Genomic DNA, 72,089 nt, shown 5'->3' with positions numbered 1-72,089 from the left:
CAAGTATGAACTCAATTCTAAAAAGAAAATGCACAAAGGATCAACATCAATTCAGAAAAATTATATGACACCAAAGCAAGAAACAATCAAAACAATAAAAGTACTACTAGAAGTAATGACATATATGGAATAACATGACTAAGACAAAACTTGACATGATTCAAAAATTAAAAGACACATCACAAATTGTAACAAGTGAAAGGAAGCTTAAGGTAAACTCTAGGAAGGATAATGCCATTCCAAAAGAGCAACCATACTCATAAGAATTATGAGTGCCATAAACCTTTTCACAAGCACTTGGTGTAAAAGAAAAACAGCAAGAATACTCAAATAAAATTCTAAAACAGAAACTTAAATTGCAAGAAATTAAAAGAGCTCTTGAAATAAAGTGCACACAACTCAACAATTAAACAAGAATGAACCTAAGACTCATGATACCACATGATGTGATTCCACTAGCCACATAGAACAAGATTCTTGACATTCTTAGGAATCACCTTGAGCTGGAAAATATAGAGGCACTTTTCTTAGAGTTGGATCATTGTTCTAAGACAAGAACTCACCAAAAACTAGTACCAAATCCCAAACTCATTTGGATGAACCAAATATTGTCAAATTGAATCAACAAAGGGAATGAAAGCTGGAATGACCGAACAGAATTAAACAACAATTCATATGAACCGAACAGAATTAAGAACAAAACAGAACATAGTGTTGGAAAATAGAAAAACCGAAACTGAAAAACTCAAGAACACAAAGCAACATGAACAATTGAAGAAGAAGAAAGGAAGGAGAAGAGAATGCTCATGAAGATGGAAGGAGGATGGATGATCTCACCACTAGAAGTGTGGAAAGCTCCTAGATGAGAGTGATGCCGCCACTTGAGGACTCCATTGATCCATCAAGATAAGACTAGAGAAGAAGGCTCCAAAAGCTCTCCAAAGGTCACTCAAAATTTGAGTAGAGTTTTCTTAGATTAATTCCAATCTGAATTTTACAAAGGAAGCACCTCTATTTATAGCCTAAGGTGCTGAAAAAATAGGTGGGAAATTTCAAATAAACTCATTTGAAATTCCCACCAAAAACAAGTCACATGGGAGGTGTGACCTTTTTCTACTATGACACCTCCCAAAAACTACACCTACACCACTCTCCTAAGTCACATGGACAATGTGACTTTATTTTACATTTTCACACACCTTTATTTAATAACCACACCTCCTAAAACTATACAAGAGTATTTGAAAGCTTGGCCTTGCCCCTCATGGGATGGACTTGGGCTCTTTGGGCTTTGGCCTTCTTGGGCTTGGGCTTGGGCTTTGGGCTTGGGCCTCATCTTTATTTTATGTCTTCTTTTAATTTTGAGAAGACTAGAAGGAAGAACTTCAAATGTGAGGGTGGATGTCCTCTTCCTCCATTAATAAAAGCCTCCTTTATTTGATTCTCATCAGTATCCCACATATCCTTAGCAGTTTTGCACTTTGATATCCTGAAAAATTCATTAGTATCTAGTGCAAAAGCTATAATGTTTTGAACAGACCGATCAAGCTGGGCCATCTTACATTCATCATTTGTCCATTTGGACAAAGGTTTTGCAATGAAAGAATTATCCTTTTTGAACTTTGGAATGTAAGGACCATTCTCAATTGAATCCCAAATTCTTTAATCAATAGATTCAATAAAGATTTTCATTCTTGCTTCCCAAAACTTATAATTCAATCCACAGAATAAAGGTGGTTTGTAGATTCAAGCACCTTCCTCAAAAGATAGTTTTCCAGCCATAGAAAAAAGAATTTTAGATCAACTTGAATAACTTTCAAGAACCAAGCTCTTGATGCCAATTGTTAGAATATATGGCCTTAAATGAGAGGGGGAGGGGGGGGGGGGTGAATTGTTTAAGAATGATTTTCGTAAACTTTTAAGCCTAGAATGAAAATACTTCAAGAAAACCTTGATTAAGAATTCAGTTTTTCAAAACATAAAGCAAAAGCACAATACTGGAAAAACAATCGGTTGTTTTACCGAAACAATCGGTTGTTTATACCAGTTATCAATTAACAAAACTGAATTTAAAGAGATAGGGATAGAGAGATTGTACACAGTTGTTTATACTGGTTCACTCCAAACCCAGAGCTACATCCAGTCTTCTCAGAAACCCTGAGGAAATCCACTAAGCAATCACACCTTGATCACTTACACAACAACCAAGAGAATGACCTTGAACACCTCAAGAAACACACTCTCCTTGGTCAACACACCTACACCAAAATTGCTGATCTTGATCCCCTCAAGAACACACAACCAATCTTAGCAAACACAAAAACGAAACTTGTTTTTACAAAGAGTACAAGGATTACCCTTGTTACAGAAGATACTTTTAAATCAATACAAGCAGAATCCTATTCCACAACTTTGATCAATCACACACTCTTAGCAATCTCAGCTCTTTGAAAAACTCAAAAACTCTTAGCAAAAACTTGTCAAAGATTGATTGTCAAATCTGTTTTTCTGAATTTATTCAAAGATGTAGTTTGTTATCAAATCTTAAAAAACTCTTAAATTGCATTAAAAGATTGGTCAAAGCATTTAATGACTGGAGCGTAAGCAGTTAAAACATTTAAAGCTCAGTCAAAGATAAAACAGTTTTTCTATTATGGTCCCAAAACAAACAATCGGTTGTTTTAGTTCTTAACAGTTCAACCATTTTAAAAACAGTTTTCAATCTTTTTCTCAAAATACCTAAGTATAAACAATCGGATGTTTCGACAAAACAATCGATTGTTTTAACTTAGCTTGAAAACATTTTACTTTCACAAAGATTGAGATGCTTATGCTTTAGATTTAATCAAAGGGTGGATTACAACATTCAAACTACCCCAGAACTAAGCTAAACCAGCACAGCAACACCAAGCACAGCAAAGGCTTCACCATCCTTCAAAGGATTTGGATTCTTCAAAGCTTGAACACCACTTGGTTCAACAACCTAGAGCTTGTGAATTCCTTGAAGGTGAATGTAAGGTATGGAGAGTGATAGATGAGGCCTAATCACTTGGTTTGGTGGAAATTTGAAAACTAAGTGTCTATCCTAAAGAGGTAGAGATAAGAGTGAGATTGGCACAATAATTTGGCAGCAATTCACTCATTCATTAATCTTTAATTTACATGAACCAAGCACCTCTATGTATAACAAGAGAGGGCTGGATTTGAACAAGAGAAAGTGGAGGGAAATTCAAACTATTCTAGCTTTGAATTTGGCGCCTAAAGAAGAGCACAGAGAAGGTGTGATTAGGTTTACACGTTCACTTCCTTCGTGGGCTTTCTCATGACCGGCCTAGATTAAATTAGGTGTTTTAGAAACCCTAATTTAATCTAGGTTGGTAATTTAGGACCAAAATTTCAATCGAAAAATATTACAAATAAAGTCTACTCTACAATAGAGTTATGGCATCTTTGAACATATATTGGGAGGTTTCTCTGCCATCAGTAGTTGTATTTCAATCCTCTTGAATCCTCTTTGCCATAGCTTTAGTAATTGGTGGCCCTGATCTTCTATTTGTTGGGCTTGTACTTAAGCTTGTGCTTGGGCCTCTTCCATAATCCCCTCCACTTGAAAAGGATTTGTCCTCAAATCCAATGCTTCTACCTCTTCATCTTCACTACCTAGAAAAGGGGTTAAATCCATAACATCGAAAGTAATATGTACTCCATATTCTTCAGGCAGGTCTATTTGATATACATTATTATTAATTCTTTTGAGGAATTGGAAAGGACCATCTTCTCGGGTACTAAGTTTGGATTTCCTCTTAGTAGGGAATCTGTCCTTTCTAAGGTGAAGCCAAACCCAATCTCTTTCCTCAAGAATTATCTCTTTCTTCCCCTTATTGCTATATTTCAAGTATTTCTCTGTTTGTTGCTCGATTTGTTCCTTAATCCTCTTATGCATTTTCTTAACAAATTCAGTCTTTGTTACTCCTTCCTTATGCATAAATTCTCGTGGATTAGGTAGAGGTAAAAAATCCAAAGGAGTAAGAGAATTGAATCCATACACAACTTCAAATGGAGAAATATTAGTAGTTTTATGAACTACCCTATTATATGCAAATTCAATATGGGGAAGGTACTCATCCCTAGATTTGTGGTTGCATCTCATGATTGCCCTAATCATAGTAGAAAGAGATATATTTACAATTTCACTTTGACCATTTGTTTGAGGATGACAAGAAATTGAAAATTTCAACTTAGTTCCAAATTTTTCCAAAAGAATCCTAAAAAAATGGCCTACAAATTTTGGATCTCTATCCAAAACTATGCTTTGAGGTAAACCATGAAGTCTTACCACTTATCTAAAGAAGAGACTAGAGATATTGTTAGCGTCATCCACTTTATGGCATGAAATAAAATGTGTCATCTTGCGAAACTTATCCACAACCATAAAAATGGAATCAAAACCTATTGTTGTCCTAGGAAGTCCTAATATAAAATCTTTGCTTATGTCTTCCCATGGAGCACTTGCAAAAGGTAAAGGAGTAAAGAGTCAATGAAGCACTGCCTTAGTTTTAGTTTTTAAACAAGAAATGCATCTATGGCATTGTCTTTGGATATCTTTCCTTATGTGTGGCCAAAAGAATTTTCATTTTAAAAGCTCTAGAGTTTTATCAACTCCAAAATGGCCCATGAGTTCTCCTTCATGAGACTCTTTCAAAAGTTTTCTATGTGTTCCTTTATAAAGCAGAAGGCCTGAAGGTTGTTCAAAGAGAAGTATCTTTTCAATTTTATTTTCAATTTTTTCTTCTTTCTGAATGACCTTGAGGGAAGGAACACTCTTTTCCCACACCTCTTTTTCCTCAAGGATTTTTTCTTGGTTTTCTACTTCTTTCTTCTTTCTTCTCATTTTCTTCACTCTAACTAGTTTCTTCTTCTTGGCTAATATATTCATCTTTGTCCCTTAAGATGATAGTTATTTCATTGGAACACTGAGATGCTAAAAAAGACATTCAAAACAATGAATTTTTGTAGCTCGAGTGTGTGAGATATGCTCGTATTTGGATAGGTTTTGGGAAGTTTCTAAAGACGTTTCTTTTATATACTCTTCCCCTATTTGAAACTCATCCTTGTCATAAGATACAGAGTATGAACTTTGTTTTTGACTTGATTGTTTTCTCAAAATTTGTATTTCAACTTTAATGCTAAGTTGAATCAAGTCATTTAAATCTCTATAAGGTAAAAGTTCAACTTTGTTTCTTATCTCAAGTTTGAAACCACTTAATTAATCCCTGCCCTTATTATATATAACACCATCTTTTGCCAATATTCTTCTACACTTAGATATTTTTGATGAAGTCTTTGGAGCTTGTCCATCAACTTCCTATTGTAGTAGGAGGGAATATGGTGGCGTCTTAAGGCTCCCCTAAGTTCATTCTAATACTCTATGGGAGGGTCCTTATGAAGACGCCTATCTCTCTCAAGGGCAATCCACCAATACATAGCATTACCTTGAAAACTTAGGGTGACTAAGGGTACTTTTCTCTCTTCACTCACATGGTTGAAAGCAAACAATTGTTCTACCTTCATCTCCCAATCTAGATATCTTTCTACATTTTCTTTTCCATAGAAATGAGGTAGCTCTACCCTAACCTCCCTTTGACTTTCTCTTTTCTTTCCTTTCTAACTCTCCTTGGTTGAGGTTGATAATACTCATCCATTCTAAGACTTTTTTTTCATCATATGAATCACTCAACCTAAAGCTAGATGCTTTCGAAGATCTTTTTGATTTTGTGGTGTATTCACCCTTTTCTTTAACAAGTTGTAACTCTCCTTCTATTTTAGCGAAATGAGCATCCCTTTCTTTTAGTAGGGTCTCATGTTACAATTTTCTATATGATAGTGCTTGAAAGTCTCTAGCTAATTGTTTTAAAATAGTTTTGGTAGAGTTTCGATCACTTTCATTTGGACTAGAAGAATGAGAAGACAGGTTAAAGTTATATGTTAAAAGTAATTACTATAAGAAAGATAGGTGGAGTAATGTAGGTAGATTCCCAGGAAAAGGAGGTGGATCACTTGGATCCCTTAAGTATTGATGGAGATCAAGTAAGAGAGGATTTCACTAATGGAGGAAGAGGCCATCCACCCAAGCATTTAAAGTTCTTCCTTCTAGTCTTCTAAAAAATTAAAGAAGAATTATATAAAGAGAGGACCAAGCCTAAAGCCAACAAGAAGACTACAAGCATTCAAGAATGGGCTCCAATTATTATCTCTCTTTATAGTTTCTTTTGTATAAATTTGTAAATAATATAGAATAACTTTAGGATGTGCTAAAGAGGGAAACCTTAAAGACACCTCCATTGTATAGCACTTTAGGCGCTAGTTTTAGGAAAAATCTATAAAGTTGTCTCTTCACACTCCTTTAGGTGCTAGAATAGAAGGAGTTAGAAGGTGACCTTTCAAAAGCTTCTCTTTTACTTTGTGACCAGCCCTCTCTATTATAAAAGGGGTGTTGAGGTCTTTGAAATAATAGAATTGATTTTTGAGAGTAAAGAACCTCTACCAAATTGGTGAGTGAGTGAGAGAGACTTGTGTCTTCTTCTGTTCTAGTCTTATCTTGAGTGAATTCTTGGGCTCTCAAGTGGAGGCAACAACACTCATCTTGAAGCCAACCATCCTTCAAGTGGCGTGCACATTCCAAGAGCTTCATCCACATAAGTCCATTTTCCCTTCATTCCAAATTACCCATTTTTGTTCTACTTTTTTGTTTTCACTTTCAATTGGTGCAATCTCTTCCTTATGATGTCCTCTTTCATTTGCTGCACTTATATTCAATTTTAATCGGTGCAAATTCGTTGTTCTTGTTGTTTTGGTCACGTCCTCCATGGGTATAATTGCTATATGTTGGGTTCTTGAGTTTCTATCCATGGGTTTGTTGTTCAAAATGGGTTTCTATGTGAGTTTGGCTTGGTTACTTGTGTTTTGGTGAGTTCTTGAATGTTAAGAACATTGATCCAATTCTTAAGTGCCTAATCATATTCCAACTCTTGTTGAATCCATAACATGTTCATATCATATCCATATCATGTTATTGGAATCATATCAAATACCAAGCCTTTCCTAGCCAGATTCTATCCCTCAAAACTTTCACAAACCTTTCTCTAAGTAATTCACTTAGAGCGCAATCAAGAATGAAAACACTATTGTATGCAAGAAAACAAAATGCGAAGCAATAAACAAAAACACAACTGAAGATTGCTAACTAAAAAGCTTTTAACTAGACGTATCCTAAGGTGAGACTTCTAGGCACTTAGAACCATTGAAGACTGTACCGTCCCGTATCAGGGCGTTGACTAAGTCAAGGTCAAAGTCAACGACTGGAAAGTCAAAGTCAACTCAAGGTGTCGCCCAGGTGTAGAGACGCCAAGAGGAAGCGTCGCCAAGGCAAGGCGTTGCCTGGGTGGAGGCGTCGCCCAACCAGGGCGTAGCCAGATCAAACAGTGTAAAAGTAAGGCAATCACGGTGTGGTTCCCCGATACCCATGGGTAGGAAAGACCATGGAGGGAGCGACGCCGTGGGAAAGCCTCAGGTCCTGATATCTCGGGAAAGTGATAAAGAGAAAGAAAAGGTGGCTTCAAGGCCATAGTGATAACATCAAGGTAGGGCAGCCTGACTCGTGAAGTACCCCTGCCACCCCAGAGACGCTTTCGGGACAGATACGACCCAAGAGGAAGGTCACGCCCAGGGTAAGCGGGTGCAGGGTACGAGAGGAAGGCAGATACGCTCTCAAAGTAAGTGGCTAGATACTTGGGGGCATGAGTTCGCACCCAAAAAGTCACCCCTAGCGCAGTAGCACTCCCAAGCAGGAGGACTCACACGTAGAGACGTCCCCAGATGGGCAGAAACGCCCCCAGATGGGGTCATGGCGTCGTGAGGCCCTCCACGTGTACGACAGCCATGCCGGAATAGAAACACCCTTTAGTCAGGTGCCAGGTAATTAAAGATATTCAATACAGTTTCCCTTTCGAGCATTCAGGTACTATTATGGCTCCCGAGCGTTTCAACGTCTTAAATGCGCTACGTTTCGTAATTAAGCGCTTTAATGAGTGCGTTACGTTTGAGATTAAAAGCGCTTTAAGGCGCTTTAAATGCTGGGGCAGTTTAAATAGCGCTGAGAATGTCGGAAAGAGGGTTGGAACCTTTGGCAAATTTACAAGAAACTCTCTGGTTGCTTGCCCGTGCTTTAAGGTTACGTACAACTGACTGGGAAATATTTTTGCCTGAAGGGGATAACACACACACATATACACAGTTCTTTTACCACCTTCAGAGTGCCACACGCGGTGCTCAGATACGTGGGTGGACAGTTTTTTGGTGTTTCTTGCTGGCTGACTTTAGCGTCGGAGTGCACACGGCCGCTAGGGCGCCTCTTTGTCCTCTTTTTTGCAGGAATCCACGGGCAACCAGCGGGAAGGAGTCCCTAGCTGACGGTTGAGGTCGTGCACGAAGACGTCCCGCTCAACCGGATGGAACATTTGGCGCCCACCGTGGGGACCGATATAAAACATCAGTCCCATCACAAGTTCGAGAAGGTTTATCAAGTTACAGTAACGTTGAAGGAAATTGGAGTGACAATGGCCCCCACCAGACGGAGATCGGCACGCGCAGCCCCAGCAGACCTATCCATGCAACAGGTCCTGGAGATAATGAGGGGGCTGCAGCAAGACATGGCGGATTCGAAACTGGAACAAGAGCGCATGCAGGCAGACCTCGATGCCTCGCACGAGCGGAACGAAGAGCTCCACCGTGTGAATGAGGAGTTGCGCCAGGACCTGAGAAACGATCGGAGGCAGCCTGGACAGGACGAGACGGAGAACCATTCCCCACCAAGGGAGTTTTCCACTCCTTTCTCGCAGGAGATCCTAGACGCAGCGATCCCGAACACGTTCGCGGGACCCAAGGTAATCTTCACTGGGATGGAGGACCCAGAGACGCACCTTGCAGCATTTCACACACAGATGGTCCTGATAGGCGGTTCTGATGCTGCCAAGTGCAAGCTCTTCATGAGCACCCTGACCGGGATGGCTATGGACTGGTTCATTAGCCTCCCAGAGGGCCATATCACATCTTTCCGCCAATTGTCGCGGTTATTCAGAGAACAGTACTTAGCCAACAAGGCCCCGCCGCCAGTCTCCTACGATCTGTTTGATGTGAAGCAGTATCAGGGGGAGACCCTGAAGGAGTATATCAATCGCTTCGGGGCCCAGGTCGTGAAGGTTGGTACAACAGAGGAGCCTATGATCGTGTACGCATTTGTGAAAGGCGTATGCCCCGGCCCCTTTGGAGAATCCATTATCCGCAATCGCCCTAGGACCTTCGCTGAATTACGACGTAGGGCGGTAGAGCACATTGCTTCGGAAGGGGAGGTATGTGTGAAGCGCACCAGCGCCGTACCCTCACGCCCGAGGGGACCAACGCGAGTTCAACCCGTCAGAGTCAATGAGACCACGACGGGAAGAAAGAAGCCAGAGGCGAGACGCCCCTACGAGGCCAAAAAGCCCCGGGGCCCAGCAGGAGGCGAACGCACCGCCCGAGAAAGAGCGAGACCGGCGAGGTACAACTTCGTGGTTGAGTTAAAGGATTTGATCGCCGTGCCCAACATAGCTGAGAGGCTGAGGCGACCGGCGAAGACCGATAAGGTGTTAGGGCCCCGAAAAGACTCTTGGTGCGAATTCCACGAGGCTTTCGGGCACCAAATTGATAATTGCCTGTCGTTGGTCTACCAGCTAGATGAGCTGGTGAGGACTGGGTTTCTGAAAGATTATGTCACCGATTCCGCAACGACCGCCACTTTGCCGCCGCCGGCAGATGAACCGGCACACGAGATGCCAGTGCTTGGCGAGGTCCACACCATTGCTGGAGGTTTCTCTGGCGGAGGGCCTACCGCCTCCCAGCGGAAGAAATACGCGAGGGGGGTAAATTCAGTCGAAGAGAGGCTCTCGGGGGAGCCTTGGGAGTCAGATATTGTGTTCACAAGAAGAGACCTCCGAGATGTGGTACCCCACGACAACGACCCCGTCGTCATCTCAGTCGTCACCGCCGGAAGGAAGGTGCACAGAGTGCTTGTAGACCAAGGGAGCTCGGCAGATGTCATGTTTCTTTCGACTTTTAACAAGTTACGGCTGTCCCCCGATCTGTTGAGTCCATATACAGGATGTTTGTATGGGTTCGGGGATAACCAGGTAGAAGTCCGGGGGTACCTGGAGTTGAGGACTACGTTCACAGACGGAGAGCCCTCCCGCACCGAGAGTATCCGGTACCTCGTCGTGAACGCTAATTCTGCCTACAATATTTTGCTGGGCAGACCGGCGTTAAACCGTCTCAGCGCAGTGTCCTCCACCCGTCACATGAAGAAGCGGCGCCCGTAGAAGAAGCGGCGCCCGTCGAAGATGATAGCAGGGAGCAACCTGCAGCTAACGCCATAGAAAGGGAGATTGGCGGCAAAGCTTTCAAGTTAGGAAGTTCGCTAAGTCCAGAAGAACAGGAAGGGGTGGCAGAAGTGATTTCGCGCCACCTGGATGCCTTCGCATGGTCCGCCTCGGATATGCCGGGCATCGACCCCGATTTCCTGTGTCACCACCTCAGCATGGACGCCACGGTCCGCCCCGTGCGTCAGAGAAGGAGGAAGTTCAATGAGGAGCGACAACAGGTGGTGAAAGACGAAACGCAGAAGCTGCTGAATGCTGGCCACATTAGGGAGATTCAGTACCCTGAGTGGCTCGCCAACGTCGTCTTGGTGAAAAAGGCGAACGGAAAGTGGAGAATGTGCGTTGACTTCACGGACCTGAACAAGGCGTGCCCAAAGGATTCCTATCCGTTGCCCAGCATCGACCCCTTGGTAGACAGTGCGTCTGGCAGCAAGGTGCTGAGTTTCCTGGACGCCTTCTCAGGGTACAACCAAATCAAGATGCACCCAAGAGACGAGAGCAAGACTGCGTTCATGATGGAGACATGCAGTTACTGCTATAAGGTGATGCCCTTCGGGCTGAAAAATGCGGGCGCCACGTACCAGAGGTTAATGGACAAGGTCCTGGCGCCAATGCTTGGGAGGAACGTATACGCTTATGTAGACGACATGGTGGTGGCGTCGCAGAACAGGGTGCAGCACATGGCAGACTTGGAGGAGTTGTTCAACACAATATCCAAATATCGCCTCAAGTTGAACCCCGAGAAGTGTGTTTTCGGGGTGGAGGCCGGTAAGTTCTTGGGTTTTTTGCTCACCGAGAGGGGGATAGAGGCGAACCCCGACAAATGTGCGGCTATTATCGCCATGCGGAGTCCGACATCGGTAAAAGAGGTGCAACAGTTGACAGGGCGGATGGCGGCGCTCTCGAGGTTGGTTTCCGCCGGAGGAGAAAAGGGGCACCCGTACTTCCAGTGTCTCAAGAGAAACAGTCGCTTCGCATGGACTGATGAATGCGAAGCGGCTTTCGTTAAGCTGAAGGAGTACCTGGCGATGCCTCCGGTTCTCTGCAAGCCGGTAACGGGCGTGCCTTTCCGTTTGTATTTCACTGTAACGGAGCGGGCCATCAGTTCTGTGTTGGTCCAAGAGCAGGACCAGAGTCAGAAGCCCATCTACTTTGTAAGCAAGGCCTTACAGGGGGCTGAGACAAGGTACCAAGCACTGGAGAAGGCGGCGCTGGCGGTAGTGTTCTCGGCTAAGAGGCTCCGTCATTACTTCCACAGTTTTACGGTGGTGGTGATGACCAACCTCCCTATACAGAAGGTGCTGCAGAAACCCGATGTGGCAGGAAGAATGGTACGCTGGGCAGTGGAACTGTCAGAATTCGACATACAGTACGAGCCTAGAGGATCCATCAAAGGGCAGGTGTACGCGGATTTTGTAGCAGAACTTTCACCCGGAGGTGAGCAAGAGGTGGAAGCGAGTTCACAGTGGCTGCTCTCGGTTGATGGCTCCTCAAACCAACAAGGGAGTGGTGCGGGAATAGTGTTGGAAGGACCCGACGGCATACTGATCGAGCAGGCCTTGCGTTTTGCCTTCAAGGCAAGTAACAATCAAGCAGAATATGAAGCCCTGATAGCAGGAATGCTCTTGGCCAAGGAGATGGGCGCACAGAACCTCCTGGTGAAGAGCGACTCTCAGTTGATTACGGGGCAGGTGTCGGGTGAGTTCCAGGCGAAGGACCCACAGATGGCGGCGTATCTAAAATACGTCCAGTTGTTGAGAGGGGCGTTCAACGCTCTTGAGTTGATACACGTCCCGAGGGAGCAGAATGCCAGAGCTGACCTGCTCGCAAAGCTGGCCAGCTCAGGCAAGGGGCGTAGACAGAGGACAGTGATCCAGGAGACTCTCAAAGCTCCGCGTCGATTCGTGGAAGACAACAGGGTGGATGTCCTCCAGATTTATGCATCAAGCGGAAGGCCGAGGAGTCACTCTTCTTTGACCCAAGATACGCAGAGGGCGCCCCGCATCAGTATATACGCGGGTGTGTCTGATGAAGAGCAGATGCAGGTCTGTGTCTTGTCCAAGGGAGACACCTGGATGACGCCCTATAAACGATACCTGGCGGATGGGGCTCTTCCAGTGGACCCTGAAGAAGGTAAGAAAATCAAAAGAAATGCCGCAAGATATACTTTGGTGGATGGGGTGCTGTTCAGGCACGGTTTCACTCACCCTATCCTAACATGCGTCAGTGGCGATGAGTGCACCAGGATAATGGCGGAGCTACACGAAGGCATCTGCGGAAGCCATGTAGGAGGAAGGTCCTTAGCCTCCAAGGTAATACGCGCAGGTTTCTTCTAGCCAACAGTGAAAGAGGATTGCGCACGGCACGCCCAACGGTGTAAGCAATGCCAAAAGCACGCCGACTGGCACAAGGCGCCGCCAGAAGAGTTGCGGTCCATATACAGCCCGTGGCCTTTCCACACATGGGGAATTGACATCCTGGGCCCTTTCCCACTAGCAATCAGGCAGATGAAGTATCTGATCGTCGCCATCGAATACTTCACTAAGTGGATAGAGGCAGAGCCCGTGGCACAAATCACTGCGCATAAGGTACAGCATTTTGTGTGGAGAAACATCGTGTGTCGCTTTGGCGTACCCAGGCGCCTGATATTTGACAACGGGACCCAGTTTGCCAGTCAGCAGTTGAGAAATCTGTGCGCTGAAGTGGGAATCAAACAAGTGTTCGCGTCGGTTGAACACCCCCAGACCAATGGACAAGTAGAGTCAGCAAACAGAGTTCTGCTGAGGGGGTTAAAAAGAAGGTTAGAGAAGGCCAAAGGGGCGTGGGCGGAAGAGGTGCCAAGGATTGTATGGGCATACCACACCACGCCCCAATCCTCAACTATGGAGACGCCCTTCAGTTTGGTGTACGGTTCGGACGCGATGATTCCAGTAGAAATACACGAAAGCTCACCGCGTTTTCAAAACTTTGTGGTGGAGGAATCTAATGAGGAGAGGCGGGTAAACCTGGATCTGCTAGAAGAGGCCAGGGAAGAAGCTAGAATAAAAGCTGAAGCGATGAAGAGAAGAGTGGAGCGGTAATATAGCTCTAAAGTAAAGCCGCGACAGTTTCAGGTGGGCGACCTAGTGATGAGGAAAGCTCACCCATACGAGTTGGAGAATAAGTTGTCTCCCAAGTGGACCGGGCCCTTCAGAGTTACTGAGGCTAAGGGCAACGGTTCGTACAACCTGGAGACTTTAGATGGAGGCCCTATCCCGCGCAGTTGGAATGCAGCCAACTTAAAATTTTATTTCAGTTGACTTATGTAAGCAGCATGTAACAATTTAGTTGAAGGGGACGCTCTTTTTCCCTTTCGGGGGTTTTTTAATGAGGTCACCCTAATAAATGGAAAAACCAGTTGAGAAAAAGTGCCTTGGTTTTCAGCCTTTATCTTTCCTTGTTAGAAGTAATGTGATGCGCCGCCTAGGCCATGGTGTCGCCAAGGAAGAAGGCGTCGCCTAGGTCTTGGCGTCGCCCAGAAAGAAGGCGTCGCCCAAGTGAAAGCATGCATCGTTGGCAGAACGAGACGAAAGGAAAGCGCGCGGTATATGAAGCATATGCAAAGTAAAGTGGCGTTGCAAAGAATTATGATATTGAAAAGTTGTTACTACAAGCAATGTTCAGTACAAACGGAGCAAACGCTACAAATCATGCAAAAACACAAACAAGCCACTTCTCAGCGCTCATCAGAGTCATCACTGGAGGAAGGCGAAGCCCCTTTCCCAGCCCGCAGCGCTCGTGTAAGTCGTGTCCTCTTTTCTTGGCTTATTTTCGAACCTGCACAAAGGGAAAAGATGTATTAGAGACAGCGTGAAGAAAGACAGGAACAGTTAGAAAGTAACGAAGGCCGAAGTCGCCTAAGGCAGTGGTTCTTACATATGTACTTCTCAAGAGTCCTAGCGTTGAACTCCAAGCTGATCACCGTAGCAGAGTCAAAGCCTCCCGCCTCAGCAAGAATCCGGCAAGCTATTTGATCACTTGGAGCCAGATTCTTGAGGGGTTTGGCTTTGAGGACCTTTTTCCTCTCTCACCCAGTACAACGGAAACCCATCCAGAGCGTCGGGAACAAGGTCAGTACGACAGATCTTGAAGAACCGGCCTTTCCACCCGGTGAACGAGCTCTGGAAGGGTGTGAAGAGAACCCTCCCGGGCACATTACTGAGAGTTACCCAGAGGTTGTGTCTCTGCCTCTTCACCTCAAAGAAGTGAAGAAAGAGGTCAACTGATGAGAATCAAATAAATGAGGCTTTTATTAATGAAGGGAGAGGTCATTCACCTACACATTTGAAGTTCTTCCTTCTAGTCTTTTCAAAATTAAAAAGAAGACATAAAATAAAGAGAGGATCAAGCCATAAAGCCAAAGAAGTCTACAAGCTTTCAAGAATAGGCTTCATTTAAATATCTCTCTTTATAGTTTCTTTTATAAATTTGTAAATAATATAGAATGTTTAAATACATAGTTTTTAGGAAAGGTGCTTAGAGGGAAACCTTAGATACCTCTTTTGTAAAAGCATCTTTAGGCATTAGTTTAGAATTTTCTAGAAGGTGACTCTTCATGCTTCACTTTAGGTGCTAGAAGTGAGTAGCATGCAAGGGACTTTTGGTTAGCTTGTTTTGTAAGCTTCATGACCAGCCCTTGCTCCTATAAAAGGAGGGCTTAGGTCCTTCATAATGCAGATTTGGAATTTGTAGTATCAAAACTCTCCCAAATTGGTGATTGAGTGTAGTGAGAACTTGTCTTCTCCTCTTCCTAGTCTCATCTTGAGTGCCTTGGTTCTCTCAAGTGGCGGCATTGCACACTTATCTTGGAGCCTTCACACTTCAAGTGGCGTGTTCATCAACCAAGAACTACAACCACATAAGTCCTCTTTCTTCTCCATCTTCTCATTCCATTTTCGTGCCTATTTGAATTCCTAAACATGTCTTAGGTTCCTTTCTTGCTTTCTATTCGGTGTTCTTGCTTATTTTCATGTTTCAATCGGTTCATCTTCTTTCTCCTTGGATTTGTTTGGTGCATTTCAGTTTTGAAGCATTTTAATCGGTTCATTTCATTTGTTATGCATTTTAATCGGTTCATTTGCATTTTTACATCTTTTAATCGGTTCAGTTGGCAAGAAATGGGTCTTCCATGTGAGTTTGGTGTTTGGTGCAAGTTTTGGTGAGTTCTTGATTATAGAACCTTGATCCAATTCTATTAAAAGTGCCTAAGCTATCTCCAACTCAAGTTGATTCCTAAGAATGTCAAGAATCATTCATATTGTGCTATTGGAATCACATCATGTGGTATCATGAGTCTTAGGTTTGTTTTGTTTAATTTTGAGTTGTGTTGCACTTTTAATTCAAGAGCTCTATCTTTTTGTTGTTTCTTTTCTGTTTTTAGGATTATATTTGAGTATTCTTGCTGTTTTCTTAATTGTGCCTACCAAGTGTTTGTGTTTTTTCCTTTTTGAATCCATACAAGTTTTGTCATAGTCATGTTTTTCCAAGAATGTCATCACTTCTTGTAGTACTTTTATTGCATTTTTTGTTTCTTGCTTTGGTGTAATACAGTTTTCTGCATTTGTATCTTGATCCTTTGTGCATTTTCTGTTTTAGAATTGAGTTCATACTTGTATTTTAGACCTATACAAGTTCCTATACATCATTTTCCATTATGTCTTTGCTAGTTCTTAATTCTGTTTTTCATTCCTGTTAGGATTCCTCTGTTTTCTGAAAACGTGCTTACTGTTTTTCCTTATTGCAATTGATTTACTCATTGGAAAATTCTGAAATTCTGGATTTGTGTTCTTCAAAGTGTTATAAAAGCATAGAAAAAAGAAGTACTAAAAAATTCAAAGTACACAAAAAATGATAAATAAAATACAAAAAGTGTACAATTCTGCCGAAAAAAATACGGTAATCTGGCAGCGATTTTGAAAAATTTATCTCAATTAATTGGCTTACTGTTTTTAAGTAATTCCAGTGCCATTATTGAGTTAACATCTTGAAGTTTCTGTGGTTTAAATTTCATAATCCAGTTCGCTCTATATCATTCCAGTTAAATCAGTGAATATCAAGCACAGTTTGCATAAAAAATATTTTCCAGTAGCTTGTTTTTGTTTTCTTCATCTACTCTAGTGCTTTTCTTTAGGTATTCTTTTGTGTGCCTACTTCTTCATTGAGTTCCTTATTTTCTTGCTTGTCTTTTATTCATTAATCTTTGAGTTTGTCATACATCTAGTTTTCCTTTTGTTATAGCCTTTCATTGCTTATACCTTTTCTTGTTTGTCTTTATTGCTTCATTGGTTTTGTTGTGGTTGGCTTTGAGATTGGTGTGCCTTGCTTTGACATCTTTCATTTGAGGATTCCAAGACCTCAAGATCAGATTGGTGCAGGGACATTATTTCTTTGAGAGTGACTTCTTGTCAAGCCAAATTCACTTCGGCAGTTTGCTACCAAATTACTTTTTGCTAACTTTGTTTTCTTAACTTTGTTTGCTGTTTTGTTGTTTGCTGTTTTCTTTTATACATGGCTTCATATTACAGCAGTGGTTCTTCCAAACAGCATTCTTCTAGCAAAGCTGCTGCTCTTGATGAATTAAAAAAGGCAAAACGAACCATTAATCTCAATGATGAAGCTATAAGAAAGTTGGAGGAAAGATTACAAAGACTTGAAATGAAGCAAGCTAGGTCCTCTCATTCTATTCATGGAGAGCATCATCATCATAGACCTTCATCAAGAGGCTCTTCCAATGATTATGGACGTGAAGAAGATCATAGAAGAAGGAGACCTCAACCCAACTTTCATGGATTTAGACCATCTCATGCTCATGAAGATAAACGTGAAGATGGCTACTACCGAAATGCAAAGGCTAGGCTACCTTCGGTCCAACTTCCTTGTTTCAATGGCTCTAGTGATCCTAATGTATATTTAGATTGGGAGGCTAAGTGTGAACAAATATTTGAGACCCATAAGATCCTTGATGAGCACAAATATAAGCTAGCCACCTTAGAATTTAGTAATTATGCCAAAGAATGGTGGCGTACAATTGTAATGGACATTATGTATCGCAAGAAACCTCCCGTGGTTTCTTGGAATACTTTGAAAGAGTATATGCGCGCGAGGTTTGTTCCTCATTCTAGGAAGGAACACTTGTTGAAGTTCCAAAGGCTTCCTCAAGGACATAGGATGGTAGATGAATACTTTAAAGATTTTGAAACCACTTTGACTAAAATGAATATGCATGCTAATGAAAAGTCAAAGATAAAATGGTTTGTCCGTGGTTTAAGAAGAGATATTAGAGAATTTATAGAATTAAATGAGTACTCTTCTTTGAAGCAAGTGCTTCGCATAGCCATCAAGATGGAATTATATCTTTTGAAAACCACGTCTACAAAACAAGTTTCTACTACAAATTCTTCTACTCCTAAGTCACCTACCAAAACTTCCAATATAAAATGTTTTAAATGTTTAGGTTTTGGGCACATAGCTCTTCATTGTCCACAAAAAACCTTAATGACAAACAAGGTAAAACAAGACCTACCTCACCCACCTCCCTCACGTAAAAATGAAAAAGACAAAGAAAGCCAAGTTGACATGAGTCTTATCCTTTCACCTCCAAGGTGTTTTCCTTCCTTATCTTTTTCATTACCCAAGGTTTCTATTTCAACACCATCTTGGTTAAAAAGTGTTAGGGATGATTTCATACCTCCTCATGGTTTTCACCATTTAAGAGGCCTTTTTCCAAAAGATATCATCATTCCCAAACAAATTTTTCCAACTTGGTCGATTTATAGAACCTCCTTTTCTGAAATCCTATTGTTTACAAAAGCTAAGTCATGTTTGCCTTTTTCTTCCACTTTTAATTGTAAAACTAAACTGACTTTGTTATATGCAGGGATTCAGAATTCGTGGACGAATTCTCTCCAACTCGAGGAGTATGATGAGAATCAAATAAATGAGGCTTTTATTAATGAAGGGAGAGGTCATTCACCTACACATTTGAAGTTCTTCCTTCTAGTCTTTTCAAAATTAAAAAGAAGACATAAAATAAAGAGAGGATCAAGCCATAAAGCCAAAGAAGTCTACAAGCTTTCAAGAATAGGCTTCATTTAAATATCTCTCTTTATAGTTTCTTTTATAAATTTGTAAATAATATAGAATGTTTAAATACATAGTTTTTAGGAAAGGTGCTTAGAGGGAAACCTTAGATACCTCTTTTGTAAAAGCATCTTTAGGCATTAGTTTAGAATTTTCTAGAAGGTGACTCTTCATGCTTCACTTTAGGTGCTAGAAGTGAGTAGCATGCAAGGGACTTTTGGTTAGCTTGTTTTGTAAGCTTCATGACCAGCCCTTGCTCCTATAAAAGGAGGGCTTAGGTCCTTCATAATGCAGATTTGGAATTTGTAGTATCAAAACTCTCCCAAATTGGTGATTGAGTGTAGTGAGAACTTGTCTTCTCCTCTTCCTAGTCTCATCTTGAGTGCCTTGGTTCTCTCAAGTGGCGGCATTGCACACTTATCTTGGAGCCTTCACACTTCAAGTGGCGTGTTCATCAACCAAGAACTACAACCACATAAGTCCTCTTTCTTCTCCATCTTCTCATTCCATTTTCGTGCCTATTTGAATTCCTAAACATGTCTTAGGTTCCTTTCTTGCTTTCTATTCGGTGTTCTTGCTTATTTTCATGTTTCAATCGGTTCATCTTCTTTCTCCTTGGATTTGTTTGGTGCATTTCAGTTTTGAAGCATTTTAATCGGTTCATTTCATTTGTTATGCATTTTAATCGGTTCATTTGCATTTTTACATCTTTTAATCGGTTCAGTTGGCAAGAAATGGGTCTTCCATGTGAGTTTGGTGTTTGGTGCAAGTTTTGGTGAGTTCTTGATTATAGAACCTTGATCCAATTCTATTAAAAGTGCCTAAGCTATCTCCAACTCAAGTTGATTCCTAAGAATGTCAAGAATCATTCATATTGTGCTATTGGAATCACATCATCAACCGAGGGTGCTGATGAGAATCAAATAAAGGAGGCTTTTATTAATGGAGGAAGAGGACATCCACCCTCACATTTGAAGTTCTTCCTTCTAGTCTTCTCAAAATTAAAAGAAGAAATAAAATAAAGATGAGGCCCAAGCCCAAAGCCCAAGCCCAAGCCCAAGAAGGCCAAAGCCCAAAGAGCCCAAGTCCATCCCATGAGGGGCAAGGCCAAGCTTTGAAATACTCTTGTATAGTTTTAGGAGGTTTGGTTATTAAATAAAGGTGTGTGAAAATGTAAAATAAAGTCACATTGTCCATGTGACTTAGGAGAGTGGTGTAGGTGTAGTTTTTGGGAGGTGTCATAGTAGAAAAAGGTCACACCTCCCATGTGACTTGTTTTTGGTGGGAATTTCAAATGAGTTTATTTGAAATTTCCCACCTATTTTTCAGCACCTTAGGCTATAAATAGAGGTGCTTCCTTTGTAAAATTCAGATTTGAATTTTATCTAAAGAAACTATACTCAAAATTGGAGTGAGCATTTGGAGAGCTTTGAGCTTCTTCTCTAGTCTTATCTTGAAGGACCATGGTTTCCTCAAGTGGCGGCTTCCACACTCATCTAGGAGCATCCATTCTTCTAGTGGCGTGATCATCCAACCATTCCTCCATCTTCATGAGCATTCTCTTCTCCTTCCTTTCTTCTTCTTCAATTTGTTCTTATTGCCTTGAGTTTTGAGTTGTTTTTGTTTCGGTTCCTTTAATTTTCCAGCACCTATTTTCTGTTTAGTTTTTAAATTCTGTTCGGTTCTTTTGTTTTGAAGTTCAATTCTGTTCGGTTTGTTCTTTTCCTTCTCCTTTGTTGATTCAATTTGACAATATTTGGTTCATCCAAATGAGTTTGGGATTTGGTACTTGTTTTGGTGAGTTCTTGATCTTAGAACTATGATCCAACTTCTAAGAAAGTGCTTCTTTATTTTCCAGCTCAAGGTGATTCCTCAAAGTGTCAAGAATCTTGTTCTATGTGGCTATTGGAATCACATCATGTGGTATCATGAGTCTTAGGTTCTTCTTGTTTAATTGTTGAGTTGTGTGCACTTTATTTCAAGAGCTCTTTTTAATTTCTTGCAATTTAAGTTTCTGTTTTAGAATTTTAATTGAGTATTCTTGCTGTTTTTCTTTTGCTCCATGTGTTTGTGGAAAGGTTTATGGCACTCATAATTCTTATGAGTATGGTTGCTCTTTTGGAATGGCATTATCCTTCCTAGAGTTTACCTTAAGCTTCCTTTCACTTGTTACAATTTGTGTTGTGTCTTTTAATTTTGTAATCATGTCAAGTTTTGTCTTAGTCATGTTATTCCATATATGTCATTACTTCTAGTAGTACTTTTATTGTTTTGATTGTTTCTTGCTTTGGTGTCATATAATTTTCTGAATTGATGTTGATCCTTTGTGCATTTTCTTTTTAGAATTGAGTTCATACTTGTATTCTAGACCTATACAAGTTCCAATACATCTTTTTCTATTATGTCTTTGCTAGTTCATCATCCTGTTTTTTATTCCTATTAGGATTCCTCTGTTTCTGAAAAAAGTGCTTACTGTTTTTCCTTATTGCAATTGATTTACGTACTGTAAAATTCTGAAATTCTGGATTTGAGATATTCAAAGTGTTAGAAAAGAATAGAAAAAAGAATCATTCAAAAATATGAAGTACACAAAAAATGATAAATAAAATAAAAAAAGTGTACATTTCTGCCGAAAAAAATACGGTAATCTGGCAGCGATTTTGAAAAATTTATTTCTCTCAATTGGCTTACTGTTTTTAATTGATTCCAGTGCCATTTTTGAGTTAACATCTTGAAGTTTCTGTGGTATAAATTTCATAATCCAGTTCGCTCTACAACGTTCCAGTTAAATCAGTGAATATCAAACACAGTTTGCATTAAAAAAAAATTTCCAGTAGCTAATATTTTTTGTTTTCCTCATCTACTCTAGTGCTTTTCCTTAGGTATTCTTTTGTGAGCCTACTTTTCTCATTGAGTTCTTTATTTTCTTGATTGTCTTTCATTCTTATTCTTTGAGTTTGTCTTACACATAGTTTTCCTTTTGCAATTACCTTTCCTTGCTTATACCTTTTCTTGTTTGTCTTTATTGTTTCATTGGTTTTGTGGTGGTTTGCTCTTAAGATTGGTGTGCTTGCTTTGACATATTTCATTTGAGGATTCCAAGGCCTCAAGATCAGATTGGTGCAAGAACATTATTTCTTTGAGAGTGATATCTTTTCAGCCTTAAATTCACTTCGGCAGTTTCAATTGGAAAGCTCACTGTTTTTTGCTAATTTTTAACTTGTTTGCTGTTTTGTGTGTTTGCTGTTTTTTAATTACAAAATGGCTGGCTATTCAAGTGGTGCATCTTACAAACAGCATTCTCCTTCCAAAGCTTCAGTCCTTGGTGAAGAAGAACATAGAAGAAGGAGGCATCACCATCATTCTCATGAAGAGAGCTATAACCGTGACCAAAGATATCACCAAGTGTTCAACATTGCTTGTAAAAAAGTCCCTAGTTTTAATGGTGATAGTGATCCTAATGTGTATTTAGAATGGGAGACTAAGGTTGACCATTATTTTCATGTGTATAAGGTCCAAGATGACCAAAAACTTAGATTAGTTTCTTTATCCTTTTTGGGCTATGCCAAAGAATGGTGGCATAAAATTGTAATGGACATTATATATCGCAAGAAACCTCCCGTGGTTTCTTGGAATGCTTTGAAAGAGTGTATGCGCGCGAGGTTTGTTCCTCCTTCTAGGAAGGAACACTTGTTGAAGTTCCAAAGGCTTCCTCAAGGACATAGGATGGTAGAAGAATACATTAAAGATTTTGAAACAACTTTGACTAAAATGAATATGCATGCTAATGAAGAGTCAAAGCTAAAATGGTTTGTACGTGGTTTGAGAAGAGATATTAGAGAAATTGTAGAATTAAATGAGTACTCTTCTTTAAAGAAAGTGTTTCGCCAAGCCATCAAGGTAGAATCCTATCTTTTGAAAACAACTTTCAAAAATACTCATGATTATAATTTCTACAACTCTTCTAGGAAGGATGCCAACAAAATGTCTACTCAAAATTGTCCTTCCAATTTTTCCAAACAAACCATGTTTCCAAACAAAGTTTCTACTACAAATCTTTCTACTCCTAAGTCACCTACCAAAACTTCAAATATCAAATGTTTTAAATGTTTAGGTTTTGGGCACATAGCTCTTCATTGTCCACAAAAGCAAATCTTAAAGATAAACAAGGTAACAGAAGACCTAACTCACCCACTTCCCACAAGTCAAAATAAAAAAGACAAAGAAGAACAAGTTGACATGAGTCTTCTCCTTTCACCTCCAAGGTGTTTTCCTTCCTTATCTTTTTCATTACCCAAGGTTTCTATTTCAACACCATCTTGGTTAAAAAGTGTTAGGGATGATTTCATACCTCCTAATGGTTTTCACCATTTAAGATGCCTTTTCCCAAAAGATATCATCATTCCCAAACAAATTTTTCCAACTTGGTCGATTTATAGAACCTCCTTTTCTGAAATCCCATTGTTTACAAAAGATAAGTCATGTTTACATTTTTCTTCCACTTTTAATTGTAAAACTAAACTGACTTTGTTATATGCAGGGATTCAGAATTCGTGGACGAATTCTCTCCAACTCGAGGAGTATGATGAGAATCAAATAAAGGAGGCTTTTATTAATGGAGGAAGAGGACATCCACCCTCACATTTGAAGTTCTTCCTTCTAGTCTTCTCAAAATTAAAAGAAGAAATAAAATAAAGATGAGGCCCAAGCCCAAAGCCCAAGCCCAAGCCCAAGAAGGCCAAAGCCCAAAGAGCCCAAGTCCATCCCATGAGGGGCAAGGCCAAGCTTTGAAATACTCTTGTATAGTTTTAGGAGGTTTGGTTATTAAATAAAGGTGTGTGAAAATGTAAAATAAAGTCACATTGTCCATGTGACTTAGGAGAGTGGTGTAGGTGTAGTTTTTGGGAGGTGTCATAGTAGAAAAAGGTCACACCTCCCATGTGACTTGTTTTTGGTGGGAATTTCAAATGAGTTTATTTGAAATTTCCCACCTATTTTTCAGCACCTTAGGCTATAAATAGAGGTGCTTCCTTTGTAAAATTCAGATTTGAATTTTATCTAAAGAAACTATACTCAAAATTGGAGTGAGCATTTGGAGAGCTTTGAGCTTCTTCTCTAGTCTTATCTTGAAGGACCATGGTTTCCTCAAGTGGCGGCTTCCACACTCATCTAGGAGCATCCATTCTTCTAGTGGCGTGATCATCCAACCATTCCTCCATCTTCATGAGCATTCTCTTCTCCTTCCTTTCTTCTTCTTCAATTTGTTCTTATTGCCTTGAGTTTTGAGTTGTTTTTGTTTCGGTTCCTTTAATTTTCCAGCACCTATTTTCTGTTTAGTTTTTAAATTCTGTTCGGTTCTTTTGTTTTGAAGTTCAATTCTGTTCGGTTTGTTCTTTTCCTTCTCCTTTGTTGATTCAATTTGACAATATTTGGTTCATCCAAATGAGTTTGGGATTTGGTACTTGTTTTGGTGAGTTCTTGATCTTAGAACTATGATCCAACTTCTAAGAAAGTGCTTCTTTATTTTCCAGCTCAAGGTGATTCCTCAAAGTGTCAAGAATCTTGTTCTATGTGGCTATTGGAATCACATCAGGTGCACAACCCAGAAACCCGAAGAGAATGTCGAAGGCTTTGACAAAGGCCCAGCTGTTGGGGTATAACTGGGCCGGAGCAACGTTGATCTCCATCAGCAGTTCCTTCTCGAACCAGGAGTAGGGTAAGCGCACCCCGACGGTCTTGAACACCACCTGGTAAAAGTAAAAGAAAGGAACCCCGTCGTTGGCCCGTTCGTCTCCACACACTGGCTCCCCCAGAGTGCAAGGGAGCACAGCGATGTCGTCATCGTGCCTCCTTGCGAAGGCCCGGTGGTCATAAGAACATAACTCCCCTTTGTGTTCCCGTACGGCCCTGGTGGAGAGCAAGCATGAGCATTCATCAAGAAGTTCACTCGAGGCCCAAGGGTACAAGTGTTTGGGACGGATCCTGGAGGAAGCGTCGTGAGAAGACATTCTTTAACAAGATCAGGATGGCCAGAAATGCAAGAGTTGAGCGAGGGGAGCGAAGGTCAGAACAACCCTTCGACAAAGAAGAAAGGGTGCAAGAAGGAAGGGTGCAAGAAGAAAGAACGCAAGTAGGTTATGAAGAGTGAGAAAATGATGAAGGTAGTTCCAGAGTTTGAAGAGTTAAATAAAGCGGTTAGAGCGCCAAACGACGCGAACAGATGCACCGCGCGATTGATACACGTGGCAGAAGATGAAAGGATGACGCTGGCATCACTGGTTTGAATCAGAAAATGTCCCATCAATAGAATATCCAGTGGTACGATCCGCCGTCGAAAATGAGTCAGGGGCATAGCAGGAGTCAGGACTTAATGAAATGACCGAATGTCCCACAAACCATACAAGCAGCGCCACGTGGATCAAGTCGAATGACAGAACGTCGCATCAGCCATACAGGAGGTGCCACGCGGAGGGCACAGACCGAACCTTGAGCTCTTCGCTGTTATCAGGCGTTGACCAAGGCAACAATCGAAGTAAAGGTAACGCCCGAGGCGTCGCCCGGAACGACGTAAAGGGCGACGACAGCGCGAGATGTCGCGGGCGTCGCCAACCCAAATACCGACTGGCGTCGCCTCCCCGATACCCACAGGTAGGAAAGACTGTGGAGGGAGACGAAAGCAAAGAAAAGCAAAGTTAGTCACAGGCGTCGCCTCCCCGATACCCACAGGTAGGAAAGACTGTGGAGGGAGACGAGACCGTCAAACGCCAGCGAGTCACTGGCAGGGTGTTCCCCGATACCTATGGGAAGGAAAGACCATGGAGGGAACAGACCCCCACAGCACTCAGCGTTTTAGACACCCGGGGACGATACGGTGCTGCTTTAGCAGGCCTCTCCTTAGGCGTGGGCGCCGAGCGTTAAAGATCAAAGAAAAGACCTTTCGGTATCAGAGACGTCCCGTGGAGGATACGGCGCCGCTTAGTGAGCCTCTCCATGGGCGTGAGGGTTGGCGGGCGACCTTACCCGATCATACCAAACCGCCCAACGAAGTGAAAGAAATGGGCAGAACCCAGATAAGATAAGTGAAGCGCGTGAAAGGAAAAGATGAGAATGAGATCGCATGGGCAGAATCGTATGTGGCAAAGAAATAAATGCAACCATACGGACATCCTAAATCAATAACGAGAGTACGGATAGTTCAAAGAATTACAAGTTTTGATAGATAAAATCGAAAAAAAACGAAGGTAAAGAATGAAGAGTTAAGCTTGAAGAGGAAGGTGGCGGATGAGAGGCAGCGGTTCAGTCGTTCAAGTCCATGGGCACGACCTTCCCGTCAACGACGTGGTGTGTGGGATCGCAGTTTGAAAGGTTGACGTCAGGATTCTCGCAGGACGCCTGGGTTAGGGCCTCTTGGAACCCCTCCTCGAAGGTACCCGCCATCTCCTGGATAAGGGACTTTTTCTCCTTCTCCAGTTCATCAATGGCGGCGTCTCCAGAGGCCACTTGTTTCTCCAGAGCCTCTTTCTCCACGCGAAGCCGGCTGACCTCGACCTGTAGTTTGTCGTAGTCAGCGCGAAGAAGGTCCATAGCTTTGGCCTGGGTGGCCATTTCCCCCTCCATCCGCTCCGCCTCGGCAGCCTGTTCACAGCAACGGTCCTTCAGGTCCTTTTGAGTTTCTGCATCCGCTTTGACCAATTCCTGAAGACCCGCTACCTGTACTTGGAGAGCAACTTCACGAGCGTAGAAGTCAGCCTGGAGCTCTAAGGCCTCTGCCAGTTTCCTCTCAGTTTCTGCTTTGGACTCTTGTATTTGTTTCAGAGAGGTTTGATAAGCTTCGTTCTGGCGTCCCAGGGTCCTCATTTCCTCTTCCAGGGTAGTTGCCTTTGTTTCCAAGGCCTGGAGAGTTTGAGCTTGCAAGACCGCATTTCTGGCCTGGGAGCGCCATTCAAGAGCCACCGCCAAGAAGGCTCCCAAATAGAAAGGCATACCTTCCCTCCTGTCGGTACCTTCTGGCATAGTCCCGCCACTGAAACCCCTCATCAGATGCATGATTGGAGGAGGGATGGCGATGAAGTCGGGGGCGGCAGCGTTGGGAGCCGGGGAAGTAGTGGTTTCTGGCGGCGGCAGAGGCGGGGCAGATTCGGCGCCTTCGCCCCTTTCCTCTTGGAGAATCATAGGAGGGAGTGAGGTTGCGCTTAGAGGGTTGTCCATAAAGGGGTTCCCTCCCTGCGGCGACGTCTCTACCAGAAGAGGAACCCGCGCGGATTTTCTCCTTCTGAAGGGTGCCACGCCTTCTGATTCCTCATCATCTGACAGAATCTCCAAAACCCTTTTCCCTTTGTCAAGAGGGGTTGGAGCCGGTGACGAGGCCGCAGCTAGGGGAACGGCGGCGATAGGCGGAGGAGAATTGGGAGTTGGAAGCACTTTGGAGCCAGGTGGAGATGTCGGAGATGGGCTAGAAGGAGCTTCGGCGGTGACTGGAGGTGGCAGTGACAGAGCTGGTGGGAGAACCGGATTGGCAGCAGGGCTGGAGGAGGCGCCTGCCTTGGCGGCACGAGCCTGCTTCAGTGCTTTCGCCAACATCATTCTTTTGGAAGCGCCCATCACCGATCCTACATCAAGACAGGCCAAACAGCAAGGATTAGTACTAGAGCAGTTATGTGAATTCACAATACATGAAGAGACGTGAAATGCAAGTAACGTTGTACAACAAAAAATGGTAGCATCAGTTTGATTCAGATGAATCAGAAGGAAGATTCTATAGCCAAACAACAACTAATGCATCATAAATCACCAAGGGCAGATACCGAAGTAGGTAGAAAGCCCATGGGCATTGAATTCGTTCGCGATGAGTTTGGCGGTATCGAAGACTATTCCCAGTCCCGCCAAGGCTTTGCATACATCCCGGTCAGGCGGGGCAAGCTCGTCCAGAGCCAGGGGCTTCATGGTTATGGGTTTGTCTGTCAAGTACAGGGGAAAGCCCTCTAGGATGGTAGGATCGCGCTTGGTCGCGCGTACCTTGAAGAATTTCCCCTTCCATCCTTTGAACGAATTCTGGAAGAGCGTAAGGATGATGCGCCCGGCGATGCCAGAAAAGCTCATCCAAAGGCTCTTCCCTTGCTTCTTTACCTCGAAGAAGTGAAGAAAAACGTCCACAGAGGAGGGAACACCTAGATAGCCGCAGAGAATTTGGAACCCCCTCACGAAAGCCCAACTGTTGGGATGGAGTTGGGCGGGAGCAGTGTTTATCTCTGTCAGTAGCTCTTTTTCGAAGGGAGTGAGGGGCAGACGCAGGCCCACCCTCTTGAGCACCATTTGATAGAGGAAGAAGAAAGGGCATCCCCCAGTATCCCGTGAGTCCGCGCAAAAGGGCATCCCAGGTCGCACCCGGCTTACCAGGACTTGGGAGTCATGATTTTTGTGGAAAGCATTGAAGTTATAGAGATCAGGGTCCCCCCTGTGAGCCTCCACGTCCTCAACAGAGTTCAGGAGGGAACATTCGTTCAGAAGTTCGTCGGGGGCCCAGTCATATTCACCCTTATAATAAGACTTAGGGAGCGGGGGAGGCGCGGTGGTCTTGGTTTTCGCCATCAATGCCAATGCTGAAGATCAAAAGAGAAAGAAAGGGTTCAGAGAAAAGGGGTTGGGGAGAAGAAAAGGGGAAAATGGAAGAACCCTAGGAGCGCCCTATCCACAAGAGAACGAAGGGAAGCGAGAGGAACAACGAAGCATACAAACAATATCCAGAGAAATACGAGAATAATAACAGTCCCAGGCAGTTTCCTATAATGCGACGAAAGTGAAGAGTTGTGAGTGCTCGAAACCATACCTTTGCTGTTGAAATGGAGGCAGTAGGAGAGCGCAGGAAGGGGAGAATCGCAATTGCAGAGAAAAAAGGTTTTGGAGGCGATGAACAGTGCGAAGTAGCAGAGTGAATGAATGTAACAGTAGGGTGAGCGCGGGGTTTGGAGTAACTTAAACGTTACATTTCGCAACTCAAGAGGCGCTAACTAAAGGCCGCAGGATCGGGCCACGCGTCAGAGGGTCGATTGCCCAGGGGAAACGCAAAGGTCTCTAAAGGAGGACCACGCGATGGGCCACGTGGCGCGCGATCAAGGGTAGCCCAAAAGGTGTTATCATCCCCATTTCAGGGAATGTCCAATCGGTCATTAAGAATACCCCTGTGGTTCAGAAAATGTCGCGTCAGTAATTCGAAAAATTGCTGAGTCAGCAGAGAATGACACGTCATCAGGAAGGCACGTGCATGGCGGGGGCAAGGCTTTAGTCTTTGCGCTGAAGACAAGTCTTCGGCTTAAGACTGGGGGCCTTGTGTACCGTCCCGTATCAGGGCGTTGACTAAGTCAAGGTCAAAGTCAATGACTGGAAAGTCAAAGTCAACTCAAGGTGTCGCCCAGGTGTAGAGACGCCAAGAGGAAGCGTCGCCAAGGCAGGACAAGGCGTCGCCTGGGTGGAGGCGTCGCCAAGGCAAGGCGTCGCCTGGGTGGAGGCGTCGCCCAACCAGGGCGTAGCCAGATCAAACAGTGTAAAAGTAAGGCAATCACGGTGTGGTTCCCCGATACCCATGGGTAGGAAAGACCATGGAGGGAGCGACGCTGTGGGAAAGCCTCAGGTCCCGATATCTCGGGAAAGTGATAAAGAGAAAGAAAAGGTGGCTTCAAGGCCATAGTGATAACATCAAGGTAGGGCAGCCTGACTCGTGAAGTACCCCTGCCACCCCAGAGACGCTTTCGGGACAGATACGACCCAAGCGGAAGGTCACGCCCAGGGTAAGCAGGTGCAGGGTACGAGAGGAAGGCAGATACGCTCTCAAAGTAAGTGGCTAGATACTTGGGGGCATGATTTCGCACCCAAAAAGTCACCCCTAGCGCAGTAGCACTCCCAAGCAGGAGGACTCACACGTAGAGACGTCCCCAGATGGGCAGAAACGCCCCCAGATGGGGTCATGGCGTCGTGAGGCCCTCCACGTGTACGACAGCCATGCCGGAATAGAAACACCCTCTAGTCAGGTGCCAGGTAATTAAAGATATTCAATACAGTTTCCCTTTCGAGCATTCAGGTACTATTATGGCTCCTGAGCGTTTCAACGTCTTAAATGCGCTACGTTTCGTAATTAAGCGCTTTAATGAGTGCGTTACGTTTGAGATTAAAAGCGCTTTAAGGCGCTTTAAATGCTGGGGCAGTTTAAATAGCGCTGAGAATGTCGGAAAGAGGGTTGGAACCTTTGACAAATTTACAAGAAACTCTCTGGTTGCTTGCCCGTGCTTTAAGGTTACGTACAACTGACTGGGAAATATTTTTGCCTGAAGGGGATAACACACACACATATACACAGTTCTTTTACCACCTTCAGAGTGCCACACGCGGTGCTCAGATACGTGGGTGGACAGTTTTTTGGTGTTTCTTGCTGGCTGACTTTAGCGTCGGAGTGTACACGGCCGCTAGGGCGCCTCTTTGTCCTCTTTTTTGCAGGAATCCACGGGCAACCAGCGGGAAGGAGTCCCTAGCTGACGGTTGAGGTCGTGCACGAAGACATCCCGGTCAACCGGACGGAATAAAGACACACTCATCATTTAGTGCGCAATTAATCCACTAATTGTTCAAGATTTAACACAATTACAACTCAAAGAAAATACAATGAAAAATGGACCACAACTTTTAGTAAATCCTATTCTATGCACTTTTTTCTTTCTTTTTGGTACTCTTTCTATTTGCTCTCCCTCTTTGTGTAGACTTTGTAAAGATTGTTGTTGTCCTCTTGCTATACCTCTTAAGGATATTCAACTTGGAGTATTAAAATTTTCTCCTATTTAAGTGATAAAGCTCTCACCAAAGATGTTAGCTCCAAACTTATCAAGCCACCTTTAAAATTCTCCCACCAAGAAAGAGGTTAACAAAAATTCAATTTACAAGTGGACTACAACAAAGAGAGTAGGTATATGACACAACTTTAAAGAGTAATTGAATGGATATGAAGAGCAAACAAAATCAGGCACTCAACAAAAGGTGGCACACATATTGAACCTAAAGAATGACACTAGAATTGGATTAATAAAACCAAAATAGTACCACTGGAATTTTCATGTATAAAATATGTGACTTAAACAATTTATGCTGAGCTGGACAATTCAAATTTGAGTTTGAAATTTAAATCACAGACAGTTCAAGATCTTAGCTCACATTTGGCTATGGAATCACACCAAAACAATGCGCCAATTAATTGTGATAAATTTTTCAAATTTGTTGCCACTTCACTGTTTTTGTTCACGCCAGATTGCACATTGTTTGTTTTTTATTTATCATTTTTTCTGTATTTTGAATTTTGTTTCACTTTTTCTTGCACTTTTCTTCTAACACTTCAATCTATTCAGATCCAGAGTTTCACAATTTTTTCTTAACGAAATTAATTTTCATAAACAAACTCAGCCAGAACAATTTCAAGAAACCTAAATTGGAATTAAAAATATAGTACTAATAAACTTCAAAGACACAATAGAATGGATGTATAGGAACTTGTATGGATCTAACACAGAAGTATCAACTCAAATCTAAAAATTAAAATGTACCAAAGGTTTAAAAATAGAATTATAAAAATGTACTCAATTTTAAAATCAAACAACCAAAATTATCAATAAAAGGACTACATAAAATTGATGACATTTTAGGATGCACATGACTTTGACAAAACAGAATTGGATTTAAAAATCAAAATGACTCAAATCAACACAATATGAACCGATTAAAACATCAAGAAAGACTCAAATAAAGAAAAATTAAAAAAGAAACACCAAAACTCAAAGGAATCCAACACAAAATTGAAATTAGAAGCTCAAGAACAATTTGAACACATTGCACCGATTGGATTTGTCCAAACAACAACCAAATCAAAATTAAAATTCAAAAACAACAAGACATTAAAGAAACAAGATCAACAACATGGAATTAAAAAATAGATATAAAATGAAAAAAAGAAGGAACACGTAGCTCTTGAAGAACCTAGGCTCATGATACCACTTGATGGAATTGTGCCTTTATTCCTTTTGGTTTTCTTGGTGGAGAGGTGCGGAAGCTTCATGGATTGCAGCGGACAAGGACCTCACCTACAACTTGTGGATTCCTTGATGGTGAAGGTAAGGTATGGAGAGTGATAGGTGAGGGCTAATCACTTGTTTTGGTGGAAATTTGAAGACTAAGTGTCTATCCTAAAGAGGTAGAGACAAAAGTGAGATTGGCACAATAATTTGGCATCAATTCACTCATTCATTAATCTTTAATTTACATGAACCAAGCACCTCTATATATAACAAGAGAGGGATGGATTTGAACAAGAGAAAGTGGACGGAAATTCAAACTATTCTAGCTTTGAATTTGGCGCCTAAAGAAGAGCACATGGAAGGTGTGATTAGGTTTACACATTCAGTTCCTTCATGGGCTTTGTCGTGACCGACCTAGATTAAATTAGGTGTTTTAGAAATCCTAATTTAATCTAGGTTGGTAATTTAGGACCAAAATTTCAATCTAAAAATACTACAAATAAAATACCTAGTCTAATTTTGACAAGAAAATAAAGTGTACTCTACAATAGAGTTATGGCATCTTTGAACATATATTGGGAGGTTTTATCTTCCATCAGTAGTTGTATTTCAGTCCTCTTGAATCTTCTTTGCCATAGCTCTATTTATTTGCCCTGATCTTCTATTTGTTGGGCTTGTACTTGGGCTTGTGCTCAAGCCTCTTCCATCACTTTCCATTCAAATCTAAGGATAAAAATCATGAATAACCCAAGCTTTGGAATAAAATGATAATACCAATCATCAATCAAGGACTGAATGTTATAGATAAATTTTACCTTAATACATAAGAGTTTGAATAGTTTACTCCCAATCCCAAAGGGAAAAATTAATCACTCATGTTGGCCATTACAAGCATGGAAAGCAAGAAAAGAAGATCCGGGATGTTTCTCCTAGACGGATGTCTACTCTTGGATTTTCTATCTCTCTCTATTCTCCCAATGATATATAGGGTTATGTCTCATGCCTCATTTAACCTAATTGGGTTAGGGCTAAGTGACCTCTCACCTAGGCGAGTTATTACTGGCTTGGGTGAGTTTGACGAGAAAAAGCCCAACTTCTCTGGAGTGATCTTGCTTGGGCGAGTTTGGAAGAGTTTTCAGCGAGTTTCCAATGTTCCAACTTTCCCTAGAATGCTGAAATTAACACAAATTTGAGAATATATCGTTCTTATTCATATTATAATAACAAAATATGTAAAAAGGTTTAAATTCATAAATTAGGGATTGAATAATTGTTATTTTTATCAATAAACATTCATAAGTGTCTATATTTTAATACTGAAATGTTACTCAAACTTATTATATGTAGAGGAACCAAGTTATCTATGAGGGAATGGAATTTCTATGGCTGAACATGTTCTAAATAGATAACCCACTAAGAAACTAGAAGGGAAGACACCTAATCTTGGACAAAGCGCAAGCTTGGCATTGGTGATCCCAAAAAATTTGAATCAATTTATTTTAACTGTGTGCTATATAAGTTTAAAAGGAAACATGACAATAAAAGAGAGCTAATGATTCTTATTGGCCATCATCCTACAAGAGGATGCAATCAGATCCTAAAGTCTTTGAACATAGGATTTGATGTCTCCAAATCCAAGTGAATTTCTTAAAGAGTTTGTTGCTGCTTATGTGTGTGTGTTTTCTCTAGTTTGAATTTGTTAATCCACTCACAGTTATGATCCAAGGTTGCTTGATTCAAGTTCTTTTGAAAAATATATGTTTTCTAAAGAAAGTGGAAAATCAACCTGTTGAATTGTCGTTTCAACCGGTTGTTTTACACTTAGCGTTTTTGAAAAGAATTTGAAAAATCTTGAAATTGGTTGACCTTATTGTCAAGCCAATTCAACCGATTGTTTCGTGTTTTCAATCGGTTGATTTTTTAAAATCATTAACAGTATTCTGTTAAAGTGGTTTAATCTGTTTTAATTGTTTAAAAACTGATGTGGCTCTTCCATAAAATTTTCTTAAGAACTAATTGGAGTTTAAATAATGAGTTTTACGGTTCTGGTTGTTAGTGATTCAGATTATCTGATGTGATTCCAATAGCCACATAGAACAAGATTCTTGACACTTTGAGGAATCACCTTGAGCTGGAAAATAAAGAGGCACTTTCTTAGAAGTTGGATCATGGTTCTAAGTCAAGAACTCACCAAAACAAGTACCAATTCCCAAACTCATTTGGATGAACCAAATATTGTCAAATTGAATCAACAAAGGAATTATAAAAGAGAAGACCGAACAGAATTAAAACACAAACAAATGTACCAAACAGAATTTAGAAAACCAAAACATAGGTGCTGGAAAATTAAGGACAGCCGAACCAAAAAATGCTCAAGAACACAAGACAACAAGAGTAATTGAAAGAGAAGAAAGGAAGGAGAAGAGAATGCTCATGAAGATGGAAGATAGGTTGGATGATCACGCCACTAGAAGTATGGATGCTCCTAGATGAGTGTGGAAGCCGCCACTTGAGGAAACCATGGTCCTTCAAGATAAGACTAGAGTAGAAGCTCAAAAGCTCTCCAAATGCTCACTCCAATTTTGAGTATAGTTTCTTTAGATGAATTCAAATCTGAATTTTACAAAGGAAGCACCTCTATTTATAGCCTAAGGTGCTGAAAAATAGGTGGGAAATTTCAAATAAACTCATTTGAAATTCCCACCAAAAACAAGTCACATGGGAGGTGTGACCTTTTTCTACTATGACACCTCCCAAAAACTACACCTACACCACTCTCCTAAGTCACATGGACAATGTGACTTTATTTTACATTTTCACACACCTTTATTTAATAACCACACCTCCTAAAACTATACAAGAGTATTTCAAAGCTTGGCCTTGCCCCTCATGGGATGGACTTGGGCTCTTTGGGCTTTGGCCTTCTTGGGCTTGGGCTTGGGCCTCATCTTTATTTTATGTCTTCTTTTAATTTTGAGAAGACTAGAAGGAAGAACTTCAAATGTGAGGGTGGATGTCCTCTTCCTCCATTAATAAAAGCCTCCTTTATTTGATTCTCATCATACTCCTCGAGTTGGAGAGAATTCGTCCACGAATTCTGAATCCCTGCATATAACAAAGTCAGTTTAGTTTTACAATTAAAAGTTGAAGAAAAATGTAAACATGACTTAGCATTTGTAAATAATGGGATTTCAGAAAAGGAGGTTCTATAAATCGACCAAGTTGGAAAAATTTGTTTGGGAATGATGTGATGTTTTGGAAAAAGACCTCTTAAATGGTGACAACCATTAGGAGGTATGAAAAAATCATCCCTAACATTTTTTAACCAAGATGGTGGTGAAATAGGAACCTTGGGTAATGAAAAAGATAAGGAAGGAAAACACCTTGGAGGTGAAAGGATAAGACCCATGTCAACTTGGCCTTCTTTGTCTTTTTCTTGTTTACTTGTGGTAGGTGGGTGAGTTAGGTCTTGTTTTACCTTGTTGATCTTTAAGATTTGCTTTTGTGGACAATGAAGAGCTATGTGCCCAAAACCTAAACATTTAAAACATTTGATATTTGAAGTTTTGGTAGGTGACTTAGGAGTAGAAAGATTTGTAGTAGAAACTTTGTTTGGAAACATGGTTTGTTTGGAAAAATTGGAAGGAGAAATTTTGTTTGCATCCTTCCTAGAAGAGTTGTAGAAATCATCATCATGAGTATTTTTGAAAGTTTTGTTCAAAAGATATGATTCTACCTTGATGGCTTTGCGAAACACGCTCTTTAAAGAAGAATATTCTTTTAATTCTACAAAATCTCTAATATCTCTTTTCAAACCACGTACAAACCATTTAATCTTTGACTCTTCATTAGCATGCATATTCATTTTAGTCAAAGTTGTTTCAAAATCTTTAAAGTATTCATCTACCATCCTATGTCCTTGAGGAAGCCTTTGGAACTTCAACAAGTGTTCCTTCCTAGAAGGAGGAACAAACCTCGCGCGCATACACTCTTTCAAAGCATTCCAAGAAACCACGGGAGGTTTCTTGCGATATATAATGTCCATTACAATTTTATCCCACCATTCTTTGGCATAGCCCAAAAAGGATAAAGAAACTAATCTAAGTTTTTGGTCATCTTGGACCTTATACACATGAAAATAATGGTCAACCTTAGTCTCCCATTCTAAATACACATTAGGATCACTATCACCATTAAAACTAGGGACTTTTTTACAAGCAATGTTGAACACTTGGTGATATCTTTGGTCACGGTTATAGCTCTCTTCATGAGAATGATGGTGATGCCTCCTTCTTCTATGTTCTTCTTCACCAAGGACTGAAGCTTTGGAAGGAGAATGCTGTTTGTAAGATGCACCACTTGAATAGCCAGCCATTTTGCAAATAAAAAAACAGCAAACACACAAAAACAGCAAACAAGTTAAGAAACAAAATTAGCAAAAACAGTGAGCTTTTTGGCAATGAAACTGCCGAAATGAACTAAGGCTGAAAAGATATCACTCTCAAAGAAATAATGTTCTTGCACCAATCTGATCTTGAGGCCTTGGAATCCTCAAATGAAATATGTCAAAGCAAGCACACCAATCTTAAGAGCAAACCACCACAAAACCAAAGAAACAATAAAGACAAACAAGAAAAGGTATAAGCAAGGAAAGGTAATTGCAAAAGGAATACTATATGTAAGACAAACTCAAAGAGTAAGAATGAAAGACAATCAAGAAAATAAAGAACTCAATGAGAAAAGTAGGCACACAAAAGATTACCTAAGGAAAAGCACTAGAGTAGATGAAGAAAACAAAAAAAATTTAGCTACTGGAAATTTTTTTTTTTATGCAAACTGTGTTTGATATTCACTGATTTAACTGGAACGTTGTAGAGCGAACTGGATTATGAAATTTTTACCACAGAAACTTCAAGATGTTAACTCAAAAATGGCACTGGAATCAATTAAAAAAAGTAAGCCAATTGAGAGAAATAAATTTTTTAAAATCACTGCCAGATTACCGTATTTTTTTCGGCAGGAATGTACACTTTTTTTATTTTATTTATCATTTTTTGTGTACTTCATATTTTTGAATGATTCTTTTTTCTATTCTTTTCTAACACTTTGAATATCTCAAATCCAGAATTTCAGAATTTTACAGTACGTAAATCAGTTGCAATAAGGAAAAACAGTAAGCACTCTTTTCAGAAACAGAGGAATCCTAATAGGAATAAAAAAAACAGAATGATGAACTATCAAAGACATAATAGAAAATGATGTATTGGAACTTGTATAGGTCTAGAATACAAGTATGAACTCAATGCTAAAAAGAAAATGCTCAAAGGATCACATCAATTCAGAAAATTATATGACACCAAAGCAAGAAACAATCAAAACAATAAAAGTACTACTAGAAGTAATGACATATATGGAATAACATGACTAAGACAAAACTTAACATGATTCAAAAATTAAAAGACACAACACAAATTGTAACAAGTGGAAGGAAGCTTAAGGTAAACTCTAGGAAGGATAATGCCATTCCAAAAGAGCAACCATACTCATAAGAATGATGAGTGCCATAAACCTTTCCACAAACACTTGGAGCAAAAGAAAAACAGCAAGAAAACTCAATTAAAATTCTAAAACAGAAACTTAAATTGCAAGAAATTAAAAAGAGCTCTTGAAATAAAGTGCACACAACTCAACAATTAAACAAGAATGAACCTAAGACTCATGATACCACATGATGTGATTCCAATAGCCACATAGAACAAGATTCTTGACACTTTGAGGAATCACCTTGAGCTGGAAAATAAAGAGGCACTTTCTTAGAAGTTGGATCATGGTTCTAAGTCAAGAACTCACCAAAACAAGTACCAATTCCCAAACTCATTTGGATGAACCAAATATTGTCAAATTGAATCAACAAAGGAATTATAAAAGAGAAGACCGAACAGAATTAAAACACAAACAAATGTACCAAACAGAATTTAGAAAACCAAAACATAGGTGCTGGAAAATTAAGGACAGCCGAACCAAAAAATGCTCAAGAACACAAGACAACAAGAGTAATTGAAAGAGAAGAAAGGAAGGAGAAGAGAATGCTCATGAAGATGGAAGATAGGTTGGATGATCACGCCACTAGAAGTATGGATGCTCCTAGATGAGTGTGGAAGCCGCCACTTGAGGAAACCATGGTCCTTCAAGATAAGACTAGAGTAGAAGCTCAAAAGCTCTCCAAATGCTCACTCCAATTTTGAGTATAGTTTCTTTAGATGAATTCAAATCTGAATTTTACAAAGGAAGCACCTCTATTTATAGCCTAAGGTGCTGAAAAATAGGTGGGAAATTTCAAATAAACTCATTTGAAATTCCCACCAAAAACAAGTCACATGGGAGGTGTGACCTTTTTCTACTATGACACCTCCCAAAAACTACACCTACACCACTCTCCTAAGTCACATGGACAATGTGACTTTATTTTACATTTTCACACACCTTTATTTAATAACCACACCTCCTAAAACTATACAAGAGTATTTCAAAGCTTGGCCTTGCCCCTCATGGGATGGACTTGGGCTCTTTGGGCTTTGGCCTTCTTGGGCTTGGGCTTGGGCCTCATCTTTATTTTATGTCTTCTTTTAATTTTGAGAAGACTAGAAGGAAGAACTTCAAATGTGAGGGTGGATGTCCTCTTCCTCCATTAATAAAAGCCTCCTTTATTTGATTCTCATCATTATCTCTTTCAAATCAGTTTTCCAAGATTGCTTCAAGCTTTGGATTTTTTCTAAGAGTGGAATAGGATTTCTCTGTACTTTTCATTTTCTCAATCTGTGATTGAACCAGGTGTTATCATTCCTTTTCTCTTTTGACTATTGTATTTCTGTAAGAACTATTGGTGTGCAGATCCTGAGGTTGTTATGTGATCTGTGGTGTTGTTTTCCAAAGGTGGTGTGTGTACAAGTTGTTTGATTGCTTAGTGGAGTACTCAAAGATTTCTGAGTACTGCATGGAGCTCTTGGTAAAGGGTGAACCAGTATAAAACTTTATGTGTTGATCTTTCTATCTCTTATCTTATTTAAACCTATTCTACTTTGATTTTAATAACTACTAATAAAAACAACCGATTGTTACTTAAAAACAACTGGTTGATTTTCTATAATCATATTAAAAACATATTTGTTTTTTGCTAAATTGATTTCTCATTGGCTTTCAATCTAGCTTCAACATTTGCAAAAATCTTTCATAAACAATTCAACCCCCCCCCCCCCCCCCCCTTGTTTAAGGCCTACAATTCTAACAAAACTATCTTGGCAGTTTTCAGAGTAACAATCTTGATTAAAATACTATCATGTAAGGTTTTTATATAATAGCAAGTAATTTTCCTTTCTTTTCTATTTCTTCAGTGTGACTTTTGAGTTTTTCTATTGTTGGGTTATGAAGTAATGGAGTTTGAATACTACCATATTCCTTTATATCCGACAATCTTCATGCTCTCAGATAATTCTTTATCTTTGAAACCCAAAGATGAAATGGAAAGGATGTCATTTTTTGTTTTGGAGGATTTGTGTGTGGTATTTCTCTCTAACTTTTTGGCTTCTCTCTTTGGTTTTGGTCACAATCCCTCAAACAATGTTTACACTATTGATACCATGTTAAAGTTTTAAATAAAGAATAAATTGGAATAAAGAGATATTGTATATTATAGGAAAAGAATGCTTCATAATCACAACAAACTCACTTAATACAAAATGAACTATAAGAGTTACTTTTGTATATCTACAACAAGTGCACACATTTATTCCATAGGTAAAATATCCATCTTCTCATATGTTTTGAGCAACAAGTGAGTGTTATGAGCTCTCAAGTGGCGGCATCTACACTTATCTTATATTCAATTCACCATACAAGTGGCGTGCTCATTCACAATTCCACCAATCCCAAGTTTCCTTTCACGCGTCTTTTTCCATTCCAATTTCAATTCCAAAATGTGTCTTGTTCTTATTATTGTTTCCTTGTTTTCATCTTGTGTTTGCTTAAATTCTGTACCTAATTGTCATTCATTCTCACCATTAAATTGTGTTTTTCTTTTGGCCTTATGGAAATGAACTTTCACATCTACTTAACACTTGTGAAGTTAATGTGCAGTGGGAATTTTCCTTAGGCTTATCACCTATATTTGTTCTAAAATCTAAATCTAAGTAAAGTGTCATTAATCAAATGAACAATCATAAAATCAACTCCTATTTACCAAGGAGTATTTACTAAGTAAAGTGTCACTAATCAAATGAACAATCCTTGTCTTAACTTAGACACATTCCAAAACTCCTATTTACCAAGGAGTATTGATGCATTGTTTCTATAATATTCTTTAACATTTTCATATAATATTCTTTAACATTTTCATTTGAGAAATCATATTTGATCAGTTTATAAAAATTATGTTCTATTAGTTTATTTTATTTTAAAAACAAAGGATAGGATTGAATAATTGCAGTACCCTTAACATGGTCCTATGAAATCCTAGAATTGAGAAGTTGTTTGCCAAATGGAATTAAACTCACTCATATCTCTACCTCTAGAAAACCATCTCAGCGTGTTGTTTTCTCTTGTTGAACAAAATTACTAACATACCGTGCAACATTACTTAAAGTAGTTAAAGGGTTGCTGGGGCTAATTTTCAACATCAAAAGTTAAATAAGTCCAACAAATGATAATTGTTTGTTGTAGTCTTATGGCTTTGGTTTTTTAGTTCAACCATAACATTCGTATCGGTTGTATGATTACCATCTCTATCATTGAGACATATAGGCAATCCTCCGATTTCTCATAAACCAGTTTGTCCTCAGCAACAGAATGAGTCTAGCATGGTCCAATGAAAAATATTGACTATATCAAATTAAACTTAACACATTAAAAAAATCTTATAAGATGAGAAAAAGTTAAAGTGTGAGAAGTTTTCAAAGATGGTGTCTAACAATGTATAAAAAATTATAAAGCAAAGAAATATGGGATCATTGTTGTCCAACGATTTCTCAAGGAATCAACTCTCTAGTGTAATCCCTCTAACTATTTCAAATTTGAGCTTTCTCAATATGCTAGACTTGTCTCATAATCATTTGAAGGGAAAAATTCCAACAGGAACTTAATTGCAAACCTTTAATGCCTCCAACTTTATTGGCAATAATCTATACGATCCACCACCACTCCAATGCAAAAGTTGATAATTTTGGACATAATGAAAAAGATAGTTATAAGCATGGAGTGAAGTGGTTCTTTACGAATATGACATGTGGATCTGTGATGACTATTTTACGACAAGTGTACCGTGTCAGAAGTAATAATTTGTCCCTAAGGACGGATATTGAACCCAAAAGGAACAGTTGAATTATCAAGTATAAGTTATACTAAATAGAAAACATAATAATAAATTTTGTTGGGAGTTTGTTATTATTCTTGACAGTTGACTTTCTCGCTAGTTGACTCTGGTGAGAAGTTCCACTTCCGATTTGTCTCCTCTGGAATTTGTTCTACGAGTTCTTGTTGCATTGGAACATGGTTCCATTGAAATAGAGGGAGTTCTACCTGTTGATCACACCCCGACGATCAATTCAATGAAAGCTTACTAAATTTAGTCTAAAAAACAACGTACCTCTACCGGGGGACTCAAGTCCCTTTTATAACTACTTTTGTAACAACTTTCTTTCATGAGAATCTTATATCTACTAAAAGCATAAAATAATAACAAAAAAATCACCTACTAATGCGGCACCACTTATCTTCAGGTGCTAACAACAAGAAAATTGTGTGCACCCTTACTCACGGTGCTTCTCTTATTTAACAACTTTATCTTTTCAACCAACAATTGTATGCATGTATTTACATATCTTAACAACCACACACACTTATCTTTTAGGTTAAAAAAAATAATCTATTAATAACCTTATATTAATATATAACAAAAATATTATTTTAATTATTCTCTAACGAGCTTACCAATATAACTAGGTCAAACTCGTGAAACACCCTTTGGGCCCAACAACTGAGCTGACCTACCCACGCCCGTGCACCGAGGTCTAAGTACTCGAGCACTCTGTCCAGTACACAAGCCCCCTAGGCTCGAACTGAGCTTGGCTAAGCGAAGAGGCTTCCAAGTGCTTTGGCGGCTAGCATGGTGGTTTCTCATGGGTAGGTGTGGCAAGGCGCACGGAGCATTTCTGAGGGGACGTCTCACCACACTCAATCTCAAGCGTAGACAGGGCACCTCCATCAACAATGCGAAAGCATTGTCACTTTTCTTTCCTTTACTAACCGATTGTTAATGTTACAGAGACAAAAGCAGTTTGTAAGGCAAGAATATCAACCAGTTGAAAATACGAAATTACCGGTTGATTGTGACAGCATGTCAAATATCAAACAGATTATAATACTGGTTCACTCAACCCTGAGCTACATCCAATCCTCATAACAACGTCTCAGTATTCCACTATATAATCAATCACATATTACAACAACACACCACAAAGAGGTGACTTTGAATCCCACGAAGCCTACTCACCCCCTTTACACCAGCACACACCTCAAGCCAGAATCACACTGACTTTACAGGATTTTACAAACACGTTTACAGAATGTAATATAAACAATTACAAGAAACTAAAAAATGGTAGAAAACACCTAGATTACAAAAAACCAGAAACCCTATGATCAGTTCTTCAACCACAACAAAGCTTAAAAGCAATCTTGCTAAACTTGGAAAACTTCTTTTCACAAACAGGTTGTAATCTCTCTTTTTAATCTCAAATCTGAGTGTTAAAACTTGTATATTTCTCTGTATGAAACATTTGAAAGAAGGCTATATTTATAACCTTTGAAAAGCTACCATTTAAGGCAGATTTGAATCGGCTAAAACAATTTTAAAATAGTTAAAACAGTTTTACAAAAATTTGTTATGAAAACTCACATTTTATCGGTTGAAACTGCAATTTAACCGGTTGAATGGTTTCAACAGTTATACAAATGATTCAAAAAACAGTTTCAAAAATCCTTTGCCATACTTCTCGTGTCATCGTCTCACCATGGACCCCTAGGTCTGACATGTTCGCCAGAGAAGACGAAAGTTCAACAACAAAAGGCGTCAGGTCATCAGAGAAGAGACAGAGAAATTGCTGAGGGTTGGTCATATTAGGGAGATTTAGTACCCTGAGTGGCTGACGAACGTGGTACTAGTAAAGAAGGTTAGCGGAAAATGGAGGATGTGCGTCGACTTCACAAACCTCAACAAGGCATGTTCGAAGGTGATGGAGATCAAGCTCAAGAGGACATGGAGGCCAATCAACAAGATCAAGAAGAGGTAGAGGCTCAAATGGAGGACGCCCATGGAGGTCAAAGCCCACCTCAAAGGCTTACAAGAAGCATGTTCAAAGCTTTAGGAGCTAGGGGACGTTTATTTACTCTTTTTATAATTTATTTGGTTGAAGGTGCTTAGAGGGAAACATTAGAAACCTCTATTGTTAAAGCATCTTTTAGTCTTTAGTTAGGAGCTTTAGGAGGGGGGGTGTATTAGTAGATAGGTGTAGAAGTAAATAAGGAGGTGCCAAAGTGAGAGAAGGGATCACACCTTCCTCATGTCTTGTTTTAGGCGCCGGTTGTAGTTGCTTTTAGGAGGGAATTTTGAATTCTCTTAGTTTGATTTTCAGCACCCTTAGGCTATAAATATAGGTGCTGCCCTTGTACATTTCAGATTTTAATTTTAATTAGAGAAACTATACTCAAATTTTGAGAAAGCATTGGAGAGCTTTGTGCCTTCTTCTCTAGTCTTATCTTGATGGTTCCATGGTTACCTCAAGTGGCGGCTTGCACACTCATCTAGGAGTCTCCATCCTTCTAGTGGCGTGATCATCCAACCATACATCCATCTTCATGAGCTTTCTCCTCTCCTTCCTTCCTTCTCTTTTGATATTCATGTTTTGAGCTTTTGTTCTTGTTTTGGTTCGGCTATTTCTGTTTCCAGCAGCTGTTCTTCTTCTTTTCCATGTTTTGGTTCGGTGCTTTTATAATTCCACTCCTTTTCAGTTTTCTTGCCTTTTAATTCATTTTAATCGGTTCAATTTTGTTCTTATTCATTTCTATTCGGTGCATTTGCTTTTTCCTCTCTTTCTGTTGGTTCAATTTGACAATATGTGGAACTTCCATATGAGTTTGGATTTGGCGCTAGTTTTGGTGAGTTCTTGACTTAGAACATTGATCCAATTCTAAGAAAAAGTGCCTAACTATTGTCCAACTCAAGTTGATTCCTAAGAATGTCAAGAATCATTCTCTTCTTTGCTATTGGAATCACATCAGAAGGACTCCTACCCGTTGCCCAGTATTGACGCTTTGGTGGATAGCGCGTCTGGTTGCAGATTGCTCAAGTTCCTGGATGCCTTTTCTGGTTACAACCAGATCATGATGCACCCTAGGGACGAGTGCAAGACAGCGTTCACGACAGAGTTGTCTTGTTATTGTTATAAGGTGATGCCCTTTGGGCTTAAGAATGCAGGGGTGACTTACCAAAGGCTGATGGACAGAGTACTAGCGCCCATGTTAGGGCGGAATATCCAAGCATATGTCGATGACATGGTGATCACCTCCCAGCAGGGGGAGCAACATGTAGCATACCTAGAAGAGTTATTCACCACAATAGCCAAGTACAAGATAAAGTTGAACCCAAAGAAGTGTGTGCTCGGGGTAGAGGCAGGCAAGTTCTTGGGGTTCCTACTCACTGAACGTGGGATAGAGGCGAATCCTGAGAAGTGTGCTGCGATAATAGCAATGAGGAGCCCGATCTCAGTTAAGGAGGTGCAGCAGTTGAAAGGGCGCATGGCCGCTCTGTCCAGATTCAAGGATATAAGGGGCATCCTTATTTCCAGTGCTTGAAGAGAAATAACAGGTTCGTATGGACCAGAGAATGCAAAGAGGCGTTCTTAAAGCTGAAGGAGTACCAGGCCGGTCCACCAGTACTGTGCAAGCCACAACGAGCTACTCCACTTCGTCTATACTTCGCAGTTACCGAAAGGGCGATCAGTTCAGTCCTAGTACAAGAGCAAGACCAGGTGCAAAAGCCAATTTACTTTGTCAACAAAGTGTTGCAAGGGCCAGAGGTAAGATACCAGGCCATAGAGAAAGCATCTCCGACAGTAGTGTTCTCAACGCGAAGACTTCACCACTACTTCCAGAGCTTCACCATAATAGTGATGACAAACCTTCCAATTCACAAGGTCTTACAAAAACCAGATGTGGCAGGCAAGATGGTGCGAAAGGCAGTAGAGCTATCAGATTTTGACGTACAGTATGAGCCAAGAGGCCCTATTAAAGGCCAGGTATACGCTGACTTCGTGGTAGATCTCTCATCGGTGACCACGCACAAAGAAGGAGCAGGCTTCAGATGGGTACTCTCTATAGACGGTTCCTCCAACCAACAGGGTAGTGGGGTTGGTGTTATCTTGGAACGGCCAAATGGGTTGCTGATTAAGCAGGCCCTGCGGTTCGCTTTCAAGGCTAGTAACAACCAGGTAAAGTATGAGGCCCTGATCGTTGGAATGTTGTTGGCTAAAGAGATGGGTTCGAAAGGTTTGCTGGCAAAGAGTGACTCCTTGTTAGTCACAAGTCAAGTCACGGGAGAATACCAGGCTAAAGACCCTCAGATGGCCGCCTACCTAGAGTATGTCCAGGTTTTGAAGGAGACGTTTGAGGTGTTCGAGCTGGTCCACGTACCCAGAGAACACAATACCCGAGCTGACTTGCTAACAAAGCTCGTCGTTCGGCAAGGGGGCAGATAAAAGACCGTTATTTAGGAGACCCTGAGGACACCTTGAACTACCGACGATAATACGATAGAAGTCCAGCAGATAAGCACCTCGGAAAAGGTGAAGAGGAATCATCGTTCATTGACTCAGGAGACGTTGAAAACGCCCAGAATAAGTGTGTACCTAGTTGCTGGGGAAAGGTTATTGCAAGTTTGCCTAGTAGAAGCAGGAGAAACTTGGATGACACCCTACCAACGCCACTTGGCTGATGGGGTACTCTCGCTAGAGCCTACAGAGGCTAGAAAAATTTGAATAAGTACACCTTGATCGATGGAAAATTGTTCAGGCATGAGTTCACTCACCTTATCCTGGTGTGTGTAAATGCTGAGTAATGCACGCGTATCATGGCAGAACTTCATGAAGGGATATACGGAAGTCACATCGGCAGATGATCTCTCTCATCAAAGGCCATTCGTGCAGGATATAATTGGCCAACCATGAGGGGAGATTGCACGGGGTATGCACAGTGGTGCAAGCAGTGCCAACAACACGCTGACTGGCACAAGTTGCCTCCAGAAGAGCTTAGGTCGATCTATAGCCCATGGTCGTTTCATACTTGGGGAATCAACATTCTGGGGCCTTTCGCTTTGGCAGTGAAGCAGATGAAGTACCTCATGGTTTCCATAGAATACTTCACAAAGTGGATAGAAACTGAGCCAGTAGCGTAGATCACAGCCTATAAAATCCAGCACTTTGTGTGAAAGAACATAGTGTGCCGCTTTGGAATCCCAAAACGGTTGGTGTCTGATAATGGTACCCAGTTTGCGAGCCAACAGTTGGGCAAACTATGTGTGGAGCTGGGAATAAAGCAGGTGTTCGCATCGGTCGAACACCCCTAAACGAACGGGGAGGTCAAGTCTGCCAACCGAGTTCTGCTCAGAGGTTTGAAGAGAAGGCTAGATAAAGCCAAATGGACCTGGGCGGAAGAGGTTCCTCGAATAGTGTGGGCTTACCACACTACTTGATGGAAACCAAGTAGAGGAGACGTTTGAAGCCCAAGCCCAAAGGATCACTAGGAGCATGGCTAGAGCATTGGGTGAAGAGCATCATCTTCTTGTAATTACTCTTGTATAGTTTTAGGAGGTGTGGATATTAAATAAGGAGTTTGAATATACAAAATAGTGTCACATTATCCATGTGACTTAGGGGAATGGTGTAGGAGTACTTTAGGAGGTGCCGAAATTAGAAAAATGGTCACACCTTCCTCATGTCTAGCTAGGCACTGAATTTGAATTATATTTGGGAGGGAATTCTGAATTTGTTTAGCTTTCATTTCAGCACCTCTAAAAGTTATAAATAGAGGTGCTTGGTCATGGTAAACATAAGTTGAAAGTTGAATGAAGAGTAAAGTTACTATACACAAATTGTGTTAGAGTTTTGTGAGCATTGTGTCTCTAAACCATGAGTCTTATCTTGTGAGTGTTGTGAGCTCTCAAGTGGCGGCATCTACACTTATCTTGGATCAAATTCACCATCCAAGTGGCGTGATCATTCGCAAATCCACCATTCCTAAGTTTCCTTTCACTCATCTCTTTTTCATTCCATTTCCATTCCTATTTTCAATTCCAAAATATGTCTTGTTCTTGTTCTTGTTCTTGAATTTCAATTCGGTTCATGTCTTGCACATCTTGTGTTTGATTAAATTCTGCACCTATATTTGTCATTCATATTCATCATTAATTGTGTTTTTTCCTTTGGCCTTATAGAAATGAACCTTCACATCTAGTTAACACTTGTTAAGTTAATGTCCAGTGGGAATTTTCCTTAGGCTTATCACCTATGTTGATCCTAAAATCTAAATCTAAGTAAAGTGTCACCTAATCAATGAACAATCTAAAATCAACTCACATCATTACTCCCCAGTCCACAACCAGAGAAACACCCTTTAGCTTGGTGTACGGTTCAGACGCAATGATTCTAGTAGAAATCCAAGAGAACTCACCACGTTTCTAGAACTTTGTGGCCAAAGAATCCAATGATGAAAGAAAGGTGAACCTGGACCTACTGGATGAAGTAAGGGAGGAAGCAAGGATCAAGGCTGAAGCCTTGAAGAGAAGGATAGAGTACAAATACAGCTCCAAATTGAGACCTCGGTAGTTTCAAGTTGTCGACCTGGTAATGTGGAAGGCCCACCTGTATCAGCTAGAGAACAAGTTGTCCCCCCGAGTGGACTGGTCCTTTCAGAGTGATAGAGGCCTTTGGGAATGGAGCATACAAGCTTAAGACATTATAAGGTGGAGTGATCCCTCACACATGGAACGCGGCCAAGCATTTTTGTACAGTGCAGTTAAGAACTGTTCATTTAGGGTTAGAAGTCTTAAGATGGGGATAGATGGTTCGTAGAGAACACCTCCCCCTTTGAGTGAGAACGCCAAGGATGAACAATGTGGTTCGTCGGTTAAACCTATCCCTTGACTTTATACAGCAAGGATGAGGTCAACAGTTAAGACCCTCCCTGGACTTCGCACAACAAGGGCGGGGTCAATTACGAACCGTTCATTCGGGGTTAGAAGTCTCAAGATGGGGATAGGATGGTTTGCAGAGAACACCTCCCCCTTTGAGTGAGAACGCCAAGGATGAATAGTGTGGTTCGTCAGTTAAACCTGTCCCTTGACTTTATACAGCAAGGATGAGATCGATTATTAAGAACATGTCCCTTAACTTTGTACAACAAGGATAAGGTCAGTTACAAACCGTTCACTTGGGAGTAGGGTGGTTTGTAGAGAACACCTCCCCCCTTTGAGTGAGAACGCCAAGGTCAAACAGTATTGTTCGCCAGTTAGATCCTCCCTGGGCAAGGACGAGATCAGTTACAAACCCTTCACTTGGGTTGGAAGCCTCGAGGTTGGGAGAAGATGATTCACAGAGAACACCTCCCCCTGGAGTGAGAACGCCAAGGTTGAACAGTATGGTTCATACAGATAAATCCTTTCTTGCCCTCACAAACAAGGTTGAGCTTATCCCCAAGATCTCCATGCGGTTAACCTCAACTAGCTTTTCTTTTGCGGTCTTAGGCGACTTCAAGGTCTCTTAAAGGACTGACCTCTGGTGACCTCTCTTTCCTGAGCTTGCTAGTTTGGACAACAAGTCTGCTCAGGAGTTATGTTCTTTAGGGACATGAACTAGCTTGAACATAGAGAAAGTTGCTTTCAAAAGCATAACATACTTGAGATACGAGGCTAACTGCGAATTCTTGGCTTGGTACTCACCCGTGACTTGCCCAGTAACAAGCAATGAGTCACTCTTCACCAGCAAACTCCGAGCACCCAACTCTTTGGCTAGCAACATCCCGACTATCAGGGCCTTATACTCAGTCTGGTTGTAGTAAGCTTTGAATGCGAACCTCAAGGCTTCCTCGTTTAACAACCCACTTTGCCCTTCTAGAATGATCCTTGTGTTGAATCAAGTGTGTTCAAAGCTTTAAAGAATCCAAATCCTAGCGTTTGATGGAAGGCTGGAGTTGTTTGAAGTTGTTGATGTGCTTTAGAGTAGGATCTGGGGTAGCTTATCTTTGTAATCCACTCTTTGTTGAATCTAAAGCTTGAGTGTTTTCAAATCTTTTAAGTTTAAAGTGTTTTTCAAACTAACACTACAAAAAAACGTGTATGTGGTGGCGGTTATAATATGGCGGTTATTAAAAACCGCCACAATTTGATGTATAATACGACAGTTTTATAGACGCCATAATCTTCCTTCGAATTGTGGCATGTAGAACCGCCATAATTATCCTTCAAAATAAAAACTTTTCCGCATTTCACTCCCTACGTAATAACAATGTGTTTTAGTCCCAAAAAAAGCCCAATAGTGGCCCAAACATTAAAGTATTCCTCTCTCTTCAAACACCTATTTTTGTCAGCGTTGCCCCAAAACCTAAAACCCTTTGAACGTTGTCTTGGCAACCGTCTGTGGTTGCATTCTCTGATCACTAAATAATTAGACCCCTAGAAGCGTGGGTGCGATGGAGGTTTCAAGAGTGGGCGCGATGGAGGTTTCAAGAGTGGGCGCGATGGAGGTTTCAAGAGTGGCCGCGATGGCGGCAGTTTAAGGGGTGGTCGTGACGGTGGCGGTTGCGGTAAAGGTGGATTTGGTCGTGGCGGTGGAGGACGCGGCGGTTTTCGCAACGAAGGGCCACCCTCTGAAGTCATAGGTTGTGTTTTCTTCCAGAACTTAAGAAACGTTTCAATTTCTTTGTTTTTTGTTGGGTATTTAACAAACAGTGTTTGAAGTCCGAAAAGTATCCTTCGGTATGTTGTTGATGAGACAAGTCCATGGGAGGAGAAATCAACTGTCGCTAGGCTTGTAAATAAAGTAAACAAGTCTAAACGAAATAATCTATAGAGGAAGAAAAAAAGGAAGCGTGTTGCGGAGATTATTGCAAAGGTTGTCCTGCTTTGGTTTGGTTTTGTTAGGTTTTAACTTCCCCTTCATTTTAGCTGCTGTTAGAAATTGATTAATTAGTTGCTTTCTTTGTTGGATGATTGGATTGTTAGGAAAAAGGCCAAGGAAATTGCTAACAGCAAGGTATGGAAACTCTTTCAATCTATACCTGCTTAGTATTTTCTTTTTACTCGAGATTGAATGAAATAACATGCTAATATGATTTTAAATTTTAATTAGAAAGGGTTTTCAAAAAGATATACGATTAGGATGAGTGCTTAAGTAAACATGGACTATTACTTGATTATGATAAAGTTCTCATACCTTTTTATTATTATTATTATTATTATTATTATTATTATTATTATTATTATTATTATTATTATTACTATTATTATTATTCTGACTTATAACGAACTTCATGTTACTGTATTGTTTATATGGCTATATACTTCAGTTTCAGATTAAGAGTGGGTATAAGTGAAAGGCATTCAGTTTATGGAATTTCAAATAACACATTTGTACATATTAGTTTAAACCAATGTGCCTATTTTTCGAGTTGTTTCAAACTCTTTGCTGCTATATTGTCTTTATTGTTATCTGTGGAAAATTGGGAAGGGTAATATTGATTCATTGTTTTGGTAGTTGCTTATGGATATATTAGCAGTTACATTAGTTTACATTGCAAGTCTTATTCAGGAAGAATTTCTGTTTACAGTTCTAAAAATGTTATAATATTGTTTTCATTTATTTTTTAAAAATTGGAAATTAACTCTAAACACATTTTAATTTATTTCAGGTACTGAATGTTAGAAGTGGTGCTCCATCACCAAACCACAATATTATTGGATCAAGTGGAGGCAGCAAGACAAATTAGAATTAGGATTATGACTTTAATTGTAATATGTTCAAATATGAAATAAATTATATTTTGACAATTTACTTTACTTGTTGTTTGGATTATTTTGACATTATCAACTTTGTTCTCTTAATGAATGAATGAAGTCATCTTTTGATTATTATGTTTATCAATTTTAATTATATTTTGAAGTATAATTGTATTGTGAAATTAGTTTATGTTATAATTTAATTATATTATGAAACTTAACTGTGTACTGAAATTTAATTATAATATGAAATTAAATAATATTATGAAATTAAATTATAAAACAAAATTAAATAAATTATTAAAAATATTAAAAATTAAATTAAATATTTAATATTTGAATTATGACAGTCATAAAGGTTATCATAAACGTCATACTATACCGTATTAAGTGGCGTTTATAAATGCCACAATTTACGTTGGAATTCATTTACCCGTTTGAAAATTACGACATTTATAACTGACGTAAATTACACGCTTAAAACCGCCACATTATATAATGCATAATATGGCGTCTGCTACAGCGGTTCTCACTTGACCGCCACATTAAACTTTGTGGCAGCAAGAATGTTGGTGTTATGCGGTACCGCCACAGATGTAAAATATGACGGTTATAAACGTCAGGTTATACGAAAATAACTGCCACCACATACACGTTTTTTTGTAGTGTAAGTGAAGAACAACCTATTGTTTTGTCGAAACAACCGATTGTTTTATACTTAGGTGTTTTTGAAAAAGTTTGAAATTGTTTTGGATGGTTGACTTGCTGTCAAACCAAAACAACCGATTGATTCGCTCTTTCAACCGATTGTTTGTTTGAAATCCTAACATAAACGGTTCTGTTAGTTAAGTGAGCTTTAAATGATTTTATAACTGAATACGCTACTGCTTTAAATGCTTTGACCAAGTTTTGAAAGTTATTAATAGTTTGTTAATGTTTTATAACAAACAACAAGAAAGAAAAACTAATTTGAGTTTTTCAAAGAGCTTTTCACTTTGAGATTTTACTTTGACCTTTGGTTATTCAAGAAAGAAGTGGAATAGAATTAGTCTGTATTGATTTCAGTTGATTTTGTAACAGTGTAATTCGTTCTAAGAACTTTGTACATTTTGATGTTGTAAAGCCAAGAAGAGTTGTGTGCTCTTGGGATTGTCAAGATCAACATTCTTGGTGTGTGTGTGCTGAGCCAAAGGAAGTGTGTTTCTTGAGGGGATCAAGGTCACTTCTTTGGTGGTGTGTCTATGTAATATGGTTTTGATTACCTAGTGGATTCCCCAGTGGTTATGGGAAACTGGATGTAGCTCTTGGTTTAAGAGTGAACCAGTATAAACTGTTTGTGCATCTCTCTCTTCCTTAAACTCTTTAAATTTAGTTGTTATTTTTACTGGTATAAACAACCGATTGTTTCTGCGAAACAACCGATTGTTTTTACAAAACAACCGATTGTTTTTCTGGTGCTTTTCTGTTTTGAACTTTGTTTCTTGGTTAACTGAATTCCTAATCTGGTTTCTTGCAAAAAATTTCATTCTAGACTAAAAAGTTTGCGAAAACCCTCTTTAAACAATTCACCCCCTCTCTAGTTTAAAGCCATACATTCTAACAATTGACATCAAGAGCTTGGTACTTGAAAAATACTGAAGTTTGATCCTAATACATTTTTCAATGGCTGGAAAACTACCTTTTGGAGAGGGTGCTTCAATCAACAGACCACCTCTTTTCTGTGGTTTGAATTATCAATTCTAGAAAGTTAGAATGAAAATCTTTGTTGAATCTCTTAACAAGGGAATTTTGGATGCAATTGAAAATGGCCCCTTTATTACAAAATTTGAAAAAAGTTGGATCTTCCATTGAAAAACCTTGGTCTCAATGAACTGATTCTGAAAACAAGAAGGCCAAATTTGATTGTACTGCTAAGAACATCATAACATCTGCCTTGAATTCGGATGAATTTTTCAGGATTTCTCAATGCTCATCGGCCAAGGAGAAGTGGGACACTTTGGAGGTGACTCATGAAGGAACCAATGATGTGAAGAGAGCTAGAAAGCATACTCTAATTCGAGATTATGAAATGTTTAGAATGCTTAAAGGTGAGTCAATTGCTGAAGTACAAAAGAGGTTCACCCACATCATCAATCACCTTATGAGTCTTGGGAAAACCTTTGATAAAGAAGAGCTAAACATCAAGATCCTCAAGTGTCTTGATAGATCATGGCAACCTAAGGTGACAGCAGTTTCTGAGTCAAAAGATTTGACATTCTTGACAACGGCTTCATTGTTTGGTAAGCTTAGAGAACATGAGTTAGAAATGAATAGACTCAATGTTCAAGAGAGTGAAGATAAGCATGTGAGAAGTATTGCCTTGAAAGCTTCCAAACACAAAAGCAAGCAAGAATCAAGTGATGAAAGTGAAGAAGAAAACCTTAGTTTGTTGTCCAAGAAGTTTAGTAGATTCTTGAAGAGAAATCGCAACAAAGAAGCCAACAAAGAAAGGTATGACAATAAGAAAATTAGTGATTTTAATTCTAACAATTATACTTGCTTTGGTTGTGGTGAACAAGGGCACATTAAAGCTGATTGCCCAAACAAAGAAAGCAATGAAAAGAAATCAAGCCACAAGGAGTAAAAGGGAAAATGAAGAAGAGCATATATTGTTTAGGATGAGAATGAAGTCTCCTCATCAAGTGAAGATGAAAAAGAAAACATATGCTTGATTGCAGAAGGAGATGATGAGTCATGTAGCTCAAGCAATGTAAGTTAATGTGCTTCCCTAAGTGCTGAAAATTATAGTAAATTGCTTCAAGCTTTTCAAGAAACTCATGAAGAAGCTAACCGATTGGTTCTCTTAAACAACCGTATGAAAGGGCTTAACAACTGAGGGTTAAGACACTTGAAGAAGAGCTGAAAAAATAAAAAATTGAGGTTGAAAAACATTGCAAAAACTTTTCTCATGTGTGTGACTCTCTTGCTTGTGAAAATTGTGAAAATTTGGAAAAGAAAGTACATTATCTTGTTAGAACTGTGGATAAGCTTTCAAAGGGAAAATCCAACTTTGAGAATGTCTTGGCATCTCAAAATTGTGTTTTTGGAAGAGCTGGATTAGGTTTTAATCCACAGAACAAGCAAGATAATTTTTCAAAAAATTTCTCAAAACAGCCAGTAAAACAACCGATTGTTAAGTAGAAACAACCGGTTGTTACATGCTTTTATTGCATGAAAAAGAGGCCATTCTGTTAGATCTGCAAAATATGAAAATATTTTGTTCCCGAGGTTTTATGAAATGGATTCCCAAAGGTGTGAGGTTTCAAATGATAAAAATAAATCAAATGGACCCACATTTGTAAGGGGACCAAACTTTGTTGGTTGAATTCATTTTTATGCAGGGAAACTAGAAGAACATGAGGTTCTGAGTCATCTGATCAGGCTCTTGGAAGGAAAGAATTAATACTGGAAATGAATTAGAAGTATATACCAGTCCATGTCTTTTCAAAAGACAAAAGAAGTTCCTTAATCACAAGCAAATGACTCATTGAAGAAACTTCATAAAAGGATAAGACCTTCCTTATCTCTTCCTTTGATTTTAATTACTATTTCATGTTTAATTTTTTTAAAAACAAATAAGCATTCACATCTGTTTTGAACCTTTCTCAGTCTATGGTTGAAAATCACAATTTGTCAACATGCTGCAGAAAAACAAGTGATTGTTTCCTCGAAACAACAGATTGTTTCCCCAAAACAACCGATTGTTTCCTCTCTAACAGCACTGTGAAAGAATTGATTTAACTTCTTTATGCATTTTGTCGGTTGCAGATCTCAATTATGAAAGGATCCTGAGCCAATAAAGTTGTATTGAAAGTCTGATTGTGTTCTGGAGGAAGTTACAACATGTCATAAAGGAATATATTCCATATCTTGAAAATTCAAGAGCCTTTATGACTAGTCAAAGATCACATGTGATGACCATGTGGTTTTCTCCTCTTTTCTGACGTTTTCTGTGCAGGTTTTGGTTCAGTCTTTCTTCTTGAACACTGAAACCCACTCATATCAATTGATTACCGTATGGTTCAATTATTCTATAAAATCTAGTGCAGCAGTTCTCTCTCACAAAAACAATCAATTGAGCCATCTCTTGCTCTTCTTGTGTGTGACCCTTTGCCTTTTTTTTCTGCTATCACTGAGTCCACTCCACCTACATCAAAAAGGATCAAAACAAGAGTTGTAAGGTCTGGAGGGAGACTTCAAGGCTGGTTTTCAGGGGATTATGAGCTCATTGAAAGATATCGCTTTGAGACAAGCACAAAGGTGATCAACTATCCAAAAGTTGTCTCCTTTGATTGGCTGAAAAGTCAAAAGCTTGACAATGTAAGAAAGCTTCTCAAGGATCAGTTGCTGAGAAGATTCTTGGAGATGAAGGGAAACATATACCCTGATTTGATTCGGGTATTCTACACCAATCTTAAGTCTGAAGGAAACAACCTTGTTTCTCATGTGAAAGGTGTAGACATGGAGATTACCCATGATGTGTGGGTTGTTGTAACTGGATTAAAGTATGTTGGTCTAAGGATTAACAAAGGAAATCTTGGAGTTGTTGAAGATTTCAACAAAGTCCAATACTACAAGAGTTGTGTGAAGAATCAACAAGCCCAAGTGAGAACTTGTTCTGTTGGAGGCTTGAAGTTAAATGAAATGGTGCTTGCTCTTATTGTTACTTGGATTCTAACTCCAAGGGGGACAAACCATTATGTTTTAACAGAAAAAGATCTTGTGTATATCTACTGCATCATGAAAAAGATCAAGATCAACTGGATTCATATCATCAAAGAACATATGCAAAAGTCCATGAGGTTAAGTGACTACCACTATCCCTATGCTGTTTTAATCTCTAAATTCTTGCTTTATTTTGAAGTGAATTTTGAAGATGAGACCTCTGAGTTGGATAAATCATCACAAGAAATGAATAATGGTTCTCTAAGCAAGATGGGTTTCACCAAAATAAATGGAAGATGGGTGAGCAAAGAGGGTGATCATGGTGGTTCATCAAGTGTTGCAGTTGCTGATTTTGATGAGGAAGATCAAGCTGCTGATATGGATATCCACTATGAAGAACAACCTGCAACTAACTTCGATGCTGGAACAAGTGCAGGACATCAAGGGGATGAGATTCCTTCTATGTCATCTTTTGAAAGATACATGGTGAATAGGCTTGATGGCTTTGTTGAAAATCAAAGAAATCTCCATGATCTTTGTGTGACCAATTTCCAGAGCATTGACAACAGATTCCAGAGCATGGACACTCGTTTTATGACCCTAGATGAACAAATTGAAATTGCTTAGAACCAGATCTTTGAGCTACAGTATGGCAAGGATGACTGAAGAAAAACAACCGGTTGAATGTTCGAAACAACTAATTGTTTTTGCTCTATATCAGTTTAAGTGCCTTTTCTGTTATATTCTGTTTTATCTGGAACAATTTATGGTTTATCTCTTCTTATAGTCTACTTGTGAAGACAAATAGGGGGAGATTTTATGCTGTGTTGTCTTTATTTCTGCAAACTCTATTAGTTTAAGTGATTAATGTTTCTGCTGCTTTACTGCTGATGTTTTGGTTGGTTTGGCTACTGTTTTGGTTAAGCAAAACATAAGTTTTTTTTACTGCTCTAACCTGCTGCCATAGATGTTGTATATTGCTTGAACTTTGTTTTTCAGGAACTTCTTCAGATTCAATCAAGTCCAACACAAGCAACCAAGGATTTGTCTTCATCAAAAAGGGGGAGATTGTGGAATCAAGTGTGTTCAAAGCTTTGAAGAATCCAAATCCTAGCGTTTGATGGAAGGCTGGAGTTGCTTGAAATTGCTTATGTGCTTTAGAGTAGGATCTAGGGTAGCTTATCTTTGTAATCCACTCTTTGTTGAATCTAAATCTTGAGTGTTTTCAAATCTTTTAAGTTTAAAGTGTTTTTCAAACTAAGTGAAAAACAACTTGTTGTTTTGTCGAAACAACCGATTGTTTTATACTTAGGTGTTTTTGAAAAAGTTTGAAATTGTTTTGGATGGTTGACTTGCTGTCAAACCAAAACAACCGATTGATTCGCTCTTTCAACCGATTGTTTGTTTGAAATCCTAACAGAAACAGTTTTGTTAGTTAAGTGCTTTAAATGATTTTATAACTGAATACGCTTTTGCTTTAATTGCTTTGACAAAGTTTTGAAAGCTATAAATAGTTTGTTAATGTTTTATAACAAACAAAGGAAGTGTGTGCTGAGCCAAAGGAAGTGTGTTTCTTGAGGGGATCAAGGTCAATTCTTTGGTGGTGTGTGTACGTAATCTGGTTTTGATTACCTAGTGGATTCCCCAGTGGTTTCTGAGAAACTGGATGTAGCTCTTGGTTTAAGAGTGAACCAGTATAAATTGTTTGTGCATCTCTCTCTTCCTTAAGCTCTTTAAATTTAGTTGTTGTTATTTTTAATGGTATAAACAACCGATTGTTTTTCTGGTGCTTTTCTGTTTTGAACTTTGTTTCTTGGCTAACTGAATTCCTAATTTGGTTTCTTGCAAAGAATTTCATTCTAGATTAAAAAGTTTGCGAAAATCCTCTTTATACAATTCACTCCCCCTCTAGTTTAAAGCCATATATTCTAACACCTAGCTCCACTCCCTTTGTTGTTTAGAGGATCCATCCACCCAAAGGATCCACTGAAAGTCATTAAGATCATGTTGGGGACCTTCATATGACAACTCTACCATGAAATCAGCATACACCTGGTCCTTAATCAGTCCTCAGGGTTCATACTACACATCAATCTCAAACAACTCAACTGCCCAACAGACCATCCTAGCTGCTATGTCGGGCTTCTGGAGGACCTTGCGAATAGGCAGATCAGTCATCACAATCACAATGATTCTCTGGAAATAGTGGTGGAGTCGCCGAGTTGTGAACACCATTGGCAAAGCAGCCTTCTGAATGGCTTGGTACTGCATTTTTGGTCCCAGCAATACCTTGCTTATAAAGTATACCAGCTTCTGGACCTTATCTTGATCTTGCCTAATGAACGAGCTGATTGTCTGATCTGTGACTACAAAATAAAGACGAATGGGGTTACATTGAAGCAGCTTGCAAAGAACAGGGGGACTGGTCAAGTACTATTTCAACCTGATGAAGGCTTCGTCACACTTACCAGTCAACACAAACTAGTTGTTCTTCTTGAGGCATTGAAAATATAGATACCCTTTATCTCCACTAACTGACAAAAATTGACACAGGGCATTCATACATTTAGTTAACTACTGGACCTCCTTCACGTTAACAGGGCTTCTCATCCCTATGATCGTAGCGCATTTATCGGGATTCGCCTCAATACTCCTCTCAGTTAGAAAAAAACCCAAGGAACTTCCTTGCTTCTACCCCGAAAACACACTTCTCTGGGTTCAGCTTTAAATTACACTTAGTTATTCCTGCCTGTTGACCAGAACGCTGGAAACTGCCTCATCAAAGGATCGACGTGTGCACCGCTTCAAGCTTCCGTTCTTCTTCGAGATCCACCTCAAGAACCTGCAAAAGAACAGAGCGGCGCCGCTGCGGCCGATCGCACTCCAACGCCCAAGTCAGTGACAACACCACAAAATACTATGAGCAAGAACACTCAAGAAATCTCGAGGAACCGTGCAAATTCTCTCTCACAGTAAGCTCTAGAACTCGCAAGCGTAAAGAGTGTAATCTGAACGTGCGTACCTCAGAAAGTTCGTTGAGAACTCTTATATACCTGGTCACTTTCTCTCTCCTGGCAGTTACAGACCTGGACACGTGGCTCGCATCCAGTCGTACACGTGCCATCATCTGGAGCCTCCTTGACTTGGGCGCTTCTTCTGACTCTCCTTTTGGCTAAGTTACTTATGCATGGTTCTGCCCAATGCATAGCTAACTTAAGAGTGCGATCTCTACTGGAACGGGCGAGTTAGGGTGCTCTCGTACACCTTCCCTGTGGTCTCGCCGGCCGCCTTCGTAATCTGCACCACCTTCACCTTCGGCGATGTGCTTTGTTCTGGCGATCTTCAATCACTTGGTCGCCTAAGTTCACATCTGGCGACTTCATCTTCAACTGGGCGATCGCCTGGCATGTCGAAGATCGGAGCACGCCAACTTAATAATTGGCGATTACACGAACCACCCGACTTCCTTCCCTTCTGCCACTCTGGCGCCTTATCCACACGCCTTCTCTGTGGCTTGGTGCCACGTCATCACTTCCGACTTCCAGGGCGGTACACAAGCCCCCCAGTCTTAAGCGAAGACTTGTCCAGCGAAAAGACTGAAAGAGTCACGTCAACACCGGTCTACGTGGCACTGACGCAGAATTCCAAGCGGTTGTACCTTCTGCTTCTCTGACCCTCCACCAAACCCCTCGCCCATCGCTCGACACGTGGCTTCATCAACGGTTACCTTCAGTTACCGTTTGCGCTTCCCAAACCCATTTCGAAAAAACCCTTAAACCCATTTTCACTCTACTGTTCCATCACTTTTCTTCGTATCTCCAAACGCTCTCACCTTCTCCTGCAAAAAACTCTCTCAGCGCTCTTCAATATTCTGAACCACCATCATCCTTCATCGTCTTCCTGATCATCAAAAGGTACCTACTTTCCTTCTTCTGCTGGTTTTCCTTGCATTTTAACCGATTCGCATCATCCTGTAACTGTCTGGTGCATACGTTGTGGGTTGCTTTTCCATTTCTCCTTTCTCGTTACTTAGGGCTTCGTCTGTCGTTACAACGAACCTTCGTTCGTTCGTTTTTCACCCTTCTCCCACGATCGAGTCAGCCTTTGCGAACCCTGATCGTTTCTCCTTTTCTTCTTCCTTTGCAGCTTCGAGAATGACTCGCTCAAAGATCACCCCGAATCCTCCTCCTTCATCGCGAAACCCTTCTTCTCAAGCACTCAACCCGCAACCGCGAGCGTGCGGTGCTTCATCTTCCCAGGCTGAGAGGCCTGCACCCTCTCGCCCGAACCTGGCCCAGGCGACTCCACCTACCACCGGAGGAGCCCCCGTTCCCCCACCAGACTTCAAAAAACTCTACCCCTGGGCCAACTCGACCCTGTTGAGGGAAATGTCTTCCGTGAACACTGCTGGGGCAGTTTTGCGACTGACTAAGGGGGATGAACCTAACCAAACGTTTCATAAGGAGCACGATGAGAAGATGATAGTGCTACCTTGCCCCCCCGATCTGCCCGTTTGTGCTGATGACAAGGTGAGTGCTGACGGGCCCTTCTGCTTCGTCTACACAACACTATTCAAGAAGGTGAAACTGAAGTTTCCCTTTACCCGATTCGAGAGGGAACTCCTCACCGAGCTCAACATTGCCGCCGCCCAGCTTCACCCCAACAGCTAGGCGTTTGTGCGAGCATTCCAAGTGATGTGCGACCACCTGGGGCTGCCCGCATCCGTGGACGTATTTTTGTTTCTCTTCGAAGCCAAGCACCCGGGAGACCGCCTATGGGTTAGCTTGAATGGGATTGCTGGGAGATCGATCTTCTCCATCTTCCAGCAATCCTATAAAGATTGGAAAGGGAGGTTCATCCAAGTGCGCTCCAATGACAAGGACGCCACCCTACTTGACGGCTTCCCCTTGTACTGGGTGGACAAGGGGTAGAAAGAGTCCAAGAGCTGCTTCAGGAGGCCCAGAAGTCCTGACAGCATGGGTTCATTGAACAGAGACCTCTGTCTCTTTTGGAAGAGTGTGGCGGAGGCCAACATCACCTTCCTCACCACCACCCTGATCTGCTTCGAATTCTACGAGGACCAACTAGAAATTCGAATAGGTTAGAACATTTAAACTGTTGTTTCAATACTGCTTTTGTCAACTTGTTTCTGGGCGTCTTGTGCGTTGCGCGCAAGACTTTGGTTTTATTTTTCTGCACTCTTTATCTGCTTTGCTGTTCCATATTGCCTTCGTGCATTGACTTTGACTTTGAACTAACTCCTGCATTTTCGCTCTGTGCAGATAACATGTTGGGCCAAGGCAAGCTCGCGGAATTGAGGGCGCTCGCCCGAACCCACGGGTTGGCGACGGGCTCTCAAACAGTGCCCAACTCGGTGGTGGAGAAAGCCATCGTCCACGGACGATCGCCACCTAAGGAACCCGCCGCCCAACGCAAGAAACTAGTCCTCAAAAGGCCCAAGAGGAAGGCTCCTCAAGTGATCCACGAAGAGGAAGAGGAGGACGACGAGGCCACTGAAGACGGCCTTGTCACGAAAAGGAAGAGGGTGGCACCTTCTTCACCACCTGCACCACCCCCTCTTCCCACGTCAACGCCACCATCCACGCCTGCTCCACCTCCATCATCACCACCCCCACAAGCTCCTGTTTCACCAGTCCAAACGATCCCGCTGGCCACTGCGCCACCTGCGGTTGAGGCCCAAGAACCAAATTTCATGGAGGACCCCCCGAGCGCCTCCACACCATATGTATCAGCTGGAGGGGGTCCCCCTTCAAATGCCTCAGCCGCAGAGGTTGCTCCAATCGGGGATGAGGTTCCTCATACCTCGCCGATTCTGATCACTGAATCCCCGATTCCGTCGCCACGTCAAGAAGCGCCTACTGAAGAACCTGCTAAGGAAGGTGGCGACGAGAACCAACAACAGGCTCCCACAGTGCCTCTACAAGCAGTAAACCTCCCTCTTGAGGTTACAAGGATGTGGGAGCCTCTATCTGCTAAGCTGAAGACGATAGCAGAAGACATCCCTGCCATCATAACCAGAGCGGTGAAGAGCTCCACCAGGAGGCTCCAAGACGACCTCTTCACTCTCAAAACCGAGAATAGCACCATCAGGGTCGAGGTGGAGAAGTTGTCTGCAAATCTGACACTCGCGGAGATTGAGCACTCCCGAGTAGAAGACACGATGAGCACCGAGCTCAGGTTGGCGCGCAAGGAGGCCACTGATCTCCGTCATAAGGTGCAACAACTTGCTCAAGAAAAGATCGAACTAGAGAGCAAGATTGTGCCTTACCGCGTCAGGGTGGTTGACCTGGAGGCTCTCATAAAGGCCGACGCCGTCAAGGTGAAGAAGCTAGAGCAAAGGTCAGCCGACCGAGAGACCCTCCTTGGGCAGGTGGAAAAGGCAAGGGACGACGCCATAGCTGATCTCGCCGAGGCCAACAAAGAGAAGGGAAAGATAGCTGCTGAATTGGGCCAAGTGCAAGCAGAATCCAAGAAGGTTGCTGAAGACCTTCTCCAAGCTCAAGAAACCAACGAACAACTCAAAAAGCAAGTTGAAGAGCTGGAGCAACAGAATAAGGGGCTGAAAGAACAAGCTGAAGAACTCGAGAAACAGATTGAAGAGCTCAAAAAGCAAATTGAAGATCTCAATCTGAGTTCCGCCCAAATTCTGGTCGCCGGATTCGAAGCTGCACGGGAACAGTTCGCCTGCTTGTTCCCTGATCTGGATCTCAGCATGGTGTCACTGAATAATGAAGTGGTGGATGGAAAAGTGGTGCCCGCCGAAGACTGATCAATTTAATCCATCCATTGCTTTTATACTTTCCCTTGTATATAACTTGTAACAGACTTTATGTCTTTTCGTGTATATGTTTTTGAACTGATATTCACTGTTAATGACAAAGGTCTACGTTTTTCCTCTTATAACTTCTTCAATTGCTTCAACCTTCCTTGTGTGTTTAATTCCAAAGAAATGACTTAGCAAAACTGTAGGCACGACCTTTGACTTAACTGCTTCGAACCATCTCAACTTCGAATAATAATCACATTTAACAACTCGTAAACTTAAGGCAATGAACCTTAGCGTAAAATGATACTTCAGGTAACGGACTTCAACTCAACCCCTGGCCTTATAACGTCGCTACACCCGATCTGCTTCATCAAAACGGGTCTTTGACTTCTCGCCATTGCTTGAACGTTACCTGGTCGCCAGAGACTCTTGGCAACACCAGCTTCTTCCTGCCTCCACACCTTGGCCATTTCTCTTTCATCTGGGGGTAGAGGCGCCTTTCGGATCATTCTCTACCTCCTTGTGCTTCAGAGCAAGAGACCGGGTGGCTAGGCGTTCTCTTCGAACCTACCTTAGCCACCCTCAGAACTTCTTCCACCCTCTACACCATACCTGAACTCGTTCGAGACGAGAAGGATTTTATCTTGCCTGAACTCGCTCATAGGCGAGAAGGTCTTTAACTCGCCTGAACTCGCTCATAGGCGAGAAGGTCTTTTACTCGCCTGAACTCGCTCATAGGCGAGAAGGTCTTTAAATCTTGCCTCTACATCGCCCCAGGGGTTACATCTCCTCCCCCCCCCCTAGAAACGCTGAGGACTTTTCACTGTGCCTCTACACTGCCCCAGGGGTTATATCTTCTCGCCCCCAGAAACACTGAGGACTTTTACTGGTGCCTCTACATTGCCCCAGGGGTTACATCTTCTCGCCCCCAGAAACACTGAGGACTTTTACTCTTTCTTGCCTGCACTCGCTCGACGGCGAGGAGGTCTTTAACCTGCCTCGGAACGCGCACGGGCGTTGAGGTCTTTTAACTGGTGCCTCCGATCGCCGAAAGACGATGAGGACTTTAGCTTTAACTGGTGCCTCCAATCGCCGAAAGACGATGAGGACTAAAAACTTTCTTAGAAAGCATGCAATATGTCTTTACTTGCCTTAGACAAGGTCTTTCTTCAAAACTTTTTTAGAAAGCATGCAATATATCTTTACTTGCCTTAAATCACGTACAAGTGACAAGGTCTTTCTTCAAAACTTTTTTGGAAAACAGCAAGCATGCAATCTGAAAACGCCTTATACTTCGAAAACTCTTCTTTCATTGGGTGGCCTCATTAAAAACCCTCCTTAGGGAAAAAAGAGTGCCCCCTTCAACTGTTTTATCAGAGACATTGTAATATAACCTTTGTGTTTGTCTTTACTTACAAAGCTCTTAACTATAGTACAACTTCAGGTGCGTGGCGTTCCAGGTGCGAGGAATCGCCCCTCCTTCCAGCGTCTCTAAGCGGTAGGCGCCGTTCCCGAGCACCTCGGTTATTCTGAACGGTCCAGTCCACTTGGGTGACAGCTTATTCTCCATCTCGTACTGGTGGGCTTTTCTCATCACCAGGTCGCCTTCTCTAAATTGCCTTGGCATCACCTTCGAGTTGTACCTTCGTTCAACCCTTCTCTTCACCGGTTCAGCCTTCAATCTCGCCTCTTCCCTGACCTCATCCAGTAGATCCAGGTTCAGCCTTCTTTCTTCATTCGAGTCTTCCTCTACGAAGTTCTGGAATCTCGGCGAGCTCTCCTGAATCTCTACTGGAATCATCGCATCACACCCATAGACTAAGCTGAACGGGGTCTCATGGGTGCCTGACTGCTCGGTGGTGTGGTATGCCCAGACTATGCGGGGCACCTCCTCAGCCCAGCTTCCCTTGGCTTTCTCGAGCCTCCTCTTCAATCCTCTCAGCAACACCCGATTAGCTGACTCCACCTGGCCATTTGTCTGAGGGTGCTCGACGGATGCAAACACTTGTTGAATTCCCACCCCTTCGAAAAGCTTCTTCAACAGGTGGCTTGCAAACTGAGTCCCATTGTCCGACACCAGGCGCTTAGGCACTCCAAACCGGCACACGATGTTCTTCCACACGAAACCTTCGATCTTGTGTGCGGTGATCTGGGCCACTTGTTCTGCTTCGATCCACTTGGTGAAATATTCAATTGCCACCACCAAGTACTTCATCTGTCTGATCGCCAGTGGGAAAGGTCCCAGGATGTCGATTCCCCACGTATGAAACGGCCAAGGGCTGTAAATCGACTTCAACTCCTCGGGAGGCGCCTTGTGCCAATCGGCGTGCTGTTGGCACTGTTTGCAACACTGCGCATACTTCTTGCAGTCTTCTCTCATCGATGGCCAGTAGTAACCTGCACGGAGAGTCCTCGCGGCCAGAGCTCGACCCCCGACGTGGCTTCCGCATATACCTTCGTGGAGCTCTGCCATGATTCTCGTGCATTTCTCGCCATGTACACATTCCAGGAGTGGGTGAGTGAACCCAAACCTGTACAGATCGCCATCAATCAACGTGTACTTGCTAGAATTTTTCTTTACCTTCCTAGCTTCTGTCGGATCCAGTGGGAGAAGGCCATCTGCCAGGCACCGCTTGTACTGTGTTATCCAAGTGTCTGGCTCATGGATAGCGCAAACCTGCGTCATCTTCCCCTTCTCACCTCGACATGCTCTAATTCTCGGCGATCTCAGCGTTTCTTGCGTCAGGGACTTATGACTTCTCGCTGCTTTCTCCGTCGACTTGCTTATCTGCAGAACCAGGTGATCTGCTACAAATGCTCTTGGCGTCTTTAGAGTTTCTTTAATCACCGTCCTCTGTCTACCCCCCTTGCCCGAACTGGCGAGCTTGGCTAGCAAGTCAGCTCGGGCATTCTGCTTTCTGGGCACATGCACTACTTCAAAGGAGGCAAAGGAACTCTTCAATTCCTGCACATACTCCAGATAGGCCGCCATTTGTGGATCTTTAGCCTGGAACTCGCCTGTTACTTGCCCTGTGACTAGCAGCGAGTCACTCTTAGCCATCAGCACCCTAGCTCCCATCTCCTTGGCCAGCAAAATTCCGGCGATCAGCGCCTCATACTCTGCTTGATTGTTACTGGCTTTGAAGGCAAATCTCAAAGATTGCTCGATCAGCACGCCATTGGGCCCTTCTAAAATGACTCCAGCACCGCTACCCTGCTGGTTTGACGATCCATCCACCGAGAGTACCCAACGGAAATCGTCCCCCTCAACTCGTGTCGCCTCAGACGAAAGCTCGACCACGAAATCTGCAAAGATTTGTCCCTTGATCGGGCCTCGGGGCTCATACTTGATGTCAAACTCTGACAGCTCCACTGCCCATTTCACCATCCTTCCCGCAACGTCGGGCTTCTTCAAAACTTTCTAGATGGGCAGGTCAGTCATCACCAGTATGGTGAAGCTATGGAAATAGTGGCGCAACCTCCTCGCCGAAAACACCACAGCCAGCGCGACCTTCTCCAGGGCCTGATATCTCGTTTCGGGGCCCTGCAACACCTTACTCACAAAATAAATAGGCTTCTGAGCCTGATCTTGATCCTAGGCGAGCACCGCACTCACGGCCCTCTCAGTTACAGCAAAATATAACCTGAGAGGGGTTCCCACCAGCGGTTTGCACAGAACCGGCGGGCTCGCCAGATACTCCTTCAGCTTGACGAAGGCTTCCTCGCACTCCTTCGTCCAGGCAAACTTGTTATTGCGCCTCAAGCACTGAAAATAGGGATGTCCCTTCTCTCCGCTAGCTGACACGAAGCGAGACAGGGCTGCCATCCGACTTGTTAGCTGTTGAACCTCCTTCACCGTAGCTGGGCTCCTCATCGCCAAGATGGCGGCACACTTATCAGGGTTTGCCTCTATGCCTCTCTCAGTCAAGAGGAAACCCAGAAACTTCAGCTTCCACGCCGAAAATGCATTTCTCTGGATTCAGCTTCAATCTGAACTTGGCGATCGTTGTGAACAATTCCTCCAAGTCGGCAACGTGCTTGCTCTTTTCCGGCGAGGTCACGACCATGTCATCGACGTACGCTTGCACGTTCCTTCCCAGCATCGGCGCAAGTACTCGATCCATCAGCCTCTGGTACGTGGCCCCCGCGTTCTTCAGCCCAAACGGCATCACCTTATAGCAATAGCACGACCTCTCCGTCATGAAGGCTGTCTTCTCTTCATCCATGGGATGCATCTTGATCTGGTTATACCCCGAGAAGGCATCCAGGAAACTCAGCAACTTACACCCTGCAGCACTATCTACCAGGGCGTCTATGCTTGGTAAAGGATACGAATCCTTTGGGCAAGCTTTGTTCAGGTCGGTGAAATCGACGCACATGCGCCATTTCCCGTTACTCTTCTTCACCAGCACGACATTCGCCAGCCATTCAGGGTACTGGACTTCCCTGATGTGGCCTGCAGCAAGGAGTTTCTGTGTTTCATCTTTAATCGCCTGCCTCCTCTCCTCGTTGAACTTTCTTCTTCTTTGTCGCACTGGTCTCACCAAGTTGTCCATCGCCAGATGATGGCACAAGAAATCGGGATCAATCCCAGGCATGTCCGAGGCGGACCATGCAAACGCGTCCAGATGCCGCTCAATCACCTTGGCGATCTGGTCCTGGAGCTCGACCTCCAGAGATCTTCCCAGCTTGAAGATCTTTCCCCCGATCTCTTTCTCGAGCCACTGCTCGACAGGTTTTGGCCTGGATTCTCTGGCGATCACCGCCCTGGCGATTCCCTGCTCTCTCGCTTCCTCGGGGCGATTTCGCGCCTCTTCCTCCTCCAGACCAGCGTTCCCCTCCCCCAGCTCAGCGTCCACCATCTCCACGTCCCTTCCGGCGGTCTCTTCTGTTACCGTCGATCTGGGCTTCACACCGGGAGGTGGGGTGGTTGTTACATAACTCACTGATCTCTTGTTTTTCAGGCTATTCTCATAGCACTTTTTTGCTTCTTTCTGATCAGACTTGATCGTGATCACCACCCCCTCCATAGACGGCAACTTCACCTTCATGTGCCGAGTCGACGGTATAGCGCCTATCCTGTTAAGCGTGGGCCTTCCCAACAGGATGTTGTATGCTGAAGGAGCGTTTACAATGAGGTACTTGATTTTCTCCGTCCTCGAACCAGCCTCATCTGTAAACGTGGTTCTCAACTCAATGTACCCCCTGACCTCCACCTGGTCACCAGCGAACCCATACAGGCACCCTCCATAGGGCCTTAGCTGGTCAAGGGGCAACTCCAGCTGCGTGAAAGTCGGCCAGAACATCACGTCTGCCGAGCTTCCCTGGTCCACCAGAACTCTGTGGACCTTTCTTCCCGCCGTAATCAACGAAATGACTATGGGATCGTTGTCATGGGGCACAACGTCCCGAAGATCCTGCTTGGTGAACGTAATGTCCACCTCCAGCGAGTGATCTTCAAACATATCCACTGTCATCACCGACCGCGCGTACTTCTTCCTCTGCGATGTGGTGCATCCACCACCTGAGAAGCCTCCTGCAATGGTGTGGATTTCCCCGTGGATAGGCATCTCGTGTTGCTGGGCTTCTCCACCCGCTGGCTGGGAACTCGACGCTCCCCCCGTCCTTCTGTCCAGCAGATAGTCATTTAGGAACCCGCTCTTAACCAGATCATCGAGCTGATACCCTAAGGACAAACACGAGTCCAAAGTGTGGCCAAAGCCCTGGTGAAACTCACACCAGGCGTCTGGCTTTGGTCCCAGCACCTTGTCGCCCACCTTCTCAGGTGCTTTCAACCTAGCAAATATATTGGGAATGGCGATCAGGTCCGCCAATCCCATAACAAACTTGTGCTTAGGCGGGCGATTGTATTCCCGGCGTGCTGGTTGCTGGCGTCCCTGGCCCCTCCCCTTGTTCCTCCTATCATAAGGATGGCGAGTCCTCTGGTCCTTCCTGGCCGCCGCCGCTGTCTCCAGCACCCTTTGCGGCTGGATCCTGGTCTGGGCGCGTGGCCTAGCGGGAGCCACGCTCCCTCTCTTCTCGGCGACCTCACTCTCGTCGGCGATGTGAGCCACCGCAAGTCGCCTGACCTCAGCAAACGTTGCAGGGTGAGCCCTGATCAATGCCTCGCAGAATGGTCCTGGCAGCACGCCCTTCTTGAATGCATAGACCAGCATTTCTTCATCTTTAGCCGACGATCTGACCATCTGCGCTCCAAAGCGATTCAGGTAGTCTCTGAGGGACTCTCCCTGGTACTGCCTTATATCAAACAAATCATAAGACACCCTGGGCGGTGCCTTGTTCACGATGTACTGCTCGACGAAAACCTTCGAGAACTGCTGAAAACTGGTTATGTGACCGTTAGGTAGGCTCACAAACCACTCCAACGCCGTTCCCTGGAGCGTGCTCACAAACATCTTGCAATACACGGCGTCTGACCCTCCCGACAGCATCATCTGTGTATGGAACGTGGTTAGATGAGCCTCTGGATCCTCCACGCCGGTAAAGACAGCCTTGACAGGGACCACGCTCGTAGGAATAGGCGTGTCAGTAATCGCCTGAGCCAAAGGCATAGGAAAAACACGAGGTGGCGACGACGGCGCGACCTCTTCAGCAATAGGACGTCCTTGCTCCTCCTGAAGAGCTTGACGCAGCTCCTCAGTCACCTTGGTGAGCTCATCATTCCTGGCCCGAGAGGCGGCCAGGTCCTCATGCATTCGCGCCTGCTCTATGCGCGAGGCTTCCACAGTCGCCTGCAACGAGCGCATAATATCTACCATCTGCGCCATGGTCATGGCGGCGTCGCCTTCAGCAGCGACAGGCGCCACGGGGCTTGAACGATTGCTTCTCATTTTTCTCATGAACTTAGCGAATCACAGAATGCAGCGAACGACACTTGCTTCAGCTACGATCGATTCGGCGATCAATCGGAAGAAACTGTGCGAAACTCCGCAAGAAAACTCAAGAACACCGCAAACCTTCAAAGAAACTTGCAACTTCACCAGAAACCACTGCTCTTGCCACGGATAACCAAACGAGCGAAAAAAACTCAAGTCCACCGAACAAATTACGCGTAAACAGCAGGAAAACCTCACTTCACCGATCGAAAACCCAAACGAACGGTATAAAACGCGAATTCACCGAACAAAATTCAAGCAAACAGCGAACGATGGTTGCACCAGCACACAACCACGCAGAAACTTCGAAAACCTTCAAGAACTCACGCTGTGGATGGGAGCAAGTTTTACACGGCCCCACGGTGGGCGCCTGATGATCCTGCCTGTTGACCAGAACGCTGGAAACTGCCTCGTCAAAGGATCGCTGTGTGCACCGCTTCAAGCTTCCGTTCTTCTGCGAGATCCACCTCAAGAACCTGCAAAAGAACAGAGCGGCGCCGCTGCGGCCGATCGCACTCCAACGCCCAAGTCAGTGACAACACCACCAAATACTAAGAGCAAGAACACTCAAGAAATCTCGAGGAACCGTGCAAATTCTCTCTCACAGTAAGCTCTAGAACTCGCAAGCGTAAAGAGTGTAATCTGAACGTGCGTACCTCAGAAAGTTCGTTGAGAACTCTTATATACCTGGTCACTTTCTCTCTCCTGGCAGTTACAGACCTGGACACGTGGCTCGCATCCAGTCGTACACGTGCCATCATCTGGAGCCTCCTTGACTTGGGCGCTTCTTCTGACTCTCCTTTTGGCTAAGTTACTTATGCATGGTTCTGCCCAATGCATAGCTAACTTAAGAGTGCGATCTCTACTGGAACGGGCGAGTTAGGGTGCTCTCGTACACCTTCCCTGTGGTCTCGCCGGCCGCCTTCGTAATCTGCACCACCTTCACCTTCGGCGATGTGCTTTGTTCTGGCGATCTTCAATCACTTGGTCTCCTGAGTTCACATCTGGCGACTTCATCTTCAATTGGGCGATCGCCTGGCATGTCGAAGATCGGAGCACGCCAACTTAATAATTGGCGATTACACGAACCACCCGACTTCCTTCCCTTCTGCCACTCTGACGCCTTATCCACACGTCTTCTCTGTGGCTTGGTGCCACGTCATCACTTCCGACTTCCAGGGCGGTACAGTTATTGTCGTGAATAGCTCCTCTAAATCAACAATGTGCGGATCTTTCTCCTCTGATGTGATGACCATGTCGTCCACATATGCATGTACATTTCGCCCAAGCATGGAGGCGAGAATCCTGTCCATCAACCTCTGGTAAGTGGCATCAGCATTCTTGAGGCCAAAAGGCATGACCTTATAACAGTAGCAGGCGAACTCAGCCATAAAGGCAGTCTTGCTCTCATCTCTTGGATGCATACGAATTTGGTTGTACCTGAGAATGCGTTCAAGAAGCTCAACAGCCGACAACCCGAGGCATTGTTCACCAAGGAATCTATACTTGGAAGTGGGTAAGAATCCTTGGGACAAGCCTTGTTCAGATCGATAAAGTCGACGCACATCCTTCACTTTCCATTGGCCTTCTGTACCAACACAACATTTGCCAACCACACTAGGTATTGGATTTCCCTTATGTGGTCAGCATTCAAAAGCTTCTGAGTCTTTTCTCTGATGATCAGACGCTTATCTTCATTAAACTTTCTCCTCCTATGGACCATCGACCTGACCTTCTCATCCATAATAAGCCGATGGCATAGAAATCTGGGTTTATCCCAGGCATGTTCGCGGATGACCGGGCGAAAGCATCCATGTGTTTTGATAATACCTTGGCTATCTCATCCTGCAACTCTTTGCATATCAATGTGTCTAGCTTGAACTTTATCCCTTCTATTTCTCTTTCTTGAACCTCACCGGTAGGTCCAGGTCACCTCTCATTGATGACTTCTGCCTCCGCAATCCATTATGTCCCCCTGTATGAATAGTGATTGCATAAGTTCTCTTATTTTTCAGGCTACTCTAGTAGCACTTATGCGCCGTCTTCTGGTCGAACTTTATGGTAATAACTCCTCCCTCAAAAGAAGACAACTTCATCTTCATATGGGCCTATGAGGCCACCGCACCCAACCTGTTTAGGGAAGCTCACCTCAAAAGCAAGTTATAAGCTGATGTGAGTTGAGTTTAGGATTGTTCATTTTTTGTGTAAAACTTTACTTAGATTGAGATTTTAAGCAATAATATGGTGAGAACTCTAAAAAGATCCCCACTGGACACGAACTTAAAAAAGTGGTTAAGTAAGTGTGAAGGTTCACTTCACAAGAGCAAAAGGAAAAGAGAATTACAAGGTGAACATGATGGAAAGGAAAGCCAAATAGAATTGCCGAATGGAAACAAGGAAACAAAAAAAGAACATAATACAAAGAGTAAAACGACAATGAAAAATGGAAGAAAAGATGAAGGAAGGATGAAGCTTATGTGATGGATTTGAGATGTGCCGCCACTTGAGAGCTCTCAATACTCACAAGATAAGACCTAAATGCTAAGAGGAATTCAAACCTCACTAACACCTCACACAATTTGTGCAGAGTAACTCTTCTTGTATTAATTTCAACTTGAAAATACACTAGGTAGGCCTTCTATTTATAGGTGAAGGAGTCTTGGAGAACAAGTTAAAGGGATAGAATGGGAAAAGGGAAAGAATGGACAGCCTTAGGGTTTTAGTAAGTCAAACATGCATCCTAGGCTTGTCCTTCTAGAAACTAGGTCAAAATGCCTTCCAAAAGGTCTAGGAACAAAATAAAATGCTGCCCACACCCCCTATTATGCTAAAGGCACCTTATTCTAGCATATATTTTCTATTTGGGCCCCTAAAGTGAGCCCAAATTATTTACAACATGTTTTATTCTTAAGTAGACCAACAAAAAGAACTTGATGGAAACCATCCAGCCACATACATCCACATAATGAT

This window comes from Phaseolus vulgaris, chromosome 10 (assembly GCF_051622355.1).
Source record: "Phaseolus vulgaris cultivar YP4 chromosome 10, ASM5162235v1, whole genome shotgun sequence".
NCBI lineage: Eukaryota > Viridiplantae > Streptophyta > Magnoliopsida > Fabales > Fabaceae > Phaseolus > Phaseolus vulgaris.
The sequence above is the reverse complement of the archived record's forward strand: the minus strand, read 5'-3'. Positions refer to the sequence as shown.